Source organism: Mya arenaria, chromosome 7 (assembly GCF_026914265.1).
Source record: "Mya arenaria isolate MELC-2E11 chromosome 7, ASM2691426v1".
NCBI classification, from domain to species: Eukaryota; Metazoa; Mollusca; class Bivalvia; order Myida; family Myidae; genus Mya; species Mya arenaria.
Window position 1 is genome coordinate 68,674,079 of NC_069128.1, and position 72,089 is coordinate 68,746,167.

The 72,089-nt window shown below is 32.6% G+C and overlaps 1 protein-coding gene and 1 long non-coding RNA gene across 2 annotated transcripts; one reads left to right on the forward strand and one right to left on the reverse strand.

Annotated features, from left to right (window-relative positions):
* Positions 1-10,218: 10,218 nt before the first annotated feature.
* LOC128241818 (uncharacterized) lies at positions 10,219-15,682 on the reverse strand. The gene is made up of 5 exons (XR_008262482.1): positions 15,579-15,682; positions 13,461-13,497; positions 12,135-12,220; positions 11,727-11,805; positions 10,219-11,126 (listed from the first exon to the last, which is right to left on the reverse strand). It is a non-coding gene; the product is annotated as an uncharacterized LOC128241818 (long non-coding RNA).
* A 62-nt stretch (positions 15,683-15,744) lies between these two features.
* On the forward strand, positions 15,745-44,299 carry LOC128241521 (uncharacterized). Its single transcript, XM_052958488.1, has 11 exons — positions 15,745-15,818; positions 28,494-28,585; positions 29,803-29,876; positions 33,449-33,589; positions 34,004-34,088; positions 35,203-35,306; positions 35,563-35,669; positions 38,391-38,758; positions 39,574-39,720; positions 41,923-42,032; positions 42,442-44,299. Exons 2-11 carry the CDS (start codon positions 28,522-28,524, stop codon positions 43,687-43,689), a joined length of 2,448 nt encoding a protein of 815 aa, XP_052814448.1. The 5' UTR covers positions 15,745-15,818; positions 28,494-28,521; the 3' UTR covers positions 43,690-44,299.
* The last annotated feature ends 27,790 nt before the right edge of the window (positions 44,300-72,089 follow it).

Here is a 72,089-nt window from a genome sequence, read left to right on the forward strand (position 1 = left end):
ATGATTTGTTTTAAAAAGATCAAGATCAGTGGTTTACCATTATGTAATGGAAAATGAAATGTATTTTGTTGTTTGGCAGATTAAAAAGTATTTGCAGTTAGAAAAGAAACTCATTGAACATGCAATAGGTTATGGCAGCAGTTAATTTAGCTAGCATAAACATATGATATCAAGTGCATTAACAAACATATGCACATCGTTGCATCGTTGAGTATTTCGTCAAAAATTAAATGGTATCTGAAATTAAATCATTATACAGATATACTCAATGTTATGGAGGAGATAAATTAACATTAAGAAATAGTTTTTAAAATTAGTCCAATATAAATTTGCCTTTATTTAAACTTAAAGGCAGTATTTGTATTCATATTGTTATATTAACACTTCAACTTCCGTTCCTTAAATGAACTGCCTTTCGGCAATTGCGGTTATCATCCAATGAACGCAACATCTTCAGATATGTTCAGATCGCATTTCATTGCATAACAATGCACATGGAAATTTTTCATCTTGTTAATGTTTGATTTGTTTCAGCAAGTCCGGTAAAATATAAATCAACATTTTAGAAGGTTTTAATTTATGATATGTTAAATGTATTGTTGTCATAAATGTTTCAATTTTACGTTAAAAGTGATTTCAAGTGGTTAATCTTTTCCCGCACTATTGTGACGTCATTTGAAAAAAAATGTTTCCGGTTACAGTCGGGTCGTTCCATTTACAGAATGTGTAAGAAAGGATTACTGAAAGGTTACTTAAATAAAATAAAGAATTGTTTTAACAATTCTTGAATAAAATAATGAACCATTGGTGTAAATATAAGTAATGAATTGTTAGTTTGATGTCATTATCGGGGATATGAACGCAATTGGAATGGTCAAAGTACGCATGGTGTCCTTCGAACTCCACACACTTTGACCAACCCAATTGCGTTTATACCCCTATAATGACATCAACCCCGTAATTCATTCCTGAAGTAAACCTACAAACAGATACACAAAGGAAATAGGCAAATTTGCTTTAAAATAGTTGAGTAAAAATTAATGCTTATTTCTGATTCTTTAACACGCATGATACATCTCATTGGCTATAACTATCAGATATTTACATCGTTGTGTCAACATTTTGAAGATTTATCTGATGTAATACATTCATATATATATATATATAACATGATTAGGGTTAGCATCAAAATTAAACAATTCACATTGCATCGTCTCCTTATTTTGTGGATATTAATGCTATGCTAGGAGATACATGTATTTGTAAACTTATTTTTATAAAACAGATGTCAGTCATGCAGGTTTAGACAACATTTGGAAAATGGATTAATGCAAAAACATACAGCCAGGGGTTAAAATCTGTAACATTAATTATACATCACTCAGTAAAATACATTGTGTCGACATTTGAAGTGGCAATTGTTGAAATAACTGTATACATTATTCGCATCAACATGAAACAATGGACATTGATGTATTAATACTTGTCTGGTGAATAATAATTCCATATGAAGCTTATATATATTAAAGTTTAACGTATGGTTATCTGATTGGAATGTAAATATTGGCAAATTATAGTAGTATATGTTAGACATTAATTAAATGCATTATAAAAACTTTGGAATTGTAACTTAACATGTTGAATTATGTTTAACATCAAATGTAGACATGGCTATCTTTCATGTACAATATAAAGTTCAAAAATATATACTCCTCAGGGTCAATACAACATAATGCATTCATCCAAAAATATATGTAATTAGAATTTGTACATAGTAGATGTTATATACTTGTCAATTCTTCCGCTTCCGTTGTAAACAAGCACATAAAAAGTGTTCTCCTGATTTATTTTAAATCCCGTGCATTAAACTGTGAAATAAGCAAGGTGTTTGGAGGTTTAATGCACTGTGAGTTTGCCATGAATAATTGACTAATTTCATAAAAGACTAGAAAGTATATTGACCAAATGATTATTTCCTTTGTGCCAATTTTTGCACATTGTGGGCTCCATTATATGAAATGTAAAATATTGAAAAGTGCTCACTAAATACGACCAAAATTTCGTCACGCTTGAGCAAGTATACCGTTGGTTCAACGGGACAAGAAATTAGCTCTGATCGAGCGCCATGAGGACAATAAAATCGGATTAACCGACTAATCCATTAACATGTCGTTTCCAAGGGACACTGATGAAACTGACCCTAAAGCGCTTGGTAACTTGAGCACTTTACGCGTTAAACAAGAGCGTAAGGACAGTAGTGCCTCATTCTGTGATAGAGATACTGGCTAGGTTAATGAGTATGAGGACTATTTACAGCTATTCCTACCACAGCAGTTCTTTCGCGACCTGGATACCCAACTTTTGCAGCTGTCGAGAGATGATAACGTGCGCGAGATCCTGAGGCTCTGTCACCACGATCACCACCGGATAGACGAATATCGCCATCGTCTAGCAGACAGCGCTAGGAATGTTAAAGATTCCGCGGACGTGCCTGGTAAACAGACGTTATTCATCGCAAGCCACTAAAGAAGATAAAGGTGCGTCCGATTGTTACACTCTTAATCAGTTCATTTCCGGCGAACTGACTAGAGATATCCAAAATGTGTTCGCCAGCACGACTGCCAATGACACTATCGAACTTGACTCGGAAGTGGATACAGATGCTATTCAAAAACTCGGTGTGCTGGCAATGATAGCATATCACAGGCAGAGGTTTTAAACATTTCATGCTCATTTAAAACTGTACAAATTGAACTTACAAATTTGTCGTCAAGCTATCGACTAATGAATGCTACACTTAGAAGCATATTAGCTAGATATAAAGAAGTTAATGAACCAAACATGATAAGGAGTCTCGATAGCCACCATCAACCAAAGACTCCTAGACCGTCAACAGGGAGACGGAATTTCGATCATTTCCAAAGAAAGTGAAACAGACAGAAACTAGGAAAGAAAAACGGTAATACGTCAAGTACAAAACATGACAGTAAAAGGAAGGAGGTAGCAAGGTCGATTTCTCTTGACATGATGGAGCCATACAATGCGACCTACGTATCTGAGCAGAATAAAACGCAACAACTTCCAGTCGAAATTTTATCCACCCCGAACAGACAGAATGCCGTATTTATATCAGAAGGAAATATGACATACATCGACTCAGCAGTAAACACATCGGAACAGCATACTCACCTTGCTAATCAACCTCAAAATGAAAATTCTAAAATTGCGCATGTGATGCAGATACACGCAGACGATACTTTGCCCAAACCCCAAAATCAACGTTTTGTGTCAGCAAAAAGGCGTCGAAACGTAGCATATTACATTGGCAACATGACTGAATCAGACATTTTCAATTGCGTTTATTTTGTTCTTTTGACCAGATGGCATTTCGTACCGGAAGTGGCTATCAAAAGAGCTTCATGAAGAAGACGTCAAACACAGGTATAACACAGAAAAAGACACGAAATGGCAATCGAAATATGTATAGCAGACGAGAAAAATTCATATCGGCCAAACGTAGGTCCGATCACTATACTGACACTAACTCAGATAATAGGTACGAGTATAGGTATGAGCGCCATTCGACGCATAGACGGTACAACCGGAACGAACCGGATAGGGCAGACGAACGCCATGATCACCGCCGTCGCCGTGGTGAACACCACACAGAGGAGCGCTCTCACAGCCCAAGGTACCACTACTGGGATAAGCGGAAGGATGACGAGTCTGGAATCCGGCGGGACAATCATGGGAAATTGATCACGAGTACTAGTGTTCTTAACTTTAAAACATAAATCATAACGTCTAACGGTACTCAAACGAAACATTTTATGAATAATTACCATCGAACCAGTACGTTACTCTTTATCTCAGTAACTATGACTTTTAACTTTCTAAGCTGACTCTGCCGGGGAATAATGTTCTCAGCCTACCCATTATCTCAATCAGTCGAAAGTGAACGAGTTGATATCGCACTTATCAGTAAACATAAACTGTTACAAAGTTCAATAGTTTTCTGTAATTCAATTCATGATAATTATGGCATATTTGTTAATGTTGATTGTAATATTGACCAATATGGTCCTTTACGCTGTGGTAAAGCGGGAACAGCAATTATGTATAAAATCATTACAACCATGTATTAATGTATCAGATACCTTCGAAAATAATCGTATATTAGGCATTGAGGTCAAATGCATTTATAGAGCACCATTGTATATTTTCTGCGTATATATGCCTGCTAACCATATGTAGAATACTTTTAATATGTATTAAGTGACATACAATCTTTGGTCTCTGTCTATTCTCGGATCGGAAGCGTAACTGCATCAGGAGACAATACCATCACATGTCCGTCTGCAAAGTCAGCTATATTAACTGATTTTATCAACAAAAACAACTTGATCACTGTTCAATGTAAGGTGAAAGTTCGGAAAGGCACATTCATACCGACGTGCAAAAAATGACCATGTTATCGTTGAAAAATTCGTTCATCAGCAATGTCACTTACTTCCGATTAGGGGCATCGGACTGTGTAATAGCATCTGATCACGTGACCCTGCACTATTCTATCTCGACAGTCATTTGCAGGCCAGCTCCGCCGCCACGGAACAATGTAGCCTGGTTCAAGTGTAACAAGGATCACCTTCAACTTTACTCAAAAGAAATAAACGAACGACAAGCACATATAACAACAAATATTATTTTCATGAAATGACACCAGGCACTCTAAAATACGTTATCACAGGAGTTATAAAAGCTACTGTAAAACACCTCCCACATAGCAAATTCAACAGATATAGCAAACCATACTGGAACCAGGACGTGAAAGCCGCTCATACAAAAGCGCGAAAAATGCCATAGAGGAAGCCATCATGTGTCCTTCTGACTATAAGGCAGCAAAACGAGAGTTCAGAAGGTTACAGCGCACCAAGCAAATGTGATACGAACATAAAGTGATCGACGATCTTAACACAGTGGCTGAACTGGATTACAGGCTCTTTTGGCCGCTGCTTCGCAAAGGAAATAAGAAGTCACCGGAAGTATGTAGTGAACTCGTCGTTGATAATACGTTGTATTCGAATGAAAATGTAATTAAAGGGTTTCAAGGCTACTTTAAAAATGTATTCAAAGCCGTTGAAATCCAGTGTTGCAGAGATTCGAATAATCTAGACGAGTTAGAAAATCACCTAAATCCTGCAGGTCAAATATAACTCCCAAACCATTTATAAGACAACTCGACCCAAGACTAGGTCAAAAGAGCGATGAAACTATTGAAAACAAGAAAAAGCCCGGGTATAGATCATATACTGAACGAGAACGTGATACACGCAGGCGACGCCCTAACATATATACTAACGGCACTATTAAACAACATACTCTCCAGCGAAGTATGTCCAGAACGCTGGAAAACGAGCATACTGATTCCACTCTATAAGGGCAAAGTAAAATCGAAAACAGATCCGAAAAGCTACAGACCTGTATCCCTTATGCCGTGCTTCAACAAACTCTTAAGCTTAGTAGACTACACATAACTTACGCAAACATCCCATCGCTTCAACATCAGAAGAAATTAAGCTCCATAACAGCAGCCTTCATCCTACAAGAGACCGTATATCACCAAGTTGAAAGGAATAGCAACGTATACGTCGGCATGCTGGACAAGAAAGCAGCCTTCGACTCGGTATGGCACCAAGGACTCTTCCTGAAATTTGGTCGACTCGGTATTAGAGGCAAACTTCTGCGTATACTATGATCTTTGTATAAACCCTGAAGTGTGTTATAAGACTAAATGGTGACATGTCTAAAGAGATAAACATTATGAAAATTGTAAGGCAAGATAGGGTCTTATCAACGTTTTTTACCTCGCTTATCAAGTTGAACTACTTCACATACTTGAAAAGGCAGCTATGGATGCACAGTGCTCTCTACCAATAGCAGTAATCCGACATTTGCTGACGACATATCCTTAATTGCGTTATCTCCCTTGAGTCTTCGACGTACGCTGGACATAGTGTATCACTACTGCAGCGAATGGAAGATATGTATAAATGTCATGAAATCTCTTGGCTTAGTGTTAACCAAGAAACGAAATGTACCGCCCGTTGGAATGTTATACGGAGATAAGTTCCTTGAACAGGCGAACAGCGCAAACCATCTGGGAACAAGACAAGACTCAAACTGCAAAATTTGCATTGAGGAACGCTGCCAAAAAGCAAAACATGCGGGTTTTTTTATGTCCGCACAAGGTTTACATCCTTACGGTCTTAACCCTTTAGTATCTATTAACATTTACAAGAAAATAATCATGCCAATAGTCTTATATGGCAGTGAACTGTGGAACAATATCACCAAATACGACATTATAACTATAAACAAACTGCAACATTTTATTGTTAAAAAGATACAAGGTTAACGTATCAGAACAAGATCGGATATGTGCGAGTCGATGCTGGGTGTATGCAACTTATTCTCTAACGTCATTACTAGAAAGCTGCTATTCCCGCATAAGCTCTTGTCACTTGAAAGTAAAAGTACCTGCAGAAATATATTTATCAAACGCTATTTAGATTTTATATCAGGAAGCACTAACGTAACTCTTGGGTTTGTTCCCGATATATGCAATATACTATATACATTCGGTCTCCATAGCTTTATCAACAACATACTTGTTAATCCAAGGTCGATTCCTAGTAGCTACGAATGGAAAAAAACCGAGTAAAACAACTTGTCATCGCAAGAGAAACAGAGCTGTTGTCATAAAGAACTTTGTCGGATGAGGACTTTTATTATTTCCGAGTACTACACCCCACATTTGCGCCCGCTGTTATATACAGGATATTCGAAAGTAATGCTGAAAAGGAGAACTATTCACATCTAAACTGTGGACTCGTTCTTTTAAAACAGACATTGTCATCGAACGTTCTGCCTGCTCGCAAATGTGTTAACTAAACGAAACATTCTACCTAAATGTACTTGGTTCTCCAAGAAGCTATTTAAAAGACGTGCAATCAGCCTTTCTAAACATATCATTACGGTAAGCAATACAATGTGTGGGCTACAAAGATGTATAATCACAAAAAGAACAATAAGTTTATGCAGTCCGAAAGTTTAAAACTGATTAATATCATTAACTTATGTTGTTGTTTTTTGTTGTATATGTAAATAATAGTTACGAAAGAACACATATACATGTTGTAAATAACAACTGGGTATGTGCAGATTGTATATAACATTGTATATATGTTGTGTTTTGTAGTATTGTGGTACTCCTACTGTGTTTCATAATCATCAACATTGACTTAATTGAGATAGCTGAGATTGATAATAAGTTTGAAGCTTACTCCCAGCTATGGCAGGCCACATATCATGAAGAAGGGGAGTTGCATCCAACGTAGACAAGGTCCATGTTCCTATTTATCATGTTCCCATATGTTCCATGTTCTATGTTATCAAATGACCAGCTGCCAGTGAAAGGGGAATTTGGGTTCTTTTTTAACTCCTCCATACACTGGTAAGTAAGTTCTCTTCTTTACAGTATTCATCAATAAATGCCTTACGTTTCTTTTGTCTCAGATCTTTCCTATTTTTTAAATGCACCTTTGGTCTAAGATTACATAAACTGGTCAATAATTTCCATAGGCTTGTTCTTTGACCTACACTTTATGTTGGACCTGTAATTGGATGATATATCCAGGCAACCTTCTTAGCCACCTGGCCATTAATGGTGTTGCTATTGTCTAAAAATAACACAATTTTGTTGAGTGGCAGCATCGTTTTCAATTTGAAGGTGACTGACCTTTCTTTTTAATTGTGACACATTTTCTTCAAATGGTCTACGCCTGGTTATCGATGGCAGAGTTGACCATGGACGCCATGTTCTCTCTTAACGAAATAAATGACATACTATACCATCTTAACTTTATCTTAGTGTGCATAACCGGTTACAATACTTTCAGCCACACCTCCAATATATTGGAGAAACAAAATTATAAAAATGATTTCTGGGTTGACTTTCAACATTGTGCCAAACTGTTGTATCCCTCTTTCCTGTCGTACATGTAATATAATTGACAGTATCATTGCAGGAATTGACCTTTATATTTTATTTTTTATCTTCTTCGATAAGACTTAGCCTGAATGTAAAATAACATTTACCTCATTTTTTATTACATTGGTTTAAGAGTTGGTGATTTATTCTTTTAATGCTTAGTTGCTTAGAGTTGTTCATATCACCTGTTTTTTATGTAAATCAATGCTGTCATCGTCCTTGTATCCCTCACAAATACGGATTAAAAGGCCTAGATCAATAAATGAAGTATGCAAATGTTTGAACGTTATATCGATAATTATACTTCAAATTTGAATTTTCAACGTACGCAAAAGAGTATTAAGGTATCAGATGTATCACTGTTATACGTATGTAAGTAATGCAGTTTTATTGAATGTTATGTGGCACTTAATGTTTAATAATTAATAGTGGATTTTCTTCTTCAATGTAGTATATTTATAGTTTTTCATCGGTTACTTTATGAGAACAGCTTTAAGGTATTGTTTTGATATCATTTACTCTTTGTCGCATAGTAATACTTATAATTATATAATAAACAACTAATTATCTTATGTTTGATTCGCGTTAAAGTTATATGAGTATATATTTAAACTGTTTTTGATATGCATTAATCATAAAAAAATTCTAATGAAATGAGTTCCTCCTTTTTTAATGTACGTTTTAGGCTTACGTCATTTTAGGCATGCACTTATGTCTATATCAACTAAACTGTACTAGAGGTGCAGTAGACGAATCATACCGTAATATCAGGAATTTCAGTAATTCATTACGTTAGTGTCATACGTTGAATAAAAGGTTTAAAAACCATAATTGAAAATGTTATAGTGCATGTAGACCCTGTAAAGAGTTGTTCATATCACATGTTCTTTGACCTGATGACGTCATATCAACTGAGGGAGAAAAGTACAACTACAGTACTTATAATAGGTTATTTACACATTTGATCTCATCCGAATATCATTGATATGAATCACCAGTACTTTAATCTTGTCTAGGATTTCACAAATCCAACGAATGCATGTTAACTCGTATCGATCAGAGCAACTCCCAGTTCTTATCTTTCAATAGGCCATTCTATAACTTTTTTCAATTAAGTGGAAATTTGAATATAATTGAATGAGTATCAGCTGTAAAAAGATAAGTAAAGACCGAATGTGCTTCTAGTTTTTGCCTTCCTTCGAGTTTATAAAATTAGTGATTTACATGTTGTTGCTTTACCTTTTTCAACGTTTGAAGAGGCAGCAGTCCAATATAACTTTTGTACCCTTTTTCTAAAAAAAATGTTACATCACACTTTAGCTAAATTGTTGTCACGTCGACAAATAATTACCCTTTTTCTAGAGTTGTCAATGATGTTCCTTCTTTCCATATATGGTGTTATGGATCGTGAAATATTAGAAATCAGTGTAATCTCGTGTGCTAATTGGTCAATGAAATATAAAAGAAATTTATTTTGAGATCTCTGACACTGGTTTCCAGAAGCCGCCATTTCTAGCGTCATTTATGCTGAACCGGTTTTAACAGTCAACAAATATCCTCGCATCGACTACTTCCCTTTCCTTTACCATACAGTACTTTGAATCTGTTTAGGGAAGTTAGAATCGATTCAAATGCAGCTTTCAAAAAAAATAAAGACCTTAGAAAATTAGATTGAGTTGAAAATTAAGTAAATAAATAGTTTTTGTCGTTTTCTAAAAAATATGTGTGGTTAATCCTGGAACGAAACGTCGATTTGATGTGACATCATGTTAATGATCCTTAATATAACAGGTTTGAACACCAGACAAAACTATAAAAGTGACGGCAGTGCTAACATTCAACGTCAACTAGATGTTTTATGAAAATGTGTAAATGTTTATATTAATTTCAAGTAGCACCGATTTTTCTGTTTCTTTAAGGCCTATGCCTTTGTGAATACTTGCATCATGAATATTATATGACTTTTATTAAACGAGGTTTAAATGGATCAGAAACTGCTTCGTCTTGAAACAAAAATATTCCCTGTCATATGTTGAAGTCATTAAATTGCTTTCATTTATATTTGTAAAGATATTTTCAATAGCACATTCAAATCGTTTCAACTTAAAACGAAATCAATGTTAACTAGTATTTACATTTATTTCGCAAAATAGATTTCACCTGTTCGAAAATGATGTCAGTATGAATGTTTTTTATATTGAAACTCTTTAAATCGCTTTTATTACCAGCAGATCAATAACAATCTAATTATTATTTATCACCCAAACACTTACTTTAATCTCAAAATGCATTATACGGATGATAATACATTTCTTTAGATTGTCAAGAGGTTTTATGCAGTTGGTAATTTGGCGATATCGAATAACGGCATTTGAGGCTACTTAAGTGCTCCTTATTTATTCTTTAGAAATTTCTGATTTGCCAAAAAAAGTTTACGTTTTGTTTGTTGAATACCGATATTGCGCAGTTCTTAAGATTTCGGACAGTTTCCATTAAATGGTTTAGGTGATAAATAGACACATTATAGATATATGCCAATTTATAAATTGATGTAACTTATAAACAAGTTAGTGACCAAGCTCAAGATTCCGCCCAATGCGAAAGCCAGACTCAATTACATTTAAATCAATTAGATTAGCAAATATCTATTACGCAGATTGCAATTGCTAAATTTTCGTTTAGTCATTAAGTGTTTTTATTTATTGGGCCATTTAGAGGCTCGCGCATAAGCGCTGGGAACTATAGAGGCATTACGCACTAAATTTAAAGAAGTTAGCATCTACTTTTGGTCACCTTAACAATCTGATTGGGGTTTGGCTGTATTTTCACTCTATAATCACTCAAAAATGAAGAAAATGTTCATGCTATACAGGGGTATTTGAAAGTGCAGATACTTCTTATTGCAAGAAAATTAATCCTCTTTGCACTACACTGTAATCTTGGATATTGCAGGAATTAAGAGAGAATTTATGAGGCACTTCATGGTATGTCTGTTACATGATAGAACCACTGTCAAATACTGGAAAATACTGTCAAATTACACCAAGCTGTTTTATTCTCAGAAGTCATCATGAGCCTGAAAATATAACAAAGGAATGTTTTCATTTCAATACACATGTTCACAAAAGAAACTACATGCATTCAGTTTATATGGCAACATACATATACAGATGTTTACATACAGTTTAAAAAGGTTTTATCACAATTAATTAAGGAAATACATTATATTACCAGATATTATCTTAATAAAGTTGACATACATATAGAGAGAAATAAGGATTTTCTAATTTAAAACTTCATACTGTTCAACATTTTTTGTCCACTTTTTGTACATAACAAATTACCTTTTCTCTATAATAATTTATTTTTTCTTTCAAAACTATTCCTCAAAAAGGTCAACATTATATTTTTAATAGAGTAAATAAACAATTTGACAAAAAAGTACAAACAATTAGGTTACTGAATCTCATTCTGCATCAATTTAAGAATCAATTCAACTTTACAGCTCAAAAAAAGTCAAAAGCATTTATTTTACAAATAATAAAATGTGTCATCATACAAAATGTCACAGTTTATAAAGAGTTCTCAATAACTTAAGGTATAATTCCAAATAAATAAGCGAATGGCATGTTCATGTGATATTCTCTGCTACATATGCATCATAGTTCTAAGTAACCTCAGTTTTGCAATCCTTCCCATCATTCTGACTGGCTAAATTTGAGTGGTATGAATGTTTTCTATGGCTTTATTTCTCACTGAAAAGAAGAAAAGATTAAATAAAAAAGACCAATAAATGACAAAACTGACCACCCATGAATTGGCAGACTTACTAATGTGTAAAAATACTCACAATATTTAGTCAAAAAGTAAGAACAGCCATTTATGGAATGTAAAGTTTAAAATAATTTCAAATGAATAATCACAACATTGAATTGAAAATTAATGACAGCAATTGAAATCCTATCATAACTGGAATTCCAATAAATTTGAAGACTAATAATGAGTATTAAATTTCACTCGTTTTCATAGAAAATGACAAGGGCTATTCCAAGACAAATCGCAGCGATTCCCCATGCTGGTATACCATTAGGCGAAGCCGAGTTAGCCCCAACGTCAACGAAAGATCCACCAAGTCCAATGCCCTCCACGGCTGCATCTGCTGCTTGAGAACTGAAAAAAGAATTTTTAATTCGTTGAGGAGGTCATTTCATCATTGATGGAAGGTTATTGAAGCCACTATTATATTTTGCTTGCTTGCTTGTCCACCTTGCTGCATTATTTGTTAAACTCATTATTCGATCAACAATTCGTTAACGTGTTCTTGCCTTTGTGGTCTGATTTTTTATTCAATTCAGTTCATATTCAAACTAATAAGTGATAGTATTTAAATTTGTTATGTCGCATTAACTTAAATTGTGTTTTAATTTGCGTTACCCAGGTTTCATATACAAACATTTTCAAGCAGTTTAAACAAGCACTTTGTAGCGAACAGAAACTTTCACTTTCTATAGTACATATTCTCCAAAGCTTTGTCTCTTAAATTCATTTGAACCATAGTTATGGACTAGATCCCTACTTTACTTATTGTGAATTGAACAAACAACACGTATGCAAGCAAATAAATCAGTTGCGGCTCCGTTGTTTATTACAAAGACACTTAACTGTAAACTAAGGGGCGCCTGTTAAGTCCCCGTCTCGCAACTTATACTAATTATCTTCCGGGAGTGAAGTAAACGAGAGTAGCATTTGACAAAGGTGTTTGCTTTACTTTGACAAATATAAAGAAAAGCAATGTGACAATACAGGTCTATTCAAAACTGTTAGAGAGCTTTCCGCAAATCGATCAGCTCTCATTCAGACTGCGTATTTATATAGTTCATACCAGTGTAACGTGCGAGCCAAACAAACACCAACAGATCCCTTTAGAAAAAAGCATGCTCGACCCTGATGGGGTCCGCTGGTCTTTATAAGCAGTAATTTCTCAATCCACATAGAACCCGGGCTTTGCTATTTTGCATATTACAAACCAAGTAAACATGTATACGTACTTCGAACGTACTTCCGTCTATAACGGAATGTTATACTATGAACGCACATCCGCCGCCTACAGCGTACTGTTGCACCAGTATAATATAATTTTTAACATCTGCTATCATTACTCAAGTGACTTGTTTTTAACCTTATCTTTTAACTCGAAATAATGTTTACCAAACACATTATGAAAGTTACCAAATTTAATATGTTTTAGCCAACTAACAATACCTAATATATATATATTTATATATATTAGATAAATGTTGTTTAAATAGAAGTTGCTTTATGAAATCCGATGTATATTATATAGTGGCATAGTGCGCATCTCCACCGTATTCAAATTATTTTAACAATATAAGATAGTAAAAGTTCTTACGGAGGTCGTTTTTTGGCTTCACATCTAGCAATCAGACCTAGAAAACAAATAAAATAAAATTAGTTATGTAATAAGCTGTTTTAATATGTATATCCATATTATTATCACAGAAATCAGGACTACCCACGTAAGCCAGCCTTTCGAAAGCACTTTGGACTGTCAAATAATACCAATCAGTTTCTAGTAAATAAAACTTACATCTCGAAAGCAGTGGTAACAATACGTATAAATGTACATTGTTTAAACCTTTCCAAAAGAAGTTGACTGTGTATAAAGGTATAGTTTTAGTACCATTTTAAGATGGAATGGTAACTCACAAAAGCGTCGCGTAACCGGCGCGGTATATATTACCTCAGTGGACAGAAGCGAAAAAAATAATCCTCATACACAGTCCAACACAGCTAGATAGCAAAGTCATTGACAATTTTCGAAACAACGTTAGAAAATTCCCAGCGGTGGGAGAGAGATCAAACAAACGTACGCGATGATACACTGTAAATATCAATAAATTCAAGAAGATATATTCCATGACAGTCAAAGACTTAGCAAATTAATACAAAGTTGTGTACTAGTATTCATCATCGCTTCTACTAAGAATGCATGCGTTCAAATTGTTAGTCTCGAAGTCCGGTAACCAAAATGATACATGATGATTCTAAGAGCAATTCATATGAAATAAACATGTCTTTCTGAGCTACTCATCGAATGGTGTCATGACAAATGTGATTCAATTCATGGATGAGAGCGTTTACAATGTCCATATATTGTTAATGTCGCCTCTCGACGTTAGTCCTCCGACCAAGTTAGTTCCAGATAGGCCCTTATGCAATCGTATCTGGCGGGCAACGGCAAGGGTTTTTATTAAGAAATAAGAGAATTGTCGAGCATCATAAAAGCAGGCCAGTGTCATTGCAAGAATGGAACTGTTCCAGACCGCAGAAACTGGTCAACGTAGCCCTATGGATTAGGGTTACACTGGACAACGACATGGCTGGCTTTCTAGTACCCCATAATCACACATCAAACTATCGCAATCGCATCTGTAAATATGACCCTTTCAAGAAGGCAGCTATTCGCAAATCGCTCAGCTCTCATTCTAAACACTCGAAACATGATTAAATCTAGACTCGTCTTAGAATATAACTTATGCATGTTAGCATGTACGTGAAGACGCAAAACGTTTTACTTTCTGATACAGTAAAGTATTCCAGTGTTGAAGTCTCGATTTTACAGAGACATCGCAGGTTTATTGACGGTATTTAGCGGTCCGTTCTTTTGTCCACCAATCTATGTCAGCCGTAGTGGCGACTTTAATATCGCTTTCTTGTTAACGTTCACACAGGCATTTCATTTTTATTCCTATAGAACCAAACATTCTGCTGACGTGCTTAACTTTGTCATCCCGGACGAACATCGCCAATGTTTCAATTGGATGGTTTTCACAAAGTCTTGTCAACTTGGCTAGGACTGATTTAATATATGTTTCGATTTTTTTCAGAAAAATATTATTAAAGGCATACTGTCAATGTGTATAAATTTCAGAAAAATAATATATGTATATGTAAGTCAAGAGTTCAATGCAATATTTATAATATACAAAACATATATGACATCGCATATAATACCAAACTAATAACTATTGTATACATGTAGAGTAGAATCATGACAATTTATGACAGCGAGAGATCAGTTTGAAATAACGTTTACATAGGCTATCATAGTAATACATGATTCTTAAACTAAAGGCATAATTAACACAATTGTCTATATTTTTATTCCCTGCAACATCTTCGGATTGCATTAATTCAACAAATTTAATATCAATATCAGTTAACATGTCTTTCCATTATAAAAGGCAAAAGATAAATTACTACAAATATCACATTCAAGTATTGATCTCATTGATATTGGATATTTTAGCCTTGCTCAATAATGGTATACAAAGAAATGTTCGAAATATGAGCCTCTATTAAAATATTATTATTAAAATGGTGATCTTAAACTACTTAAAATTCCTTTCTTAAACCAATAGAAATATTACGCGAAAAGAAGTCATTTGAAGACAATTTGAAGAAAATGATATATTAACTTAATTTGAAATAATAAATAATTACTTACTATGATGGTTGAACACCAAAAAGCAAAAACAAAATGTAAGCCACATATCAATATTCCTTTGGCAATGCAAAACAAACACGTAATATTCAGACCGTAAGGCTGACGTACATACTCACGTGGTTGCAGTCATCCAATTGAATTCTCTGTTTACATAAAGACAGTATGTTTATGAGATAATGGGGGTAGCAGTTGCGAATACAAACGTGTGACGATAAAGGATTAGGACAGATGGCGTGTAAGGTAAAAATTTGTGAATTCTGGCTTTATTTCGTAAAACTTATATGACATGAAATAAATTCTCAATAAAGAATAATGGGCGGGGTGAGCATAGCGAATGAGCCCTTATTACTCATGAAAATTTTACTTCATTTACACCCGCGTAAGGTAAAATTATTAATGATTATGTCTAGTGCTTAGCTTTTGCCTGCAATTTCATCGGCTTAAATATAGGTTGTATTCTAAGTAAAGGTTAGAGTTTATTAAGTAATTTCTTTGTGGATAAGTAACCTAAGGAAGCGGAGCTATCACTGGCTGTATCTCACATATTATGGCTTTTGGTGATATGGCCATTGCTTTTGTAGTCAAGTTGGATAAAATTACTGTAACTTCCTTATTTTTCTTGTACTCATCATTGATCACTCTGTGATCCAGTGTGAAATATCCATTGTAAGATGGTAAATTGGACAACTTAAATTCATGTATAATTGAAAAAGTAGCATGGTATAGTTCTCTGTCAATATAACCTTTAACATAAATGCTTTTATTGTGCTACAAGATGATATTCTCTGGTACTGCACGTTTTATAACTCCAATTATATTCTTGTTTTTCTTCAATTCTCGAACTCTATGCATTTAAATGACAAGTACCATGACACATGTAACTTTGCTGTCTGCATAAACTGGTCATCCATGTTGTCTTTACGTTCACTCATCAATTATGTTAATACGTTAGTTCCAATAATTAAAAGAATTCTCTCAGATAACCTTTGGCCAATGCCTGACACAACTGCTTGTATCTAATAATGCTTTGGTTTAAAGTCGATTTATCATAACTGTTGCTTCAATAGTCTCTCCAACTAATTCAGGCTTTGGTCTTCCTTCTTGCTGCTATTCACTGTCTGAGAATTAACAAAATGTAGTTCTATGGCATGACTTGGATATGTGTCTGGTTGCAAGCATAATTGGTGTTTAAAAATGTACTATTTCCATAAGGTATTGCTGGCTTGTCTGACCTCCTATACCTGTCTATATAGCTGTTGTATATGTTTTCCATGAAATAACTCTGCCCTATACTGTGCATTAGCTTCCTGGTCATTCATCAGTTGATCAAAGCAAGCAACTTCAAAATAAGACCCTTAATTTCACTTACACTCTCTTCTTCTTCAGCTTGAGCAGCATAACCGTCAATATTCTTCTCTATGACAGATTTCTCTTCCTAACTCCCCTCAAACGCAGTTCTTCTAAAAATGTTTAAACTTGTTTTAGTCCATAGCTGTGTCATACCTGTGTCTGCCTCTCATTTTCACTTTATTAACCAACTCTTCATAAAATAATGCCCTTAATAATTATGTTTCTGCTCGCCTAACTCCACGAAGGTTGACAGATCTTGACAAACTTGATACAAAACTAACTTTAACCTTATCAATTTCTTGCTCTCATGTGTAAAGTTTCCTTAATACAGTTTTTTAGCTGTCTACACTTCCACATTCACTGCCTAGTTTGGCTACTTTCTGGGCAACTGTAGCTTCAATTCCTTATAACCTGATTGCGTCCAATGCTCTACCCTTATATGCATTTCTTAATCCATATTTTATCACCTCATCACAATAGTCACTTTGAGAAGTCCAAAGGTCTACTTCAAATGTGTGTCCCATTTCACATTATCCTTAATTTCTTTCGAATAGAAAATAGACAATTGTGGATATAGGTATGTTTCCTCTTCCCATTTAAATTCACTCCCTTCCGAGTCAGAGTCTGTCATATTGATTGATATTATCTCATATTCAATCATTACCTAACAGTATACCTTATAACAACATAAACATCTCCTTATTATACACCACCATACTCTATGCACTTTTTCACACTCCAAAATCAAATATCACATGATATCACACACTATCACACGGTAATTTGACATGTTTTCAAAATCGTCTGGAATTACACAGAATTACGACATGAATTATGTATTTTACATAAAAATGCGTCTCCTGGTACTATATCACAATGCTTTTAATCTCAGAACTTTAAACCTGTTTATAAGTATATCATACTACAATACATATTGTTTAATAAAAACACAATCACAATACATTATCAAATATCAAGTCAAATATTCAATATACATCAATTTAATCAAATCGACATGTACTTTTTACATCTGAACAAAACTTCATCTATGTTCCATTTGCTAAACATGTCATCTTCTCGAAACACAATTACTTAAACGTGTAATCCCTAAATGTATATCTTCACAAAATTAGACCATGACGTATGTCAGGCATCAAATGAATAACTCACAAAATCATACACCTCTATATATATTTCAACACAAATGTTCAATATCTAATAAGCGTTGTTTCTCCTTAAACAGGTAATCACTGTATCACAATAATCTCAGTCACAAAACACTGCTTAATTCCAGTTTAGCACAAAGTGTCACTCAAAATGTACAAGGTCAAATATCGAAGTGTCAAAAGATCTTAATTATCACCACATTTCTATACATAAAAGCCTCTTTTGATCTTCACTGTTTTTTATCTCAATCCTACTCGGATAGCTTAAATGCTGTTTAGAAATATATTCTATTTGAACTTCTATAAACAAAAAGTTTAAATCTTAATGAATGTCAGATATTATTTAATGTGAATAAATCAGTCTGTAAAAGTCTGAAATTAATTCAAAATTAAATATCAATTGTATTTACGCCAGCTACTTTATTGCAAATAATTTAAAAAAAATGTTAAGATGTTTTTTAAATTCTAACTATCTTAGTATACTTGAATGTTATTCCTAATTACATTATAACCTTCTCTAAATAAACGTAACTATTTAGTTTAAGTTCAATACTACATGTACCTTTTGAATACACTCTACCTGTATGACCTAGTTCCCAGAGGTGGGTTTCAAAATAAAGTAATTACACTCTTAGGCGGACCGAGTAGAGTCGGAGCTGTATATTGTTTGTCTGAATCTTTAAGGTATAACATACTTTCTAAACGGTTATGAGTTTGTGAATATTTGTAAATAATTTTGACATTATATTTTGTTGTGAAACTTGGCAGGGCAAAAAAGAAGATTTTACATTACAAGGTCATGCATGTGTGTGTGTTCTTAGAACTGAAAGTATGTCTGTAAATCTTAAGAGCCAAGGACGTAATGGTGGTATGTTTTTTATTTATGAAAATGTCGTAGAAGATATAACTATTTTAGAAAAAGCTATCAATGGTTATTTATGAGTAAAGTTAATTTATAATCTATTTAAGGAATAAATTGTGGATTTGATGTCATTATCGGGGTATGAACGTAATCGGGCTGATCAAAATGTGTGGAGTCCTAAGGACTCCACGCGTACTTTGACCAGCCCTATTTCGTTTATATCCCCGATAATGATATCATCCCGAAATTCATTACTTATATTTACACCAATAGTTTATTATTTCATTAAAGAATTGTTATAAGAACACTTCATTTCATTTAAGAAAACCTTTCGTACCCATTATGTAAATAGACCGACCCGACCGTAACCGGAAACATTTTATCAAATGACGTCAGCATTACGCGGGAAAAGATCAACCCTTGGCAACACTTACACTTTCTAAAATGTTGAGTTATATTTTACGAGACTTGCTGACGCAAAACAAAACAAGAACAAGATCAACAATTTCCATGTATATTGTTATGCGATGAGTCGCTATCCAAACTTATTCGAAGATGTTGCGTTCATCTGATGATAACCGCAATTGCCGAAAGACAGTCAATTTAAGGAATGGAAGTTAAGGTGTAAATATTACTGATATTTGTATCTCTTTTGCACATTTTACTCAAAACGAATTCGTTTATTTTAAATTAAATGAAGTAGGTTGTTTCGAGCAATTAGAAATTGGAATATGACAATACAGTAATATTGGTAAGATTTTCACAATGGTGAGCTTCCCGTGACGATTTACATATGCGTCGGATCATTTTAAACGATATATTTATACTTTTGATAACCACATAGGCGACAATTACTTTTATGTACGTATCAGATCAAGTTTGAAGATAAAATAATATGTAACTCATCCGGGCTCAAATGTCGTTTCACATTTTATCATTTATAGCAAATACTAGGAAAAGTGTAATTGACTATCCTATTGCATCATGTGAATGATTTCCCTTGATTGAAACTTGTATAGTACGTGACATTTTTTCATGCTCTTCCCAAGTTCCAATACAGATTGACTATAAGGTCATCATGTATTGATATAAATTATAATATATTAAATGCATTTGCAGCTGCACTGTATACAAGTGCATTAAGTGTAGGGGACTGTAAAATAATGTCTCAACTAAATAATCACAATTAATTGATCTGCCTGAACATACTCATTAGTAAATCCTAAAGGGAGATACACGCGAACGCAGTATAGGACAAGATGTTTGTGTTTGATAACCAGTGTGGACTATTTTTATACTGTGTTTATACAGTGTTATCTGCTGACATTTTAAAAAACGAAACAAAGGAAGCTGTAAAATTGAATATAATTCTTGAAAACAACAACTGTACATACATGTTGGAATTAATAATACGAGGTGTTTGTTCTAATCAACAATCGTTCTACTTGCTACGTGTTCATGTTTATTTAATTGAATTTTTACATTTAAGACACACAATTACAGTTTTCAGTGATTCGTACAAAGAAAATTCGGATAGACGTTTTGGATATTTCAAGATGAACAATTGAAATTGATGTGAACATGAAATGACAAAAATATTTTGTTTGCCTTTTGGCTGACTCTCAAAAACTAAATTTAATTTGAGAGTGAGTTAATTAATCGTAGTAAAGCCAGAAGGAAATAAGAATGCACATCTGGATTGCAGGTAAACTTTTAACAGAAGCCTTTAAACTTACAAAAAATATAAAAAAAATATATATGTATTAAAGAGGTTAATACACGGCGTAGCGGGGCCGTTGAGTGATAGGTGGCTCTCGTGCTAAATAATACAATAACATATAACTCCAAACAGTTCTGCGAAATTATTCGTAAATTATATCAAAATAAAAATAAAACGAATTATAATGTAACTTAACAAGTATTTTATGACCATTTTAAAATATTTTCGGATTTTAGAATTTTATTGATAATGATATCGAAAACGTTTCAAATAAAGACATTTACGATTTATAAAGCAAAAGATCAGCTCGACTGTGATTTTATTATTGACGATGTTATTAAGGCTATAAACAGTCTAAAGAGAGATAAAAGTCTCGGTTATATATATATCGAATACATCTTTTTGTTATTTATTACTCCGAGCCCTACATTTTTACAAAGCATGTTGTGTGTGATATAGAATATATATATATATATTGCTTAGGGATATTCGGCCCACCAAAAGCGCAGGTGAAAACGTTGGTCTTATGGTTTTTATGTTATTTTCACCGGCAAAAGCAGTTGATAAGTCTGTTGCTCTGACTTTAACAATTGTGGAATCATACAAACTTTTCACTATGACAAAAGGCTAGGTAAAGCAATCATTAGTAGCTCGACTATTCGAATGATAAGGAAGCATTACTATTCGCCTTGGCGTCGGTGTCGGCGTCGGCGTTCGCGTCGGCGTTAGCGTCCGGCAAATGCTTTAGGGCAGTTTGACATTTTCACTGATATTTTCAATACACTTAATTCTGTTTACTTATAATTTCACACACTTATATAGGTCAATCACACAATAAGGTAACATAACCTATATTTTCTTAAATACATGTTCTGGCCCATTATTGACTTATGAGCTTAGATTAAACACTAAGGGCACTTTGGGTCAAATTAAAATTTGAGAGCAAGTTAAGATTTTTACTTCTATACCCTTCATTCAATTGACTTAATACTTCACACACACCCTTATTGAAGACCATCTTAAAATGAGTAAAATAACACGATTTATCATAGATACAAATTATGGCCCCTGATTGACTTTATTCATTTTGTATTGCTTTTGACATGCACATTTTATTTTTTTTAACCAAAATGAAACTTATTTTATTATAATGACGTATACCGTTGATGGGGTGGGCCGGCACAAGAGCGGCGTCAAACTATCGAAATTGTGAAAAATAGTTAATACAATTTTTGTCCATAATATTTATATTCCAATGTCTGTTTAAGTCTTAAAGAAACAGGTAATGTTTGTGGGCAAGAACTAGCCGCCCAATTAACTCATTTAATATGAGCACCGTGCAAGTGTTCCTTTAGTCCTGGGTTCGAGATTTAAGTTCTTACAATCTGTTGATGCGATCATTATAATTTCAAACTCATAATATAAATAATGACCGTTCGGCTGGCGAAGCGCTAAACAATAAAAGCGCTAAATACGGCGCTACCTATCTGAGAATTATCGGAAAGAGTGACGTCCGAGAACCTTTAAAAAGTATCGTTTTTATGTCTAAATACCTATATTTCACCATCTTGCGTTCAAGTTTTTAAATACTGATGTTACTTCGCAGTAGCATCTTATTAAATTGCAATCTGTGCATACTTTGTTTAAAATATGAAACGTATTATAACTAGCATCGAGAGAAGGTGTGTCGGAGCTGTCCTATTGATCACACGAATATTGTCCACAGCCTTGATTTATGGTTTGTCAATCAAAACCTTCATTATTAATGTTTTGCGAATTTGGCTGAAAGTAGTTGACATTGAAGACGAACTCTAATATGTCTTTTTCTCAAAACATTTTAACGAATCGTTTCATTACACATATACGACTTCAACATAATTTAATGTCCGCATTAGAGCGTTTTATGTGTCAAACTAATTTTACACGCAAACTCTACTTCATCCACATCTTCACAGCGAACTAGATGCAAAACTTGAATGGCGATGGTTGGGTGTAGTAACGTTTTTGAAATGAAGCGACATTTTATCGTGTCATAAGAATCATGTGTATGTTTAATTATCTTGCAACATATTGCTAGCATATGAGCTAAGCTAGACTGGTTACCCATCTGACATGGCAAATAATGCATGAACGAAATAACGACAAACTTTCCAAAGATGTACGAACGTATATGCTTCAGAGCTGTAAGCTGCGAACGCTTTCCAACATTTAGACAAGTTGCAGCGCTGTGGCAATAGAACTCACATATGTCGTCATGTTTGTATACTTATTCAACAAGTTAACCGTACCTAAAACACATTGTCGGTATGCTATACCGTTAAGCAGAGTTCTGGGTCATAATAAAACTCAACTTATAATGATAATTGTTCATTACATCTATAACTCCATTGTGCTTAACAAAGTATATATGATTATGATCTTTATATCAACATAAATATATTTTTCAAAAAAAAACAACACAAATGCAAAACTATAAAATGAAAACAGCGACTTAATGTTTATTTAAGTTGGAAACAAAATGAACCCAACAGATCTGTTTAAGTCATATCAGTCACTGCAAGTTAGTATCCATGCCAGTTTGTAATCTCATGCTTTTACATATTTCTTCCTCATTTAACTAAGAATTTTTGATCGATATCTAAATCGTAACCACATAATCAACAAACCGGAAATATAGAACTGACAGCCACGTCACCAGATATAAATAGTATATTTTTTGCGTGTGAGGCGTCCCATGGGTAGCGGCGTAAATAACACCCATTTCAAAATACTTTGAAAGTAAATTTAAATACTATAAAAGTCGGAAAATAAGCATAAAACCCCCCAGAGAATTTGTTTATTTCAGTGCAAGAACGTATTAAATTTCACTCGTTTTCATAGAAAAAATATGTTTTTTTATGAAAATATGTATTTCTACCACACTCGTGAAATAGAATACGAAATAAACAAATATCGTCTATACATTCAACCCCTATTTATTGTTATTCTTTTATTTTGCGATAACTGAGTGAAGTGAGTTGAGCACTCTATCAAGGACATCGTTAAATAACGGTCGTGTAGTATAAATGAATATCGTTGTTTATCAGCACGCTAGTTATCGAACGGTTAGGCTCCGCCGACGAGTTACCGTTCCGATCCGGGGGAACAAAGGAAGCGCCCTCAAACTTGATTAAAGATCAGTGTGTTTTAGCGGATAGTTAGGATGGATTTTATACCAAATATGATTACAGGATAATAAGTTTTATACGAATATTATATTATATCAATTATGACATAACCATAATAAAACTTAAGACAGGATTACACTTACATGATAAAGAGTTGCACAAATATATTTACATAACAAACGTTTAGAATGTATATAATTTAATTCACATGACACGAGTTGCATACGAATATAACTATTTGATAAAACATTGGACAGGGATCTTATCACATGATGAAAACATATGACATGACTATGAGTTCATACTGCAAATAATTACATCATTAATCATTGCTAAAAACTGGTGCTGATGAACAAAGAGTTCTGAATTCGGTCCAAAGAGTAGAGAAAATTGTATATTAATACTAGAATGATAACAGGATATATGACAATTTACTTTTCAGACTTGTTGGTAATAGCTTCTAAAAAGCAAATATATATAATTGTAGATATATAGATTATTCTTTATTTTGTCATTTGACGAAAAGTTTAAACATGGCATTACATACATATACATAAACATAATTATAAGTGAGACCGAATATGTACATAAATACATGGAACATAGTTATATGGCTTAATTATAAGTGATTTATAAGGCAATGTGAATGGAACTTCAATGCATATACGTAAATATATCTACAAGTAAAACGTACTAATGATTTAACATTACTATATAGATTAGAGGAAAATAATTGCGATAGTTAATTCGTGTTGCAATTATTACTACATATGGAATACCCCAAATGCATACAATGATTCTATAAAACTATAATTGTTTTCTATGACAATAGTCTAATGCCTTATTGAGCCGAAAGTGAAAATGATAAGACATGGATAAGGAAATCAAAATATGATTTGTAATAAATTATTAAGTAATCGTTATCCGATTTCATCTAAAATGTCTATTGCCAATTTTATGTTGTCTTATTGACACAAAAGCGAAAGAAATTAGACAAATGTTAGGCTCTCGAGTATTTTATAATAATTTGTAATAAATTATGTTGATGAATAAGAATTCTGACTATCAAGCGTAATATTGACACAGTTGAATGCTGTGTGAATGAATCAATGAATTCGGTACAAAAGTAAGAAATATCAATAGTTATTCAAACATATTGATGCTAAGAATTTGTACAATGGAGGTTATTGTTGACAAAACAGTTCCTTTATAGATTCGCCTTGCTGAATACTTCTGTTCTCCCTTGACGCTATTGAAGTTCATCGATACAAATATTTACACATGAGAGACACAACTTAAATATTCAGTTTTATACTGACAGCGTAGTTGATTTGAAATTTACTCAAGTTCACCAAGAAGCTTTTTTATATAATTGATGCCACTGAATGCGTAAATTAGGATCATACTACTATAAGTAATACTAGTGCGGTAACATACTGAACCATTTTAAGGTATTATTTAATATCATTTACTATTTTAAATCCTACTTATATTTGTAGACATACAGCTCATTGTACTAACGTTTGTTTAGCGTCAAAGTTATCTGGTACATATTTTAACTTCTCATGTTTCATTTATATCATTATATTATTGATTCTAAAACAATTTGACTGTAGCGTATGATTTAAATTACGCCAAAAATAAGTCTCATTTTATGAAAAGGTTAATAACTATTATAACAATAAAACCAATTTTGATATATTTAATCAATGTATTTGATACAATATCACTCAATGTATGAAATGAAGATTTTATGAGTTCACCAATACTTGAAAAATATCATGCGATCATGAACTTTGGCGTAATCAGTACCAGAGTTTCTTAAATTAAATTGTTGGTTTTAGACGCGGAATAAAATACTCCGGTAGTGCGCTAACCAATTAAAATGTATTTTACTACTATACACACATTTCAATTGGAAACAAGGATCGTATGATACGTTAATTGATAGCTACTAATTAACACTGAAAGCCCTTTCCAGAAACATAGATAAAAGATAAACAAAGCCTTTTTTAACTTAAATCATTCTTAGTAAAATAATGGAATTACTTAGTTCATTTTTAACGAATTGCACTCATTTTACCCCAGTTTTACCTGTATTCAACTTTGAAAAGGCAACAACACCTCTAACGTTGTTCTTACTCATATAAATCACAATTATGATGACGTTTGCCCATTTATAAATGATGCCTACGAAAGTCACATTTTCTGAAATCCAAGATCGATATGTTTGCATTACTGTATTATATTGAGCGTTTCATTCCTTGCATTCAAAAATATGCACCTGCCAATAATATTGCACTTCGATTTTTGAAATCGTTTAAAACAAATTCGATTCACTTTATTGTTTGCAACAAAACTCCTCTTTATTTATTTGTAGCACGCCGTGTCATTCACGTGAACGAGGCCAGACGAGTTACAAAACACATTGACGTAATTAATTGATTTCGAACCGTCTACTGAGTGCGCAATAAAGAGTTCTTTGTTGACGAGTGGTTAACCAAAGTTCTTATTATCGATTATTTATACAGTTTAAATATACCACAAAATGTCATGCTGTTTCGCAGAGGTATTTCTTCCAAATAATATTTTCGTTATATTTATTCTCGTAGGGTATCAACTATTTTCCTTATTAGTTTAAAACTAAATTCCACTGTTGTTCTTTAATTGATGTGTTTCGCTTATTATGCATTGTTGGTTCATATTAATGCACTTGACTAATTGAATGGCAACATTTGAAATTTGGACAAATTGTTCGTACTTCATTAGGACGGTATTACATGCTGGCGCTATCTTCATTCGTTGTGCGCAGACGGCTTTTGCATGTTCATGTTACATAATAAGAAAATTGTTTGTCCGAGTATGAATATCATCAGAATAGTTAAATATTATTTTATTTTTATTGTTGCAGTTGTTTACAAATACAAAATTTCAGTATGCAATTAATCTTATGTAAATAAAGAGTTTATTTTAGATTTAAATATATCTACAAAGGTAAAAATCAACGGTATGTCTAGTAGTATGGATAGGTAGTTCCCCCTTCTCAGATAAGTAGATCCCATAATTTAACCATGCTAGAAATTGTTATCTTGCCCACGGGCGAAGATAATATGCCCGTATGGAACTCCTTTTTAATGGTCGCTGCATTGTAATTACCTCCCTTGTTGAAGACTGTCGTCGATAACTTCATGGAAACCTTGTCTTATGACAATATTTAGAACGCTAATTAATTATTTCTCGCTTCAAATGTCACCATAAAATAGTTTTCACGCACCTTTCAATAAATAATGCTTCACTCTCCTTAGAACTATTTGACTATTAACATAATCTAAGTCACTGCGCGCATATCCATGACAACCACGAATTATCGCATATTCATACGCAATTATTTTTACTAAGCACAAAAGAGTTCCAACAAAAAACTACATTTTTACTTTATTTTGTTTAACTGAGGTGGGAGAAAATGCATCTACCATAGCCACTCTTGTAAGATAGGTTCATACCGACCCTCGCGCTGGGTGTTTTGCGGAAACTCGGTAAACCTCGTTTCCGCAAAACACATATATATATATTTGATAGAGATACATTACTTGGTATATGGCAATAGTTTATACAGAATTATCATGGAATTTGGGGTCCTTTTGGTTAATGTTAAGGTTACCAAAATAAAATAAAAATGTTGATACTGAATATTTTTGTAGCGGTTGACATATTGCGACCAAACTAGAAATATAGGAAGGCTCTATTAAGACCTTTCATGTGATTGGGTTAAGGGATCCTAGGGTCAAGGTCCCTTGTACTTAAATGTCCAAGAACAAAGTCTCTTTTTTGAAAATAGATAACGGTTTAGTACTGAATGGCTTGAGTAAGGGTTGACATATTGTGACCAAGCTTAGTATGTATGAAGAGTTTATGGAGGACATCCCTTTGACTGCATTTCGGATTCCTAGGGTGAAGGCCAAGTCCATTTTTACTGAAAGATAGAAGAAATAAAAACAGTTGCAAATTAATCTCACGACGAGAGCTGTAGTTCTTCTGTTGATCATTGACAATTTGATTTAGTCGCATTGTTGCGTTTCTTGTTAACTTTTTAATTTGACTATTGTATTGCTTTTGACAGGCATACCTTACATGAACATACTAATCATTTCTAAGACAATGCGGCGAACATATGAGCGCAAGTTCTTATTGTAAAGGCGGGGAGGGGTAAACAATAGCCATCGGGGTCGTGGATTTATAGAGGTCATAATACGTCCTTAAACTGCTCCGGCTTTTGTGTGGAGTTTATGACAACTCTTCATGAAAGAAAGTATATAATTATAGCACAATCCACTGACACGTATGGCTTTTTTGGAGGTATTGATCAAATAAAGATCTGAATTTCAAATATTTATCATACAAATTATTAATGGTAATCCGTCAAACAAGGCAAAAAAATAGTCATTGTCAGTTCGGTACTATAAACATGGATAACTCAAGTTGGTATCATATCAACTATCGTAGCATTTAGTGAAATATTTTACTGTATTCATAGTAAAAAAATTAAGCAGGTAGCTGCCAGAAGCAAGCACATGACAGAAGAACGAATACTTCTTTCTTCTTTTAGTTTAATTGAGAAAGTTTGAATTTGTACATGCCGATTTCTTTCAGAATCCTACCTATAAGAAGCACGAGTACAATGGAACTGCGTTCAAGACGTTTGTTAGAATCCCGCAAGAAAGCAAAACATACAATACCGCTAAGTAAGCCAATCATTTATTTCACGATTATATTGATACAATTGAAGATGGGTAATAATAATATTCTAAAAGATCATAAAATGTGTTAGATTCTTTATCAACATCATTGTTTATTTGCCTTACACTAAAATGGTATTTAACTGATAGAATGCGGTTAAACAATATGTAGGAATAATCATCTTGTTATATTAACGTTGTCTGTTTTCAATGGTCGCAACAAATATATTGTGAACGCGTAAATTTCAAAAGTATAATTCAATTTTGGCTATTCTAACGCACACAAAGCAATAACTTTACTTATATAAGAGACTTGATGCTGCTCTTTAAATACTAGTAAAGGACACGAACAGCGAATGTTTTGAATAGAAAATGTAGTTCTAATAGCATTTCTATAATGAAATATATGTGTTTAAAATGAAGAAGACTTACACAAAGGGTTCGTTTTGTTTTTGAACAAAAAATTTTGAGCTATGAAAAGAATTTTAAGCAATTATTTTCCATTTTTTTATTTTCAGGAATTGTATATGTTTTTAAAACTCTTTACAATTTTAACAACCGGTCAAAAAGGTGAACTGAATATAAAGCAATACAATGCATTTAAACCCCAAATTAAAGAACAATGTATATCTGATAGTATCCAAACTGAACGACATTATTTGAAAAATCATGCTATAAATCACCTATTATCGAAGAAAATTATCATGGAATGGCCTGTTGATACATGTCTTTCATATTGAATGCTGCTTCTATGTCTTTACAAACTGGTCCCAAAAGCGCATTTTTAAAATTTGTGGATATGCTGTGCACTACTATGAGCTGTTATTATATATCTTTTTATGATTTGTGGTCATTTTTTTTAAATATTCCCGCAATAATGTTTTTATAAGTGTATGGTTTAATATGAAAGCACATTCAGTACTAGTAGTGATGTTAAGTCTGATGTGGTGATTGACGAATTCTGTTGTTTTACGTGATACAAGTAATTGTCTAGCTACAAGACAGCGTCCTTTAATTGCTTCATTCAACTTCGAGGTTTATTTCCTTTATTGTTTGGTGCTAATGTGTCATTGTGATGATACAATAAAGTCAAGTTTATCTGCTCTTTTTTCAAGGCGATGATCAAACTATTTGCTTGTGATCTTACCCATGACGTTACTTTCAGCAATTTTTTTAATATGCATATTATACATATTTGTTCTTATTTATTGTACTTTTTTAAGAGATACGCCCAAAAGAAAGAATTGCAAAGCCTGATGGTATGAAGAGAACAGCCTCATATGGAGAGAAGACACGGGTAACAGTTTGTTCTTTGTTTCTACTCCGTTGTGAGTAACAAATCATATATATATTTTTTTATTAAAACCGAGTTACATCTATCGAAGCAGGCCAGATTCCTGTTAAGTTTACATGTATGCTCTTATTCAGTTGAAACTACTTTTTCCGAAAAGTCAAACCACTGACAGCCTAAAAACGAAGTATGTGTGATGGAACTAGTAATTTTTAGTTCATAAACCATATTGAGCGCGTTCATTTCGGATTCCATCATAGCTTGACGAAACAGCATTTAGTACCTTTTTTCAACGTAATCACGTAAAAAAGGACATGAAACTATCAATTGCAAAATTTAGTTTTCCTCTAGTTTTCAAAATGATTTAAAATATGCCTATAAATAAAAAAAAACATGAAACTCTGGGTAAACTGACACACAAAAAGAAATCATATTTCTATATGTTTTGGTAGAGCTATACTTTGTATTTTTTCATTTAAGATATTCACAAACACGAAATGAAGGTTACAAATTCGATTGTTTTTATGGTAGTTGTCACTACGGATTTTAAATAATTCGGACATTGTTTAACATGCATTCGTCCTTGATTACCGATTTGATTATCGATCATGAGCGACACATAGCAGTGCTAGTTGCGGAAAAGGTACTGGGTGATTAATATTTAAACTATACTTTAGGTCTGAAAGTTAAGATGGTCATGAAAATAATGATGCTCTAATTTTATCTTTGCATTACTATGGCTGAGTCTGTGAATGAGTGAGTGAGAAATTTACTAATTTTGACTGTAAATATAGATTGGAAGTATACCTTACAAACGTAAAGTCCCATTAGCTGCACAACAGATCTAATCATATGATGTGAAAATATAAGTGAATATGTTATAAAAAACATCCTTTGTATTCTTTAGATTGGTTGAACATAATATTGTTGTTTAAACGTAAAAATCCTCTTTGATGATATATTTAGCTTTAAGACAAAGTATACATTTTAGTATATGGAAGTGTTCAAAGAATTATGTCAACAAAATCATATTTGGCCTGTAATGTATTTCCATAATTGTAAACATGAACATTTACTGTGGTCAAAACACAGTCTGGGCCTTTAAGCTTTCAACAGTATGCATTATGAATTATGTAAAAGCATTGCACTGGGTATTTCAAGTAGTTATCAACTGTGTTAAACCATTGCATTGGTTTTTACAAGTAGGTATCAACTGTGGAAAAGCATTGCATTGGTTATTACAAGTAGTTATCAACTGTGAAAAAGCATTGCAATGAGTATAACAAGTAGTTACCAACTGTGTAAAAGCATTGCATTGGCTATAAAAAGTAGTTATTATCTGTGTAAAAGCATCGCATTAGGTATAACAAGTAGTTACCAACTGTATAAAAGCATTGCATTGGGTATAACAAGTAGTTACCAACTGTATAAAAACATTGCATTGGGTATAACAAGTAGTTACCAACTGTATAAAAGCATTGCATTGGTTATAAAAAGTAGTTATCAACTGTGTAAAATCATCGCATTAGGTATAACAAGTAGTTACCAACTGTGTCAAAGCATTGCATTGGGTATAACAAGTAGTTACCAAATGTGTAAAAACATTGCATTGGTTATTTGAAGTATTTATCATCTGTGTAAAAGACCTTGCCTTGGGTATAACAAGTAGTTATCATCTGTGTAAAAACATTGTATTGTGTATAACAAGTAGCTATCAACAGTGTAACGGCATTACATTGGATATAACAAGTAGTTATCAACTGTGTAAAAACATTGCATGGGGTATCATAAGTAGTTATCATCTTTGTAAAAGCATCGCATTGGGTATTACATGTACCTATCAACTGTGAAAAACCATTGCATTGGGTATAACAAGTAAATATCGACTAGGTAAAAGCATTGCATTAGTTATTTCAAGTAGTTATCAACTCTGTAAAAGCCTTGCATTAGTTATTTCAAGTAGTTTTCAACTGTGTAAAAGCATTGCATTTGGTATAACAAGTAGTTATCAACTTTGTAAAAGCAGAGCATTTGGTATAAGAAGAAGTTATCAACTTTGTAAAAGCATTGCATTGGGTATAACATTTAGTTATCAACTGTGTAAAAGCCTTGTATTGGTTATTTCAAGTAGTTTTCATCTGTGTTAAAGCATTGCATTGGCTATTTAGCATTGCAGTGGGTATAACAAGTAGTTATCGACTGAGAAAAAGCATTACATTGGGTATTATAAGTAGTTATCAACTGTGTAAAAGCATTGTATTGGGTAGTACAAGTAGTTACCAACTCTGTCAAAGCATTGCATTGGGTATAACAAGTAATTATCAACTGTGTAAAATCATTGCATTGGTTATAACAAGTAGTTATCAAATATGTAAAAGCAATGCATTTGGTAAAAGCATTGCATTGTTTATTATTAGTATTTATCGTCTGTGTAAAAGCATTTCATTTGGTATTACAAGTAGTTATTAAATGTGTAAAAGCATTGCATTGGTTATTACAGGTATTTATCATCCGTGTAAAAGCATTGTATTGGGTATAACAAGTAGTTACCAACATTGTAAAGGCTATGCATTGGGTATAGCAAGTAGCTATCTTCTGAGTTAAAGCATTGCATTTGGTATTACATGTAGTTGTCAACTGTGTAAAAGCATTGCAGTGGATGTAACAAGTAGTTATCAACTCAGAAAAAGCATTACATTGGATATTATAAGTAGTTATCAACTGTGTTAAAGCATTGTATTGGGTAGTACAAGTAGTTATCAACTGTGAAAAAGCATTGCAATGAGTATAACAAGTAGTTCTCAACTGTGTAAAAGCATTGCATTGGTTATAAAAAGTAGTTATCAACTGTGTTAAAGCATTTTATTGGGTATAACAAGTAGCTATCATATGTATAAATGCATTGCATTGGGTATAACAAGTAGTTCTCAACTGTGTAAAAGCATTGCATTGGTTATAACAAGTAGTTATCAACTGTGTCAAAGCAGTGCATTTGATATAACAAGTAGTTATCAACTGTGTTAATGCATTGCATTGGGTATAACAAGTAGTTCTCAACTGTGTTAAAGCATTGCATTGGTTATAACAAGTAGTTATCAACTGTGTTACAGCATTGCAATGGGTATAACAAATAGTAATCAACTGTTTAAAAGCATTGTTATGGGTATACCAAGTAGTTATCAACAATTTTATAGCATTAATAATTATGTAATAGAAATAAAAATATGCACCGCACTCACTTATTTGTTTGGTTTTAATTAGCTCATTACAGGTTTGTTTGACTTATTATGATAAAGTAGTGCAGCTGCAGATTCTAGCATTAGACATATATTCAGTGTTTGAGAAATGAGTATTCTTTATGTCCAATATTTGGGTATTTTCATGTTATTGCAAACAAGTGTCCCTTTTAAATGACACTTTGTTAACAAGATTACAATTGGAAACGCTATTATTTTAATAAAATATATTTTCAAACAAGGTGGTATAAGTATTTTGGCTAAGACATTTGCTTATCCCTCAAGCATACAAGGTTACTGAAGTTGTGTTTTTAACTTTAACATCGATGTTGTGTTATTTAGAGTGAGTTTGGCCTCTGCGCGACAAAAAGGACACGGAATTCTATGAAAGAAGAAAACGACAATGACGAACAAATATTGTTTCCTTTTGAAAAATTAAGACATAAGACGCCATTGCAATCACAAAATAGTGTTGTGACGAAGGTCGGTATATGTATTGGTTTTTATGCACGTTTATGATTTCATTGTATATCATGTAACCTTATTTTGATCACCTTTCGATTCGCAATAATTAAAGGTGTTCGCTAATTGACTTATTATTTACAGGCAACCACTCAGATATTACTTTTCATTACAATATGTAGTAGCCTGGCGTTCATTAATTATCAGTTGCGATAATAAATAATTCTCAATGATAGAACAACTAATCATACTTTCTATTTTTAGTTAATATTTGTTGGCAGATATATAGACTTTTCATATGAAGATATATATTAAAAGCTTGGTATATTTCCCTTCTCTCTGACATATTACACAGTAGAAAAAACACTGATATTGCTTTAAAATATTTTATAAATAAAACGAATTATATATTAAATAATTTGAACTTACTTTTAGGATAATCCCAGAAGTAGCACGAGTACAAGGTATTATCCTGGGCGAAATGGGTCTACAACGGAAGCACATGTTCCTCTACCGCGCGGTAAGTCAATCAAATGTTGATTTCATGATGATTATGGTTCAAGTGAATACGTATTATGAGCCTTCTGAAAAGTTGATAAGCATATGTGTTCTAGCACGCATATTATTTGTCAATTTCTTAATACGCTTCATTCTAAAAATCAACTAACAGTAGCAGCGTGGATTGTTCCTGCTGGACTCATACTAAGATGATCTTTGTTAAAACAAGGTAGGCAAAGGGGTAATTTTCATAAAGATTCATTTTCAGCCCCGCCAATTCGCAAAAGATAATTATCTCAAATATTATGATTATTTATGAGCCTTACATAATTCACTGTACAATTTGTAAAGAAATCATACACAATGCAAGCTATAAAGTGAACACTGAGTTTTTTTTGTCTTTTATTCCGTTTGTCATGGGTTTGACAGAGAATAAAATGAATGTGACAACATCTCCTAGCTTTACAAATACTTAAACAACATACTTGTCTCATACGTTTTTTACTAATGTAGTATGGTCGTTTACTCGAATAGGCTATTTAAAAGCCACAAACAAGCGAACGTTTTTCAATTGAATATGCGATTATAAAACAAATGTTTTAAGAAGAGTATACAAACATGAATAGGACTTTGTGTTTGTATTCATAATGTTTTAATATTAGAGCATCACTGCTAATTCATCACAAACTCTTAAAGTCAGAAGTTGATTAGTTTATACGAAGCAAACCGATATAATGTTTTTATTCGTCAATGTTCAATATTGTATATGTCTTTGCAAAATTGGAAACTCTTTACAAATTGCATTAATGGTTCATTTGCCGCGCTACTGCACGCCTCTGGTAGGAGTGGTTATCATGGAATTGTTTTTTTTTCTCCAATGTTTCTTTCGTGATTTGTTGTTATATTTACAATATGGCAAAAATAACATTTTAAAAGTTTGATGATAATTAGGACATAATAAAGGAATGTCGAATACTAGTAACCATGATTAATCTAAAAGTTGGGAAAATGATTGTCGTATAATTGCTCGCAGTATTGCTTGCAGTATTGCCCATGGATTAATTGACGACCATTTTGTGAATTTGCATCAACACACATCTTTGTCTTTACAATTATTGTTCTTTTTGTTTTTAAAGCAATACCCTCGTTACAAATTTCTGCTTGGCAAAGAACCAGAGAGAATCTTATATCAGACCCTGAAAGGTTAGAAAGAAAAAAAACATATGGAAAGAAAATATTGGTAAGTGTTTGTACTTTCCAATGTTAACCCTTTCGACGCACACAACGTATAAGTATCATTATATCGTTAAATTATTGTTATTGACGTATAAACCATTGTCTAAATGACAGTTAGTTTGAAAGATATTACTCGACTTTTCCCAGTAAGGTATATCATAGAATATTGCCTAACATTACTACACGGTAGCAAGATATCTTATTTACCGGTTTCTGTTTAAATTAAAAAGGTTATACATAAAATAAAACAATGTCTTTAGGATCCTACCATGAGAAGTACAAGTACAGTGGACTTGTCTTCGAGGAGTGAACTGGTATCACGGACCTGTACTGCAGACAGAAATTTCGAAATAACTTCCAAGGATATGTAAGTCAATAATAAAATTCCGGTATAAGTTTGCAAATACCTCTTAATGTCAATGATTAAAATCAATTGTTACACATAAAAGATTTTAGTTCGTCATCACAGAGAATAAAATTATTATTCAAATAAAATGTGATATAAAACTATTTGGGGCTTACATTAATTGCTTTAGCCGGACATTTGTCAAGGTAGCTCTGCATAGTTGTATGTTTATAAATTGATGAATGAATTATATCTTGTGTCGCAAATATTTAGCTTTATAAGTAACGATATTAGCATTAAACAAACAGTTGATGTCTTTTGCCAAGTTAAATGTATCAATTATGACGGTGTAGATCATTACCGGGTCCTAACTTGAACCCTGTGGATATTCTTGTTTATGTTAAAAATGTACATTTTTTATTCTTCTAACTTGATTTTTTTTCATATGTAAACATCTTTAGAATTATATGAAAGTATTATACTGGTTCACAAATTCAATGTGTGTACTGTTATGTTTGTTGTCAGAAAATACCTCATGTGTTTTATATTCGCATATACCCGACTTTAAATAAAGATTATTGTTTCATACATCTATTTTATAGCTTGATATTCTGATTAATTTGTTTAAATAACGCTTTATTCATCTCTGTGATTCCTAACTAACTCTATATTTTTAACAGAAATTAATTGCAGGGTACATATTCGAATGAGTTCAAAAGGTCAATGACAATTGACGCAATATGTTTGCAAAGAGCTCGTTTTAAATATTCAATAACTCTTTGAGGTGTTGTTTGACAACCATATAGGGCCCTATATTAAGATTAAAAATAGTTCAAATACTGCTCGAAGAATATTACAATTTGTCTTTTTTATGGATCGTTCAAACTCAAGTACATTTTTAACAAAAGTTTTGTACGGATTTTCAACAATAGCATTTGTTGGTGAAACGGGACATCCGAACATGTGTTGTAATTGTATTTATGTTTGCGTAAGAACCTTTTTCGAATCAAATCGTTTAATCATAGCCCATTTTCACTTCATATGTGTTCTTTCCTGGGGATTAACACCTATTCACTTCATTAGATTCGAATATAGGCATATAGCTCACGGAGTTACGCAATAGTAGGATATATATTAACATAACTATACCGTAAAGCAAACGTGTGTATGTAGTTTAACAGTTGCAAGCAGATGCAAGAGCATTTCGTTGCATGTTCAAAATTATTGCCATTAGACCATACCCCAAACCGTATGTACACATTCAGCAAACACGCATAATCAATCGTAAATTTAACTGTGCAAATTCGTGTCAATGTTACTTGAACGTCGGCAAAGGATATTTTTGTAAAACAATGAATATATACTACTATGACCCTTATTCAATTGCTTTACCTACCAGTCTTAGTCAGAATACTCATGAATAAAACCATTGAGTCAAGCTATAGAAGACAAGAGGTAAGGAAAATGTATCGTTTTGAAAAGAAACGGCATCATTCAATTGTAATATGTTTTTGCGGCCATATATCAAAATGGATAGCAACAAACCGTGCAGAATATTTTTTAGCGTGCTTTGGTGTGCTCCTCGTTTCTGAATTGCTGAATCGCAAAGATGAATGGGGACGGGGTGGTGGGTATTCATACATATTGCTTTGATGTACATCAAACTAGCGTTGCACGTTTTAATACTCACCCATATATTTTGAAATTGTAACATTTGTGTTGTGTTTTATACAGCATGTATCACTATTGAATGAAAAATAGTTTTCAATTGCTTGCATGCATTGTATCCCTACTGAATTTATATTGTTATTTGCTTTTTGAGTTGGCAGCCTTTCACTGCGAACAAACACATGTCTTTTGCACTTTATTTTACTCCTCAAAACAAATTAACTTCCTGAATACCTGAATACGGAGGTAGACAGTTATTAAACACGATATATATATATATATATATATATATATATATATATATATATATATATATATATATAAATCCTTAATCATGCTTAAAAGGTGATTTTTCTCGTGTATTTATAATCCTTTCAATATTATCCAAACATGTTTTAAACAAGAAAACACTTTTTCCGAAACCTTTCTGTTCCTCACGGTGTCTGGATCATAAACTAACTACGAATATTACTGATTGATTGTTATAAATCAACTGCTTTGTCATGAGATTTTGAAATATTGTTGAATGTTAAAGATAATTTCCATTTTGTAGACATGTTTCCCTTGATTATGTGCACGTAACCTATCAAATACGCTTTTACACATATGGTATACACAAAGATTGGCCAAGTGTGGAGTTTAATCCACGGATTATGAGCATAAAGCTATACTTGTTAATCTTATCATAGACTACAATGGTTAACACGTCTTAAAACAAATGACACTAACAGTCAATTACTTTAAATATCAGAGAATCACTAGAGCTTGGTCTGACAAGAGCTACATTACGTTGTAATCGCTTAAGATAATGACATTTTACACCATTGCAATGAAACAGCTAATTAAATACCGGGTTATCATGAGGACGACAAACTGAACATGTTTATTTATCTGTAATTTTACAAAATAAACAAATTCCTCCTGTTAACGAATTTCAGTTAAACATGTTCCATTTGTCTTTGTATTTGTATTTTTAATTAATATACAGGGATGATGTAAGACTGTTTAAGAAACGCTTTAATCACTGCCTGTAATGTTAAAATTGCTGATTTATGCATATGCTATTCTATGCAGGTATTTCTTTCCCTGTGTGCGAAATAAAGCAAAAACCTTTAAAGTGTACAGCTACGTACGAAGACGAATAGATGAGGCAATCAAGCTATGCAAAGATGACACAAGAAGTCCAATGCTTTGTTCACCAAATATTTGTATCATATTTCCTGACAACCGTCCAGGAACAAGCACCAATTACTGCGAAGCATTTAATGATACCCAAGATGAAACATTTGAAAAGATTCTCGACGAAGACCAATCTGTGATTGTGTCCGTCGGAGCAAACGAAGAATATTTTGCAACGCTTAGACAACAAGCTGAGGTCAAACTGATGCCACCAATTATTTGCAAAGTAACGTGTGAAAATCCGACCAATATGTGCACAGCAGGTATGTATTACAAGTCACCATGAACAAACAATACATTGAGCAGTTGAGTTTACGTACAAATAGTGTTAAAATCCCAGTATGATTTAGCAAATCAAAAATATTTTCTAAATTTGGCGCCTATATCTTCACTGAGCACTTTGCATATCACATGACCTTGTTTATAAAAATAATAAAAAATGTATTGCTTAAGTCCTAAGTTTAAATAAAGGTTTTAACAAAGTCATCATACTTACAATCTTATTTTCATGGACAATATCTTTTGACTCTAAGTAATATTAATTAGTAAGGAAGGGAGGTAATAAAACAATTTGTATTGACATAGTTAACCGGTGGTTTTTCGCTATACACCAGAAACGATTGCAACACATTTAATTTAGAAACAGGAGCTTAGTTTTCTTCGTGTAAACTTTCCTTTTTGAGATGTTCCAATTATCTCAAGTTATTTCTCTAGTTTAGAATCTCAAAAAAGGCAACAGCACAGTACTGTTAATATGCACCTTTTTGAATTGTGCAGTTCTATTAAATACCAAAATAAGCTGCAAAGGATTTACTATTGTGCATTATACCTTGTAAACCTTATAGCTTTCAGACAATTGAAAATGTTAAGCATTTCCAAATCGTAGTTCATTTCACAGGTTTGTACAATCTATAATTGTCATCTGCTGAAGTTCTATAACTTTTCCTCTGAAATGTTTAGAATTGTATATCAATGATTCTACAGGATTGCTGCTTTTTGCATAAAAAACCACACGTTGTAAGTCGCTTATTGTACAGTACCAACCAGGTATATCTACGCTATTGATTTTGTCTTACAGGCAAACATATTTATAGAAAATCGTGGGGATTTGAATGTTTTGAAAAGGATTTATCGAAAGAAAACGTGGTGGCATGTATTGATGATGTGCTGGAATACTACGCATTTGAGATGCTAGACAGAGCTACTAAACATCTCCCCGAATCAGGTATTAGTATTTTAATTACGTAGCAATACTACTGTACATATCATTGATAATAGATTGACGTGTATTAATATAAATGGAACAAAAACAGTAAAATTCATATGCTGTCGTCGGTCAAAACAAGTACACTGAATGTTTTGTTTTGTATACATATCGATTGAGTTTTAATAGGTCGTAAAAGATTCAATAACGTGTTTGTTTAACAAGACACTCAATGACAAAATTGACAACAAAACAAGATCTTGCAATAAGATATACGGATTGACCATGAAATGCTGTGTATAAATAAAGAATGTCTTAGGTTGAGGGCAAGTTTGGTTCGTGTCCGAGCTACCAATCAGTAATTATACACACGTGTATCATTTAAACAACGCAATATTGTTCGGCAATAACTTTACTTTTTCTAGCACATTCAACAGCAACAAAAAATCGTAGATGAGCGGTCTGAAAAGATAAATATTAACAATCATAATTGCATTAATAATATTCTAGTATGTGGTAATAATATCGTAAACAGTGTATTCTATTGTAATTTAAGCGTGCGCAGCGGCAAATTTAATAAAAATGCCGAAACATATAACAAATTTTCATTAAAGAAATGTTAATAAAAACATGACGTCAGATCAGCATTGAATTTACCAATAAAAAGGAACTAAACGCTCGTCTTACTCTAATCGACTTTTCACGATGTAATTTGTTATTCATGTGCTGATTTACAAAAGTAAACGAATCCGCTTCGTGTTAGTTATGTGTTATGGAAATATACCAAACAGAACACTACAGAACGGCCATTTCGGTGCTTATACAACATATGCACATGTCAAGTACAATGCAAGAAAACACGAACCAAAACTGAATGAACTATAGCTTATTTAAACACATTGTGAACCATTACAAAGGAAAAATACAACAAATGCAAACCAATAACCTGTGTATTTGAGCTTAAAGTCTCAAATAGTAAATATTGGTGAATAATTGAAAATGGGAGTATAACAATCATAATCTAGGGGAGAATAACCATAAAAATCTAAATGAATAATTAAACAAGAGTTGTTATTCTGATGTAACGTTCCACTGTAGGCAGAAGTGCGTACAAAGTACGTTGGTGTACTTAGTTGGTTATATGCAAATTGGCATACCCAGGTCTCTGTATGGAGAATGTATCATATATAAAGACCAGTTGATTCCGACAGTGTTGAGCAAGCTTTTCTCTAAAGGGTTTCGTTGGCGTTGTTTGGCTCGCACGTTACACTGAGTAAAAAGCACCTGGCAAATTTTTACAAAATAAATTGTACACTTGAATTATTCCTCGTTTTGGGGCAAATCACAATACTATTATTGCGTACAAAAAGTATTTAAAGTAGAAATATTGGTTGAACTAGATTTGACGAGTACGCTGGCCATATAAACAATGAAGAATTTTGCAAAATTCGGACAATCTAAAAACAGTAGATTAACTGAATAAAGAAAATAACTTTGTTCTGTGCTTGTTTCTATTATCGCATTACTCGATGCTCAAGTACAGTGTGTGTTAACACTTAAACCTTTTGGTTCGGTCATACCTCAAAATGAATGCTAAAACGGTTATTAAAACTATTTATATGACACTGAGTACATTATCATGGTAAAAATGACAAATGACAAATATATGCGCATGTGTCAAAAGCCTATTTGAAAACCTTTATTTCATTTCATTTTGCTAAGAGGCCGATTTAATTAAATGTATACCTAATCAGTCTAATCAAATATTCAAAAGTTCACATCTAACGAAACAAACCACGCTTATGCATATACTTGCTTAGTTTTTATTTTTATTCACATAAACATATCTAATACTTGCGTTTTAAATAGTATTTTGATCATTTCATATTTTTTCGAATCGGAAACTAACGAAATGCAAAGAAATGATATTAGCAAAGTGAAATTCAAACAAAAGACAAACACAATAAACCAAAAAACCGTGCATTTAACATGGGAACATTGATATACAGAGGGGCGACATAATAAGCACGCAATCAATTTCGATTATCTTAAGTGCTTGGTGCAATTTATATTGAGTCAGGGCTGTATTAAATTGTGTTTTGACGTCCGAATCCACTGAAAAGAAACGAAATGAAACTTAACTAGCATATGTATTTTTTCTTTTCACCTTTATTGCTTTACTGGATCGTGTTGATGCATACTCATTTGAATTAATCATTAAAGGTGAGAAAACATCAAGGGTTGTTGGTCAACTGAAAAGCTTCTGTAGTCAAATAATGCCAGAGCCCGAATTGTTGAAGAGGGAAAAGACAGGACACACAATTACAAGAATGGTAAAAGTTTACACAAATCCGTTTATCATTGTAGTAGGCACAATTGTATACATCCGAATCGTACCGGGTTCGATTTCAAAATTGAACGCATGCGAGTTTTTACCAAACCGGACAGTTGTTTTCCTCCTTGTGCTATGGTTTTCTCAAAACAAACTGTCGTACAACCGTGCCAACGAGAGAGATTATTATAATGTTGTAATAAATTTGTTTAATAGCTTTTATAAAATCATTTTAATAATTTTCAAACTTAAAACATATCCCGTTGATTTTGTTTTGTTTGTTCTTATACTCTTATATATTGTTCTATATATTATTACATTTTCTTTACTTTATATAATTAAGTTCACGCCATGAAGACGTGAACGCATGTCTAAAATTAACATTTAATACTTGACCTTTTTACCCGTAGGCGCAGATTTCGAAGAAGGTTTTGGCTCTGGCGCAAGTTTTTGCATGTGATGTTACGAAAGACTCCTTGAAAGTGATGATCCTTGAGAGGGACGAGACAGCACTGGAAGAAGTAACACACAATTTGACAAAGATGGGACTTTCAGATGAAGAATATTTTGTACAAATTGTAAATATTAGACCACTAGCAATTGGACAAATCACAAGCGGCGCAGAGGTATCTGTTCAAGGATCAGCACATCAGGGAACACTCGGAGGTTTCGCAAAGTTTAGACATAACAACACAGCTAAGACTCACGTTGTTGCAATCACTGCCGGACATGTTGTTAATGGTCACGTCCCGTTGCATATTTGTGTCAATAATCAAACAATTGGGACGGTTATGGAAGATGAAAGCACATATGATATTTCCATAGCAAAAGTAACTGCTCCGGAATACGACACTCGTTTCAAGACGGAAAGCGGGGACTTTGGTTTTGCGGAGTTGTGTCATTTAAACCAAGATGACCTAAGATATAAAGCCGTTCATTTTCATGGCGCCACTACTGATCTTGCAAAAGGAAATATATCGGCGACAGACATCGGAGATTCGTTTGCAGGTGGGTATATCTTGATGGAAATATGTAACGAAGAAAACTCAGCATTTGCTAAGCCAGGAGACAGTGGAGCAATGATTCTTATGGAACGAGATCCGCGGGATTCAGAAAATATGTTTGCTTTAGGAACATTAGTCGGAGAAGTCGTCCCGCGAAATGAAAATAATGCAGATGAATCAGCAGGTGCAAGACGCGCGAAACTACCAGTCGAGCAGGCAAACCAAACGTTTGTTCAATTAACAGACAATCCGCCACTCTCAGAAGATCCAACGCCATCGATTGATCCAACACGTTCAGAAGATGTACCACCCTCAGACAATACAAGGTCATCTTCACATCCAATGACCTTCACCACACAATCTGAAGATCATATGACATCACAAAAACCCACCCACTCTGAAGTTCAAACGACCTCTGAAAATCCAACACCCTCAGAAGATCAAATAGCCATGGGAGGTATAATGTCCGCGGAAGGTTCTTTACCAATGAAAGATGATGTACTCGCTCATAACACTAATCCATCCACCGATACTCTCAAAACGTATGCAATTGTTCCCCTGAAAAACGGATTCGATCAACTTTCGAAGAAACATGGTGGCAGTCTCGAACTATTTGCAATGCCTGAAATGAATAACGAAACCATATTATTGTAGATTTGTTTCTAAATGGAAAGTTTCATATAACATGAGTTCCAAAAAACCTACATTGGAAGTTCTGTGCAGTTGTTATACGTCAGAAGTAAAATATATCGTGAACAGTTTGAAAACGTAAAGGCTTGAATATCCCACAATTAACTCGATAATACTAATGTCATTATGAATAGTAGAGAAGGGTGTTATATTTTTACAGCGTTTTCAACAGTTTCTACTTATTAAGCTATTGGAGAAGTTGGTTTTGATTGAAAAAAATATATTTGCTATTGCCTTTTCTAAGACGATTTTTACTTTAAGCTGTTCTTGTTTTATACTGTATGCTGGAACAATTGTATTTTGTTGACAAAATGTAAGTGGGAATAAGTGTACCAGTGGCTGAAATCATTGAATGCAAATTGTATCGGTTGAAAGTTGTTCACATTGCATAAATCATATGTATTAGTTTATGTTATAATCATTACGCATAGTTGTTTTATATTCAACGATATATCATTTGTTCATTTTATTTAATGAGATTTGTTTATGCACATCTTTAGCATTTAGCTAGTTATCTGTTTACGAAATATACATGTTTTATACATTATCTAATGTAATTGTGTAATGTGCTGGTTAAGAAATACCTTGTTTATTTGGATATAAATATATATATATATATATATATATATATATATATATATATATATATATATATATATATATATATATATATATATATATATATATATATATATATCAAAAGGCGATGTTAGACGAGAATATCATACAATCAGGATTATTGCATTAACATCGAGATTATTATAAAACATGTTCGTGTTGTAAACTTACATCTAATGAAAACCAAACATTGATACGATGTCATATGGTAGATATTTGAGTTTGACTTAACATGTTCTTTGTAAGTGATAACGTTAAATTAAAGCACGGTTTCAGTACACATGTTATGTTGCAAAGTCGGATGAGAATGTGATATGTATTTTCAATGCATTAATAGGAGGTCGTGGCTTGTATTTTTGTTACTCATGTGTTATGATGTATGCTGTAACAATTGTATTTTGTTGAAATATTGTAAGTCAGAATACGAGTACCATAAGGAAATGAAATACTATTGGTTGAAAGTTGTCCCTATTGCACAAATCAAATATATTAGTTTATGTTATATTCATTAATTTGCTTTTTATTCAATGATATGTCGTTTGTTTGTTCAAATTTAACTTCTAGTAGTCTTGTAACTAGTACTTTTAATATTGAAATATGTTAATTGTTGACTCTATTGAAGGATTTCTTCATCATCCATAAGGTCAATGAGAAATTGTGTTATTGATTGTTTAAGAATGTTATAGGAAAAGCTTTATAGCTTTATTAAGTTTCAAAATCAGACCTATTTACTGTTATTGAGTGCTCACTGCAACTCTTACTTATGTCTTACAACAAAAAGATAACAATTATTAAATGTTCGTGTTGTAAAATTACATTTAATGAAAACGAACCAAAAATTGATTCGATGTCATATGGTGGTTATTTTAGTCCAAATTGACTTACCATATACCTTGTTATATATTACAAAAAATAAAGCACGGTTTCAGTAAACATGTTGTGTTGCAGAGTCGGCTGATAATGTAATGTGTATCTTCAATGCATTCACACCAGTCCGTGGCTTGTATTTTTGTTACTGTGTTTGATCATCAGATTCTCAAAAACTATATTGTATTGATTATTTCGAAGAAAAGTTAATGTTCATTTAAACACTAAATGAACAATAAATAGACATGAAAAGCCTGACAATTAAAATTTCTTTTCATTTTTCTAAGTTGTGCGTTTTCAATGAGTGTCAGTGTTTTTGTAAACCATAAGTATGCGCATGTTTTTTTTTATAATTTGTATTGCATTTCGTGTTAGCCATCGACCTGTTTACTAAATATATAAGATTTTCGTTTGTAATAACGCTTTGGTGTTTTAAATGTCCATAAGTCATAGAGCTTTAATCTAAAAAACATTATTTTACATTTTTATCTGACTGCTATGATGTCGGATTGATACATATCTGGACATTTGTTTTCTTTCTGAAGATATTAGTCAGAATGAATGTAAGAGTTGTAATACTATTACTTTGTCTAGTTGTAAATCTTCCAACAGTTATAACATTTTTAATACAGTCTTTCTTTATTTGTTTATTTTATTTATTCTTTTTTCGTAGTTTATAAATTCTTTATTTACTTGTTAATACTTTTTTAGTTAAAAATTAATCTCTGTTTTTTATCAGTTTGATTAACAATATAAAAATGTCTATTCTTTTCTGTATCGACACCACTCTCACATCTTAATTAATAATAATACATAATAAACACCATATGTTATACATTACGTGTGTATGTGATTAATTGTGTTGTCATGTGGAATATTTCATAATAAAAAAAAAACATTGTTTGACCTATTTAAAGTTATTACATTTTTTTTTTTATCTACAGACACTTATACATTTTAATATATGAAATATTCCATAAGTATCTTACAAATTTCAACTTCCTTACTCGGTTATTCACTTCTCTACATTTTTGAAAAAATATTGTATCTGAGTTATTTGTGAATACTTTAATAAACAATTTGAAAACATTTCTGACTGTTCTGTAATTGTTGTGTTTAATGTTGTCTACCCGCTCGCCACTGGTCGTAATCAATGGCGAATTTATAATAGCGTTTTGACTCCAAAAGCAATTTAGTAGGTTTAAGATTAAGATAAATCACAATATTCAAACGGATATTCTGTCTGCACAATAATTCAAGAATAGAATCATTCAACTTTAGTGGTAGGTTTTCATTGACAACATTATTAATCGATTTTTTTAACTCTTTGTTTGATACACTTTGTCTTCGGAATTAATATACAACGGTTTTCACCTAGGATCACTGAACTTTAGTAATTCATTGCTATTGACCAGGCTCCAATTTCACGAAACTTCGTTAGTGCCTTCTAAGATGACTAAACAAAGCTAACATTTTTGCTTTTCAATAATTTGCGTAATATTTACTTCTTTAAGAGGTTTTATACTTTAAGTAAGAATAACATTTGATGATTTCACGTGAAACAATTTTCATTTATCAAACTTCAGATTAAGTAAGTATTTTTGCTTATTGAATTCAGCCATTTAAGCCTGTTAAGCTTAAGAAGGTTCGACAAATATAGGCGTGTAGATTAAACATATGGTGCTACGGTAGTTGGTTTAAGGAAAATATCAAAATACTTTTAAATACTATATATTCTTTCCGTACAAATACTCAGAAAAAGTTGGATCTAGGAGAAAAAAGCTTCATCTGTAGTATTCCTTTGACCGGAAAATATCCCCTTTTATGTGGGAGTTCAATAATTGTAATGACAAGGTAGCAGTCAACAGTTGAAGTTAAACATTGTCCGCACAATAACTCGACATCGGATTGGATTTGGCCATGAAACGTCAGTGGTAGTAGGTAAGCAGGTCAAAAGTCAAAGTGAAGGCGAACACTTTAGGTCATTTCTGTCTGCACAATAACTCAACAACTGCTTAAACTCTAAGGCATGTTGTTTTTGACCAGTAGATTACCAATTCCGTATATAAGGTCAATAGTTAACGTGGCCCAGTCAAGGTCAACAGTCTTTGGAAATACAATGTCCGCACAATCAATCGACAACGGATTGAACTTGGCCATGAAACTTCATTGGTAGTATGTCAAAGGTCAAAGTGAAAGATCACACTTTAGGTCAGCTCTGTCCTCACAAAAACTCGAGAACGGCTTGATCTGGAAGTATGCTACTTTTGTGGTATGTTACCCTTGACAAGCACAACTATGTGGTTTTGGAGAAGTTTGGGTTAAATGTCAAGGTCAACACTCTTAAGAAATGATGTTTCGACAGCAACCAGAAGACGGTTAAATAAATTTGCAATTATTTTTAAAACATCTTAATTTAATCATCTACAAAATCTACAAAATAATCCCGTCAGTAACCGCTTTGCCTACACCTATTTTTTGTGTATAGCATCCTCTAGAAATCTAGAAGCAATTTAATAAAAGTATCCCACAGAGCAAAAATTATTCTCACAACAGTGAACGTACATTGTATTTAAACAAACATGATTATCATATGAACAGTGTTTTTAAACGAAATGACCTATAACATTATTTTTAACAACATCACCAAATAAAATGTCTACAATGTTTCTTGAATTCGTGTGCATCTTGGATCAGTAGTATCTACATGTGGCTTATTCATATAAATACAGCCATAATTTATTTCAAAATTAACGAAAGGCATATACCCTGTCAAGTCTTGCTCAGCTAGAAGGACAATTAGTTGTCATGCGGCCCTTTGAAAACATGATTACGTTTAAGGCACACCAATGCGGATTTGGAGCAACTAGTTCGATTAAAAAAACAGAAAAAAAAAGCACCTATAGTTTCAACGCAAAGATTTGTGTTTGTTAATAAGTTTTTTTTGAAAGCTGCATTTTCATATACATTATAAAGGCGACGGAACCCATGCGTGTAATTTTATATATGAAACCTTGTTAGTTTCGGTGAAAGCAATAAGTAAGTACAACGAAAAAGATGCCTCCGGTTAACATTAACATTGATACTCGAAAACGAAATTTAATCAACAAGTGAAAATATGTTTCGACAATTTCAATTTAATCTTATAGAAATGCACCTGGGGTTCTCGTATAGCTCTTTTACACATATATGGTCATAGCTGTTAAATTTGTATTGAAATGAACTACGTTTGACAAATTATTGCTAACATTAACAAAATGTTCAAGACTGAATATCGTTCAAGTTTGAGTGAGGTGACTATATAAGTAAGTACACCCTGATTGATTTTGATGATGACTGTTGCATTATGGAACAAAGAGATGATGATTTGTTTTTGTATTTGTTGCAAGAGTTAATGTCTATATCATTATATCGTTTTGCATTATACTGTGCTAAGAAATAATACAATCGTTGATTCAAGAGAACGTGAATAGTTGCTATTAGCTCTTATTTTCGGGATGTGTATGATGTAGCATATCTTGTTAACTTTATTATTTTTTACAACACCAGTAACGAAGGTTATATCTATTTAGGCTAAGTCACTATCGTTGTCACGATGTTGGGCGAGAGTGCGGTCTTGAGTCATGGGTGGAAACTAGGTAACCAAAGACCAAATTCACATACACCGAAAAACAAATGCGGGATATATTTGTGAGCAGCGAGTGCGATAATGTCTACCCTTAACGATCAACTAATTTTAATTCGACAAAACCCAATACGGCGTGACACGTCAATTAAAAAAGGCTTTAACTTTATTACAATTACTAGTCAAGTTTTAAATGAGTTTGCGCTCATGAAGTAAAATGATAAAAAATATTGTAAATTTGGAACTAGAAATGAAAATGAAGTAGTGAAATGAATTACTCTCCCATTTGCAAATATATGTTGGAAGGGAGATCCCTCAATAGCATGTATTTTTAGGAGGTTTTCAGGCATATGAATTGGTTCGTTAGAACCATCAAATACATACCTACACTAAGGCAAATACCTAGGCGTGACTAACAGCCGATGAACAACACGTTACGCGTACTTGAGTAAATAAGTAAATATAATCTGGAACGGTGGTGAAGTTTCACCAGCTTTGATTTCGCTTTTCGATCTCCACTTAATAGGGTCACGTCTGCTTATGCGTTATACGTTATCCTTCGTGATGATCAAACAGAGAATTTATCGCATACATGTCCCACCACAAGACACATCTAACATATTTTTGTAAACTTATCTTGAAACAATCTTTGTTGAGAATTAGGTTAAGTGTCCCCTAGCAAATATTTAAAAATATGAATATGAAGCTCCCGGTCTAGGTGAAAAGAGGCCATTGCTACTCGAAAGAGTCCTATTCACATATAAATATCAGGTCGATTGTGTTTTCGTTAGCAAAAAACATTATTACCAAACTAAAAGACCTAAATCATCAACGTACATTGACATTTTTGCTCTTGGCTAGTTTAATGGCTTTGAGTTATTGTATTTTGTTTAATTGGTTTAGACATTTTAATTTAATTTAATTTAAACAATAATACATATGATTGCAAACAGATAGTATTCTTTTTCTTAACAGTGACTATTTAGTGAGTAGTTAATCTGTTTTATACTGCTTTAGAAACTAACGAATTTAACAGGTCTGTGTTAAGCTATTTTCCATATTTTATTGTTTCACCGAGTTTCAGTGCAGGTCTTATCAGTATCGAAAAGAAGTGTTTCTACCAGGGTCTAAAACTGCCTACTCAAACCCACTGTGATAACATCCGAAAGCCCAGCATATTTCTTTTTTTTTGTCTTATTTCATTATCAAAGAATAATACCGAGAAAGCCCATAGGTTACAGATTCAATCCATTATAAAGGCCGTTAGTCCTTGGGATTCAATGTAACCCGTTTCCTGTCAACATACCAAAGAGAGACGTAGTCTTATAAGTTAATCCAGGATCCTTATTTAATATCCAAACTATATCTTACTCGTGTAGACAAAAAGCAATCTGGGGTTTACTCAACTGCAAAACTAATTTACCTGAGCGGAGTCACTAAGAATAAGGATACGAATAATACTGAAAACGGCCAATGGTGCAGCTTTGTTATTAAGATGCAAGTCATATACAGAAGGGGATACACTACTGGTAGTCAGGATCAATCAATATATTATCTTATATGGTTATACTTATATTATCTTCCTTAAAACATATCCATCACCTCTTTAATACTCCACTTTGGCTACAATAAAGCCATTTCAGTATTTAATGTTATGTCAATAAACTTTACATAAACTAGGCATGTGAATTATTATTTTGTTCCAACTGATCTCGATGCACTAAATTAAACACAGAACATTCTCTACGCGCCTATAGCAGTTATCAGCTACCAGCGGAAATATTAATAGCCTCTATACGTAATATATTACCTTACCTTAAAACAGAGTTTAATCGCATATTTTTTATGCGTAAGTAGCCAGAGTCTTAATAGGCATAATCGCATCAGCTTTTAAGACGGGTGATATAAAGGACGCTTACAATTATGCTCTTATAAACATCATAGTCCAATTTATTTACTCACAAAGTATCCTTAATACCAAATGTATATCAACAAATTGTTCCGTTGATAATGAAAAGCCCACAACAAATATTGTTTGGTTTTCAGAAAGGAATATCAACAACTGACTGTATTTTTATTTTAAAATTGATTATCTAAAAGCAACTGTACACCGGATGATCAATTTGCAAGACAAAAAGAAAATTGTCGAAAACTGACATAAACTTGGTATTCATGTGTACAATGCAATGAAACTTACTAACTGAAGTACCACATAGTTTACAATTTATTTAAGTTTTGCAGTTATGTCGTATTTTTCCATTAAAAAGGATTAAAGGGCATGTCTACCTAGTAGAATTTATTCCTTATGCGTGATTGGCTAGTCGACGTTATCACGTGATATTACCAAGTTAGGTATATATGTTAAATATACCACTCGTTTGAGAAAGCCTTCGTAGCACGGTGGATACAACACTGGATCTCAATTTTGCTGACATGGGTTCGAACCCGGTATCCGACACATTTTTTTTTACATTTTGGTATATGTTTTACAATTAGGATATCAAAGCGTAACACATTCTATTAAATAATTGTCCTGAGATTAGTTACAGAATAAGACACCTTTTTTGGTGCCAATCTGGTGAACAGTCCCTTTAAAATCTGTAAGCGAAGAAAAAATAATACTGTGCGTTTAAATATTATTAACATTTTTTGACCGCAATGACCACGAATATATATGGTACAACTTGTTTAATGAAAATATAAGTGGCCGCTTTGGCAATGCTCTTTAAGCGATCTATAACTGAATTATGTATTGCGTTATATATAAATTGTCGTTATCTCCCTGTTTTGAATTTTCACTCTGGGTTATCAGGGGGATCCTAGCTCACCTCTTTAGCGATGTTCTATATATATGGTCTTCTACATCATGTTAATTCCAATCTGCCGGGGGTGATATCTCTAAATGATATTCAAATATTCCTCTTATTTTATGCCGATAGTATGGTCTATTTTGCAAAATCAGCTGAAATTCTAAGGTAATGTTAAATGACGTTAGAAATTACTGCGACAGGTGAGGATTGAAGATAAATGTATGAACTACTCAAGCCATGATCTTTTAAATTGTAAGGGCAGCACATATCAACTTGCAGATTTATTGTAACCCAATAGAAGTTGTTAATTCATTCGAATACTTAGAAGTCAATTTGTTTGAAAATGACAACTTCAATAGATCTCAAAAACCTGCATATTTTCACTGGACTTATATAAAATGTTTAATAATTCTGAACTTTCGTCACACAATGGTCGCATTGTGCAACACATAATGTATCATTGACCAGCAGCAAACGATTGGTAGCGCACATGGTAATATGAACTGCGTGACAGCCTGATCGTATAATGTATAGCACAATGTCAGATCAATTTTACCTTAATGTGGTCGCCTTGTGGACCATACAATGTCACATCAACTTCCCGTTATTGTAGTCACATTGTGGACCGAACTATGTTCAAATGTGGCTTACTGTGGTCGCATTGCGTACAATATAGTGGCGGATCAATTGCGCCTTGCTGTCGACGCATTGTGAACAGTAAAATGTCAAATCAATTGCACCTTACAGTGGTCGCCTTGTAGAACGTACAATGTCAGATCCCTTGCGCCTTACTGTGGTCGCCTTGTAGAACGTACAATGTCAGATCCCTTGCGCCTTACTGTGGTCGCCATGTAGAACGTACAATGTCAGATCCCTTGCGCCTTACTGTGATCGCCTTGTAGAACGTACACTGTCAGATCAATTGCGCCTTACTGTGGTCGCACGTTGTACCGTACAATTGTAACGTGTTATTATTTAGCCTAACTGTAGACGCATTGTGTACTGAACATATGTCAGATCATAGCAAGTAAATGCTGTAGCATTGTACACCGTACAGTGACCAATCAATTACACTTTACTATGGTTTTATTGAAGACTAAAATGTCAGATCAATAGTGCCTTACTGTGGACGCCTTTTGTACCGTACAAGCTCAGATCTCTTGCGCCTCAATATAGTCGCCTTGTTACATATAGACAATAACCTGGCGTTTCACTTTCAAGCAGAACCAGTTGAAAAACAACTAATGGCTGCTGTACAACAGTCCGTAATTTAATCACAAGAAACCATAAGTTTAATAAATGAAGTGTCTCACAAACTTCAGTAGAAATACATAACCTTGACGACAAGACGGAGGGCTACAAATGACCAATTTACACAGTTCCACATGCAATGATTTTCCCAATATTTACACTGGAAACTATCATTTTCTTACAGTGTCGATTCATGTTACGGTCTTTGCAAAATAAGAACCGTTTGTTTTATTTCATGAACTTGCAAAGAAGAATGATACTTTAACACATGTACTCTTGTGCTGTATTTACATCTGGACCTTGGTCAACGTACTAATGTTCGAAATAAAACGGCTGGTGCTCAAAGTCCCTATATGCGTTGATCATACATACATAATTTATACCATTGCATCTCGTCCGCTTTCGTCTTTGATGAACGTAATGCGATATTTCGATATCAAGAGAACTTCAATGTAAGTCATTAATCTAGAAAATACAATACTCCGGCTGATATCAGCAAGACGTAAAAGATATGTTAAATTTCGGTCATATATTCTTTAAGAGTATTGTCAGGAATAAATTATTTTAAATTCTCCTTCGTGTGTTTACATACAATACCTTTTATGAATATAAAAGATTAAATAAGGGTACAAAGTACCCCATTTAAACTTGTTGCCTTTTCACATATCTCAATATCTTCTTAATAATTCATATTTTATAAATCATGTTAAGCTCTTTCAAGAGTATTTATTGCATTTGGAGGGCATCATTTAACTATGGTACAATATTTACTTAACGAAATGAACAACATGAAGCTCATAAAACACTTCAATAACATGGAACACGTCTGATACCAAATGGTACACACTCCAAACGAAAAGACAATTATTATATTATCACTATTTATTACTTTATTACATACGTCATTATATTCATTCTCAGTTCTTCCCCTTTTTTCTGTTTTATCATTTGAATACCAATCAAGTCTAAACATTTATTTAAATCGATTGATTATGAATTGCCCAGAAATCTTTCTACCTCTCAATTCAATAGAAACCGATTGTTTTGCATTTGGGATGACAAAACCCCAAGAACAAGAACAATACATGTGTTGTTTTATAGATTTGGTACTTTAGTAAAACCGAATAATTAATTGAACAGTTCAGGAACCGACAAGCTTCGATATGCAAAGTTGGAGTTTATACGATTCAAGACGTTTCTGCATCCCCTCGTACAATATTTTGAAGAGATTATGATTCATGAAATGTGAAACTGGCTTTATTTAAAGCCATAACAAAATTGGCAAATGAGGGGGAAAATAATCAGAAAAAAATGCATTTCAATTTATCGAACTGTTGACAAGTATCATTTAAATTCGGATATTCATATGTACCCCATATTTAATCATAATAATAAATAAAAAATAAATAATAATGTACAACCATTTTTTTTCCACGTATAAAATGTGCATTTTGTCAATTACTTGTTGGTACCATAGACGTAATATCGTATGCATGTGAGAATAAAGTGAATATATATTAAAAAATGATTAAACTGCACGTTTCAATTGATTGTTTACCTCTTCAAAGAACTGTTTACAAATGCATTACCCAACAGTCTTGCTAAAACCGGGCATTGTTAGAAGGAAACCATTTATTATAACAATATCAAACATATCGTTTCATAATTCTGTAGACTGGCTGCAGAAATAAGAGAAATCATATGCAAATATACAAATCTTTCTGGATGTCAAAACGTTTAATTCTGGAGAGAATAAAACTAAAAACATATACTTTTAGTAATGTTGTTAGTATGTACAAACATAAATGAATGGTTTGATGCGAGGCAGTCACATTATCAATCGCTTTATATGACATATTAACAACCTTAAACGTTTGAGCAGTCTATCAACTATTGTATAAATTACCTCTAAATGGGCCGGCCCTTGTTGGTATCTGCCTTATCAAAATCAATTTTGTGTGACTGTTGATTTATTGAAATAATAGTATCATATGTTGACCACAAAGATACTATCAATTGTTTATCAGTGTCGTCTAGATTCGATGAATTAGTAAACCATTTCATTTTATAATTAGGAATACACTTGTTACCTTTATTGATTATAGAACATCTAAACTGTATTTATATTTGCTCTTTCCGCCAGTTTTTACAAGATATGCTGATTTTTGGTTAGTCATATTTGAATATTAATTTTAATCTTAACATTTCCTATCGCTCTGTATCCCGTTTTATAAATGAAAAGTTTAAAATACTCTTTAAAGTGAAGTACAAACTCACTTTAACACATACACAGTAATAAAGTAATGCTAATAAGAATGCTGATTTATGTATTTATTGATTGTACATGTTATACACGGCACCTTTGTATGGAGTATTTTTCATAGTAATTGACAATCGTATTATTAACGATATTAAACTTGATACTAATGTTCCAGACGCACCCATTCATAGGGCCTATATTTGCAAGTCCTCGGGAATTCATGTTTGCAACTGTATTTTATTATTAATCTATCGAAAATATTATAGGTACACATTAACCGAAAACATAAATAAACAGACAATGCCGGGTACTTATAACATAATAAACAATTTCTGTATTACGACATTGTGCAAAGTGTTTCTTGACTCGTGTTTCATTGACCGTTTATTAGAAATCTAATAAAGAATTCATATTTATAATATGATACATGTGCGGTCTGTTTGAGGTGGGTTTTTTCATTGTGTGTCTCTTGTTTAGTATACTTTTTGCCCTTGCCTTGTGTCGCTAAACATGTTGTTTACGGATGTTTGCTAAAATGAATGATTACTGGGCTGATCCAAGTAGAAAGTATGTATTGTATACTTGCATAGAACAAAATCATTAAACTGACAAAGCGTTTTTACCTTGTTATGTTCTGAGAATGGCGACAGTCGGACCTTGTTCTTTTTGTTGTATTATCATCTTAAACGTACGAACACGACAAAAGCACATTTATATTTTTCTTAAATGTTTCATTAAAGTAATATTAACAATTTTGTGTGTATATGATTTGTAGTATTGTATATATGTTGTGCCGTCGGTGGGAACGCGTAATTGTTTCCTTAATAACGCCATAATTTAAATGGCGTTCAACAAGAAAGATACAAAAATGACTTCGCCAATACCCTTAATGTCTTTATCGTTTCATATGCGAGAAAATTGTTAGCATAAAAATACAATGCTATCACACTGACTGAAACCTTTCTCACACGCACTTGCTGAAATGATTCCAAGCGGTTGATGAAAACGTCAACAAACTAGGTATTGTTTTTTATTTGTTATGCTATTTTCCGGCAAAGTGACCGGTAATAGTGCAACGGACAACTCTATACTTACTGCATGCTTGTACAGTAATGCTTCATATCTGAAATCAACTGTTTGGAATTAGCCTCCTATATTTTAAGTCGACTTAAACGATATGCGTATGTATTTTCGGCGGCACGATCTCACTAGAATGCTCTTTGACTCTTGTGAATTGGTTGTTGGATTGTTGTTTTTAACTCTATTTATTTCAACAATAGCATTAAAATAATATACACAGTTAAAGCATACTCAATAATAAATGGTTGACGGAGGTAATAATGCATGAAAGGTAGACAAATGAAATATGCACAAAACAAAATATTTGCGACATAATTGAGAAGGAAGCTATGGTAGCTTATACAATGACTCGCTTCTGTCACTCTTTCAAACTGCTTGTAATGGTGTAAGTTTTGTGATTATTTGTATATTTATGTTATCGTTATATTTTGATGGATATTGTGAAAGGTGAATGTCAAATAAATTAAGTAGTAGGTGATAAAATGCGCTTGGATTATGAAAGAGAGTAACATAAAGAGCAGGAAGAGGGAGGAGGGCATGGATAGGTCAGGTCTGATGTTCTAATTTATCTTAAGGAAATTGAAAACGGCCTTTTTGACATTTAACGCTCAAGATGGACACATACACACACATTCTTTCAGTTTCCCAAACGCGTTGCTCTCTTATAGATATTAAGTATTGTAAATAGGAATTTAAATACGAGAAATACTGGTTGGATATTATATGTGATTCGAAGATGTTAACTACGGTATGTCAGGAAACAAACTCCATTTCTAGCCCATGATATTGCAGATACATTAAGTGTATCATCTACTTTTAAGATTTTATATGGAAGATACTTATAATCTTACAATTAAATGGATTATTTCTTACGCGTTGTATTGATACTGTTCAAATCTCGACATTCAGTCATTTTTTGAACCATGTCAAGTATATTGAAATCTTCTTTTAAAAAGCATATGCAGATTGACATTGGGTTTCACACACCGTATATACAAAACTGGTCAGTTTGAACAATTTAAGCTAGGACAAAACAAATCTTAAGTATTTGCTAAACGTAAGATGTTTTCTCAAAGCTGCATTCTCACAGATTATATCAGTGATATAATACAGCAGACAAAGGATCAGATCGCAGTTTTTCATATTTAAGTTCGAAAATAGATGTTTTATGTCGAAAAACGTATTTTTAACAAAGCGTTAGTATTTGCAAACGAAAATATTTAAAATGCGATCTGATATTTTGTCACCAATCTGATGCCACTGTTTCCAAGATTAGATCATTCCAAGACAAAACAGGTTTTAAAACGGTCAATCTGTGAGAGTGTATCTTTAAAATATCAACAGTCAGTTTAACTAAAAAATCGCATGTATTAAATCCAATAATACCGATCATATATCGATTTCACTTTGATGATACCAGTGGACTACCTTACTTAACATAAGATTGTGTTCCGACTGCCCAGATGTATTGTGTGTTGAAAAAAAAGAGTTGTAGAGCTCACGGTAGACCGCTTTATCGCAACGACGGATTGAAAATCTTAAGCCAACAGTCTGCTTATCATTTTATTACCAAAACACATGAATATATTTCAATAGATTATCAGTGATATAATATATTATCTAGTAGTATGACATATACGTTATTTACCTCTGAACATTTGAAACATTTATATTTGTATAGAACCATATATTACAGATAAAACCTTACCTCATTCAAACCCTCTTCTTAAAGTTACAGAGTATTAGATTGTAGACTGTTAAAATATGAGCACAATTTCACTTGAAAGTTGATTAAGTAAGCATAATAATTTATTGATATTCATTATAAATGTTTATAATAGCTCTCTCGCTGAGGTTGAAAACAAAATCGTTGTTGCATGAAAATTTATATTTTTTTGTTATAAATATTGAAACAGTACTCTTATAAATTGAATTCTGTTAAACTTAAGAAGTTTGTTTTCGAAACAGTTATACATTATTGACCACGATGATTCATTATCAATAAGTTGAGTAGTTAAAAAAGCTTTGTTACGATTGTAATAGTATGCTGACACTCTGAACAAGCTCTTGTAGACACTTAGTCGATTTGTATTTTCTTTCAATTATCAACCTTCAAATGTCAGCTAGTGTATCCAATCAGGGTGTGTGTGTGTAAATTTGTTAAAGTCTATGATTCTCTTTTTGACCAGTGTTTCTGTGTAAAAAAATAAGAAGCATTAATCAAAACAAAGACGGAAAAGGCACGTGGCACTTCTCGACCATTTGTATTGCTTCACATAAAAAAAAACATGCATATATGCATATAGTTCAATACAAGTAGTTCAGCTACTACCGACTTTGATTATGACTTCAACATAATGGACCGGGTACTTGTGCTTCTTGCGAAATTAGCAAGATCTTACATGAGTGTTCAATGTACACGAACTCACGGAAAACCGGGATTTAGTATTGTCATTTACATTTTTCACTGCTCATTTCTTTTCTTTTAGTTCACTTATAAATCACGAAATAAAGTTTCACTGTTTTAGAAAAAAAATGAATGTGGTAACTCCTTCTTGCTTATCAGAAGTTATAAAGGAGTGCAGCAATAAATAATCAAAACAAATAAATGCGCCTTATCTTCGTATGGTTCATGTAAATAGAACATACAACGTAAACGAAAATTCAATGCTATCGTGAATCATAGGTACATACATTTTTTCTGCACATTATATATAATGCACTCAAGATAATCTTTTCTTATTTATTTGAAGAAGATTTTTTTTCAAAATATAAACAAGGCGGAACCACATGACTTCTTTGAAGAAATGACACTGCCATAGGCAGTAGAAGTGGATGGTTAAATATATTGTTCAACACTTGGTCACATGCGGTAAATTAATAAATCACGCACTGTAGAGATCCACTAGGCGAAACCCACTGTATTGTTACTTATTTGAATATAAAACTTGCTCCTCACTTGCTCACGTGCAGTTAATTCATAAAAAGAACAGCGGATATCAATTTTGACAATGATTTAGATGCGGTAACACAACTAAGAAAGTTTTCAGAACCGGTAAGTTGATATTCTTGTGCTTTTATTCCAAGTTAGTTTTGATTTGAAACGTTGAAATATCTCAAAAGAGTTGTTTATTGTTCTCATTTTATTTTCTCACAGTGGAAAAATCAACTTATTATTAATGCATTTCGCAAAACCATAATGTTATACATTAACATCAGTATCATTCAACACCGAGACTGTCACAAAAAACACACGCACACACGCACGCACGCACGCACGAACGTACGCACGCACGTACGCACACACGCACACACACACACACACACTGTGTTTTCTGTTTATTTTAATTATTAAGTTGGTGTTAGTGTCATTATTAGCAATAACTCGACAAGAACATTGTTCGTTGGTGTTGATTGTGATTGTGCATCTTTTCCTTAGAATAAAGTCTTGTCAGTGTGGTTGATATTTATTGTACATTGTCACTTTTCAGTGACATATTAAACAAACACAGACATACATATTAACAAATGTATATAAGATCATATTTTGAATTTAGAGAAATGCATAGTATAAAATATTCAATCATATGTACTAACCAAATATTGGCAACTTTAAACGTTAACATGAATCATTTATGGTGTCTGAGATCAGGCGTTGTCTTTATATATTTATTGTCTTAAGATATTGATACTGAAAACGAAAGTTACACAATCATTAAAATCTGCATTCAACTTACATGTATATAGACACTATGTAAACTTAAAACCTACTACAAGTTACACATAGGGATTTATAGCTTAGTCCATATATCTGCATAATTTCAGGTATTGAGTACATTGAAACTCTGTAGTAACTTTTTGATGTTTAATTAGCAAGGCGAACAAGATAATACAGAGGCGTTGTTAAATGCGGTATCGTCAATAACATCTACGTATCCTATAAAACCAAGTATATTGATACGCAAACATTCACATTCACATGTATGGTAATGTTATTTGTGTTAGCTGACATCGCTGACATGTAACAGTTTAAAAATAATGTATGTAAGGGCATATGCAATAGTCTCAAGTATGTTTTTTTCTGTCCGGACAAGTGTTTCTTTCTTTATTTCTATACTGGATGCTGTTGGCGACCAGACTCTTTTCCATAATTGTAATTTGTTTTTGTATTTCGTCACACATTACTTTCAAGCATCAATTCAGCTCAAACAATGAAACATATGAAACATATTGCCGTGGGTTACGGCTATTATCTATATCATCTAAGCTATACGATCCAATTACTGTCGTGATAAACTTGAATATTAGCAGAAAATATAATTTCGAACAAACATGACTCTATATTTTTTATAGCCTTAAGCATGGCAAATAAAATAAATTTATTGAATACTACATGAGTCAGATGTGAACACTGCATCGTCATGTAACAGGAAAATGCCCTTTCCTCATTTCCCTAGGCATAATAGCTAATTTACTCACATCTAAAACCTCTACTAGAAATATATCATGCAATTTATCGCCAATCGTCTTTTACTATCCCCTTAATCAACATGCTTAATATTCAAAGCGTGTTGATCCCTAATTCACAGCCATCTTTATTACTTGAAACACAAGATTAAGAATTAAAATGTTCATGCACGACATGCACGAAACTCCATTTACTTTACATCTGTAAACTATTTATAGACGTGCTTCAATCGAGTTGACAATATCATTTGATTTGAATTGCACGGCACCGGAATATGTTGGGAAACCACATATCAAAACACATTTCAAAATGAAAAAAATTGTGAATCACGACTTGTGAACTTAATGACATTTTGAAGTGCACACGTACATGCTGATCTTCTTACATTGAATTCATTGAATAGGTACATGGTATATTTGTAAATATCTTTTTCTATCAAACGTGCAAATCGTTTTAATGTACAACGGAATCTAAACAATATGTTATTAACATATTACGCAAAATAAATTATTAATTTTATTTATGAAACTGGCTTTGTATTCGTCTTTCATTGTTTTGTCGTAAGCTTGCCATCAAACATAGTTGATAATATTATTTAAATTACCTTTCGATAATTATTTTACTAGTTTGAATGAGGGTAATTTGATACTGTTTTTGAATTTAAAATCGAAATCATCATTGATTTTTTTTAAATTTCCTCTTATATCAGCAGAGCTTTACAAATCTAATAATTATTCTTGAATCAATATGTCAGAATAAACTTATGAATGTCTTTAAAAAAACATAATTTCTTTTGTATTTCAGACTTTGGTATAACTGATAAAAAAGCTCTTAAATTTGTCAAGGAGTTTAATGAATGTCGATATGTTCAACTGTCAATTGATAATATCTTTGATATCGAATAAAAGCATTTGAGGTTAAGTTAGGTGCTCCTCAATAATTATTTCAACACCAGTTTAGTCTTTGAAATTATACAAAACGAGTGGGATGTATGACTTGAAAAGCGATGGTTTGGTGTTGAAACGTTTGTTTCTTAAGTGCCATTACATGTATCTCGTGCGATAAGAAGCATGAGTATGTTAAACAATCTTGCTACTTATTACACGATACGAGCTAGTCTAGAGTGGTTTCCAATCGAACATGAGCAATAATGCATGAACGAAATAAAGAAAAACAATCAAATGTTGTAAAAACGTATATAAACACAGGCTTCGGAACCGTATGCACCGTTGCTGCGACCACTGTCCAACATTCGGACGAGTTGCAGCACCAGTTAAGTATCTTTATAAGTAGTCCTTGATATGCGGTTATTTAATGGAACAGCCTTAGGCTATTCTTTCATATCATGAACTATGTTCTGTCCTATTAATATTTTAAGACGATCAATTAATTTGAATAACGTTTGTTGAGCGTTAAAGTTATATTAGTATATAATTTAAACCATTACATCTTGTTGGTAAATAATTGTTTCTAGAGCATATGATAGAACTTATGCCTATGCTGAGTCTTATCATAATAAAAGGTAACAAACTATGATTAGAATGATTTTAAGCACTTTATTTCAAAATATATACCTTTATATATGCAATTGCATTTATATGAGCTCACTAGTGACTCAAATGATATCGTGCGACCAAAGAATTTAGTTTAATCAGTTCTTTAGTATCATGAATCGGATTGTAGATTTTTTTGAAAGCAAAAACAATAACGAATATTTCAACAAATGCAATCATTTTGCCCCTTTTTAAACCTATAGTCAACTTCCAAAAGGCTTTAGCATTCCTAACGATTTTCCAAGACATTTCAATCTGCGCCCATATCTATACCAGTAGTATTGCACTTATGAATATTGAAATTATTTAATAGAAATTCAATATACGCTTCTATTCTTTGCAGCAAAACGCCTCTTCATTTGTCGCTCGTTAAATCATTTAAGCAAACGAGGCCAAATACGACGTTGATATCGATTTCGTAATAATGAATGCGCAATAAAAATATCTTTATTGACAAAAAGATTACCAAGGTTCTTTTATCAGTTATTTCTACTGTCTGGTATGGATGAATAGTTTTCTTATATTCTTCCAAGTCTGAGAGCTGATCGTATATATATATATATAGAGAGAGAGAGAGAGATTCTTAACCCGCAGCAGCTCTATTTTACAGGCAGTGGCCATGTGACCTTTACGAGAAATCGAAAAAATAAGGCCTTAAAGCCCAGACTTATACAATAAAACATACACACAGCGTTTACGTAAAAGTATGCACAGCGGCACTGCCATGTTCAAATGGTGAAGACATCTACATAATAACATTATCACATAATAACAAATATCTTTAATTGGTGAAATATTGGCAACATATGTCTAACATATGTCATGGCTGATTTCGATAATTAAAATAGTACAATTGCATCTGCTCTAGTTAGGGATTTGACTTTACATACACAGTTCCAAGTCACCATAGTATGTATGCCTTATATGCCCTTCGATAAAGACGAAGTATATAATCGGCGAGCACTTCAGACCCTGTGTGAAGCCTGTAGCACGGGGAAATCACATGATATAAGTCCTTGGATTTGACACAGCAACGCGAATATAAATGCAGTTCGTTCATGGCAATTTCCGAGGTATTATGAATATCACACTGTTATAGTTAGGGTAATAGTCCATGGTTACACACACGATCAAAGGCCTAGCGGTCATCTTAAGGTAACAGGCATACCTTTGACGAATTTTCTTTGGAAAATGTAGGTTTACGATGTCATAATACACGAATGTCCTTTTTTATTAAGTAGTAAGGCAGTGTTAAGAGTACTTTCTCATCTTTCCAACACACTCAAACAATGTACAAAAGATGCATAGTTGCCAAGGAAAGTAAACGTAACGTATGTATATGATAATTGTTTGGAAGAGAATATTATTTTATGCTGAACATAATATTATAACATAATAAAATTTAAGACATGTATATAATAGTATGGTAAAAAGGCGGACACTCCCGACATTAATATAATTACATGATAAAAAGTTGGACATGACCAAACGTTACACTGGAGAAACTGGTACTGGTGGATGAACAAAGAATATAGAAATCTGATTAAATACTAGCATTGTACATGAATAAGACTTGATAATAATTTATTCATTAAATTTCAATTTGAGAATAACTAGTAAAAGCATTTTTATATAATTATAGATCATTGAGCGAGGTACAAAAAGAAAAGTCAATACATTTTCAAAATATGTACCTGTCAAAGTAGTTCTTTATGAATAATCATTATGCAATGCTCCTTATATATCTTTATCGACAGAATTTCATATAAATTTTAAAGATCGCGAATGATGCGTCGCTTAAGAAATACTTGACATTTTACCGAATAATTGGTGGCACTCAATTCTAAAATTATTCACAGTGGAATTGCTGAAGAACATTTACTTTTATTTGGTATTTTTTAGTATCATTATTCTTCGATTGAAGCTTGCAAAAAGTTAAAGGTATTCTTTTATATCATTTACCTTATTATTATATTCTTTTATTCTTATTTATAGACTTTTAACTTATTCTACGAACGTTTTTAATTGATAACCTTTCTGCTTATGCCAAAATATTTCTTTCGAAATAAGTGTCCCCGGAAAGTATTATCAAAACTGATTTTGTAATGTTAAGAACCTTCTTACACGATTTTTTTCATATATGGTGTGATAATTTACAGATAAACGAAATATATCTTATTTTTATTTTCCAGGAACGTTTAAGTGACAAATTCTTGCAACATTGGAAAACAATGACATCGGAAATGGTATATATAAATTGTATTTAGAGAGCTTAAACTTAATTGAGTTTGAATCTTTTAACAATTTCTCGTCAAAAGTTCTTGTTTTATAAAATAACATATTTGTTTTCATGATTAAAGAAAACATACTGTTGGAAATGATATACTAGAAACCAATCCTACCGGGATGAAACAGGGGGACCCCGATTCAACTCTGTTGTCCATGTTCTTTATCAACGGCTTAATGAATAAAGTCAATACAGGGGGTGGCATCGGGGATATGTATTTCAGTAGTCTTACTTATGCTTTGGCTGTCCAGTTCTATATTTCTATACAGAACGCTACTTGCAATCATATTTTGTTCAAAATTCTTTTTTGTGTGTATTTCGTCATAAATTACTTTCAAGCATTAATTTAGCTCAAACAATGAACCCTATTGCTGTGGGTTTCAGCAATCATTTATATCATCTAGGTCATCCGATCCAAATCTAGTCCTAATAATCATGACTATTTTCACAAAATATTATATTGAGTACAAATGACTCTTTGTTTCATATAGCCTAAATATTGGCTATAAGTAATGAGTAAAATGTTATTATATGTTCATTGTGGCATTAACTACAAGTAACCAAAACTTTCGTTTTCTGAAGGTGTATTATTTTGTTGTTTTAAATTTATCGAATACTTGATTGGTCAGATGTGAATACTGCATGTATCAGGAATATGCCATTTCTTCATTTCCTTAGGCAAGGGTAGATTTACTTCTATCTAAATCTCTACTAGAAATAAACGAAGCAATGTATGCCAAGCTTCATCATTACTTTCCATAATCATCATCTTTAGTAGTAATATATGTATATTGCACTACATATCAGGGCAATATCTATGAAACACCAGATTAAGACTGGCAATGTTCATGCAATGATCATGCACGATGTGCAAGAAGCTCTATTTACCTTACATCTGTACACTATTTATGGACGTGCTTCGATCGAGTTGACAATGTTTTGTTGTTGTTGTTGTTTTTTGTGGATATATTCAATTACACTTTAAGATATCGTCACCTTAGTGCAAGAACTCAATATCTGCTTCTATTTCAATATGCAGTTATTGAGTTATTGCACTAAGGTGACGATATATTGATGATATTCTCAGTTTGGATAATCCGGTATTTACAGATTATATTAAATCGATATACCCTTCACACTTGTAACTTAATAATTCTAGTAAATCCAATGTAAAAGCATCCTATTAAGATCTGCACCTTGAAGTGAATTAAGATAAATATCAATCTGACGGTATGATAAATATCATGATTGTAATTTCAAATTCATTGAACACCCGTTTTTAGATGGAGATGTTCCTAGTTAATCACCTTATGGTTTTTTATTTCACAGTTGATTTGATTCGCTATAACATTTACTGATGTCATAAATTTCATCCATCGCAGTAAACTTATGACGGAAAAACTTCTAAAACAGGGTTTCAGACATCATATTTTAATCAGTAACTATATTATAAGGAAAACTTTTATTTGAATTTGTCAATACTCATTGCAGTTTATATCAAATTATCAAAGCAGTCTTAAATCGCTGATTGTTAATAGTTTTGCTCATCCCGAATTTAATGGTAATGTCTTAGAGAAAATTCGTAAAATTAAAATGTTTTCCGCAGGTTGTTTGACAGAAAGACCCAATGATTTCTTTGTTTAAACCGTAGATATAACAGCAACACTTTGACGAGTAGTAGCCTTTTTGTTTTTTAGATGAAAACTATCTTATCTAAAATATCAGATTGAATATGAACCTCACATGACTAAACTTTTAGTGCTTTGATTTTATGAAAACTTCGTGTTATCTTTAAAACCATGTTTGTCATGGTAGGAATATTCCAGCGTTCGACGCCCTTTTCTTTTAAGTTTTAGCAGTGTGTTTGTTTACTTGGGTAAGGGTTCCGATGCGGATTTATTAGGAAACTCTATGATCAAACAATTTGAACCCTATTATTTGCCAAAAGGCAAACTGTATATTATGTTTATAGTTTCAAACAATAACTGCATGGTATCTTACCTGAAAAGTTGTGCATTAGGTACTCGGCGTTATATTCTTTTAACTGCAGATACAGTTGGGATCCCTTATCATTCACGTACGTGGGATTCACCTATTAGTTTATTTTTATTTGTTTTAATATTAAGTGTCCTCAAAATAATGCATACTTTGATAAGATTTACTTTTTGCGTTTTTACATTACTCTGGATTGTTTTGATACAATTCAGGTTGTGAACGCAGACTGGTAAGACCCCAAGTAAATTTACAATTTACTGACCGTTCCAAGGCGGTTCCTAACAATCTTTGATAAACACACTTAGTTTTTATATAGTATATATGCACTTTGTTGTTTGTGGAATTTTGTGCTATTGTTCCATGTTTCTTGTTTTGTTTGTTTTGCGTTTGTTTACCCTGTTCCATTAAACTGGGTTTAAGTTAAACCTTTTGGCGACTGAGCTTGTTTCAGAAGTTTTCATATAAATATTGAATTTCACAGCATCCAGATTGTTCTAGTATATCTGCAATTTTTGGAAAACCTTATTTCACACCACATTTCAAAATGAAAACAATCGGTCACCATATCTTGTGAATGAAATGTAATTTTGAAGTACACACGTACATGCTGATCTTTCTATATGGAATTCATTAAAAACCTGCGCGTTGTAGTTTTATTTAAACGTTAATTCGTTATAATGCTCAGCAATTAAGTAATATGTTTTCACCCTAAGCAAATACATTATTCATTTTTATTTATGACACCGAGTTAGTATTTATTATACAATGTTTTGTTGAAGGCTCACCATCAAACATAGTTGAAAATATTATTTGAATTAACTATTGCCACTAGATTTAGTTCGATTGAGGGTAATTTGATAATGTTTTGTGCTTATAATTGAAATTCTAGCTTTATAAATTTGATAATTGTTCCTGAATCAATATGTCAGATAATGCTAATCAATTTCTTCAATAAAATCATAAATTAAAAATAATTTCAGACTGCGTAAAAAGAATGATAAAAGATTGCTTGAGATTGTCAAGATGTTTGATGAATGTCGATATGATGAACTGTCAATTGATATGATCTTCGATATTGAATGATGGCATTTATCATTAGTGTGCTGAATAATCTAGCAACAAAGTGCACGAAACGAGCTAGGCTAGACTGGTTACCGTTCTAACATGAAAGAATGCATGATGAAAGTATCGAAATGTTTATATGAAATGAACATGAAATATGTCGCTCAAATATGTTTAATTCACATTAGTCGGAGCCAATTAGCACTATTTCAATATAAGTTTGTAAATTCATATTGATTTTACATAATGTATCCTCATTAACAAGGAAATATGAAAGTTATTATCGATATTCAAACCCTAAAAACGTACCGCTTAAAAACCTTATTGAAATCAACACCTTTTAAATACGCAACTGAATACAGTAACAACAGTGTGTTCATACCATTAGTAAAGACGTTTGTACAATTTTTTGAAAACAATTTTGCTTTTGTCCATAATGAAACGCCATGGAATATTTTTATATTTGAGAGTGAGCTTTACAGGTGAGCTTTTAATATCGGATTTGTGTGAAATTGACCTTAATTACCAGTTGTCCTTTAATTTGACGATCTCGAATATCAGTACTTTTATACCGTTGTTTGCCGAAAAGTGACAGATCAAGTACCTTATTGGCTGTTATAAGAAAATAAATTCATACTTTGATATATACAAACGCTGAAATCATAATTATAATTCCCATAGATCAACAATTGATTAAAGATAATTCATTCCGAAACTGTAAAATACTGTTTTGGGTGATTTAGGACGCAGTCAATTTGCACTTTAAGTTTATTGTTATGAATTTGTTTTATGTGTAACGGAATGTTTACTTATGAATTGGGGTAAATTCCAATAGTACCATTTACATCCTTAATTTCGCCGGTTTCAGTGAACTGTCAAACATTGGTTCAAAATATTCTGGATGATCATGTATATGTACATTTTATTCTATTCTGAATTTACTCATTTGCCAGTATGATATCATACTTACAATATTTGAACCTTTGCTGTTTAAACAAAGCAAGCTCGTCTGTGTAAAAGTGACATAATGGTACTTATTAAGTTACTTATAATAACTATCCTTAGCCTTAGCCCCAATTGTTGATATTCTTTTAGTTTCGCAATAACGAGAGAAGTTGGTGTTGCAAGCTATCAGGGACAACGTTAAATAACGATAGTACAGTGTGTAATAGCGGATAGTTAGGATGGATCTTATACCAAATTTAATAACAAGACAAAATGTTTATCATTAATATCATTACATAATACAAATATTGACATGAATATAATCAAATTTAGGACATGATTTCAATAAAATGATAAGGTTGGACATGAGCATATTTACATCATAAACGTTTAAGGTGAATATAAATCTATTTACAAGATACGAGTTGCAGATGAAAACAAATACAACTATTTGATAAAATGTAGGACATATATATGAATCATGATGCAGGGATGGACAGAAAATATTCAACCAACACACGTTGCTCAAAACTGTTGCTGTAGATCGAAGAGTAAATTAAACTATATATATTCATACTAGAATGATAACAGGGTATATAATAACTTACTTGTCAGACTTTAATCTAAAAAGCAAATCTTATAATCATTGAAGATCAATGAATGTGGTAAAACGATGTAATATCAATAGTTATTTAAATTTTATAGCTGCCAACGTACTTGCGCAGTGGAGGCTATTATTAACAAAAAGCGTTTATTCCTGAATATACCTTGTTCAATAATTATTCTGACTGCGTAGTTGATGAGTAATGGGAATATTTCCTTGGTCAAGTTTACTTAAAAGCTTAATTGAATAATTGATGCTTAAATAATCGACAGAGGATCATCTTTTTAAGTAGTCCTAGTGCAGTTACATACTGGAACCATTTATAGGTAATGCTTCTTATCCTTTACTTTTTAAAATCCTACAAATAATTTAGACATACAACCAATTGTACTAAGTTTAGGTCAGCATTAATGTTTCTAGGTATAAACACAATTACTCATATTTCTGCTTATATCATTATTTGGTTTGTTTCCAAAAGAATATTTCTAGAGCGCATGATTAAAATTATTCCAATAAAAGTCTCGTTCTATGAATAGGTGAATACCTATCATAAGAGTTAAACAAATTTTATTACATTTCAAGCTTTGTATTTTAGAACAGATATCACTTTATGTATGAAATGAGGTTTATTTCAGTTTACCATTACTTGAAAAATATTGAACGAGCATGAACGTTGACTACATCAGTACCTTGGTATCATAATGTGGATTGTTGGTTTTATCAGCGATATTTAAAACTCTGGTAGCATGCTGACTAATTAAAATGTATATTACTACAATTCAGAAATTTCGATTGGAAACAGCGATCGTAGGATATGTTAATTTATAAGCTTTGGTAGACAGCGTTTGTGTAATGCCGTTAATGTATAAACTTGATAATACGTATAATACGATTTTTAAAGGTGTACATATCTACTAATTAACACTGAGTAGTAAAAGTAATGGAGATAAATTAGTTCATTTGACGAACTTCACTCATTTTTACCCCTTTTTTTACCTAAAGTCAACTTTAACTTTTTGCAACTGAGCTTGTTTCTGTAGTTTTTCGCATAAATATTGAAAACGGCGAAAAAATCGCTGAGGTTGTTCTTTCTCATTTAATTCATAAATATGATGAACTTTGCCTATTTATAGATGATGCCTACGTAAGTTACATTTTCTGAAATCCACGATCAATTTCTTTATCATATTTGGCGATTCATTCCATTGCATTCAAAAGAATGCACCTGCCAATAATATTGCACTATGATATATTGAAATTATTTTAGACAAATTCAATTCACTTCATTGTTTGCAACTAAACTCATCTGTATTTATTTGTCGTTAGCCGTATGATTAAAGTAAACGATGCCAGACAAGTTACAAAACGCATTGACGTAACTAATTGATTTCGAACGGTCTACTGAGTGTGCAATAAAGAGTTCTTTGTTGACGAGTGGTTTACCAAGGTTCTTATTATCGGTTATTTCTACTGTTTGAATATACCACAAAATGTCATAATATTTCACAGGGGTCTTTCGTCAGAATAATAGTTATATTCGTTATATTCATTCGCGTAGAGTATCAACTATTTATATAATCAATTTCATATACTGCTGTTCATTAATTGATGGGTTTCGCTTATATTGTATTCTTGGTTCATATTTATATCTTATTGAATGGCAACATTTGTTTGAAGTTTGGACGAATTGTTCATACTTTATTAGGACAGTATTACATGCTGGCGCTGTCTTCATTCGTCGTGCGTAGACGTATTTTGTATGTTCATGTTACATATGAAGAAAATCGTTTGTCCTAGGTTAAACAGCCTCATAATAGTTAAATACTCTTTTAATTTTGATATTTGAGGTTTTTTTTTCTTTTCTACTGATACAAAAGCTCGATAGGCAATTATGTTTAAGTAATTACAACGTTTAATTAAGATTTGAATACAATTGTTAGGGCAACAATTAACGGTGTGTCCAGAAATTAATAATGGATAGGTAGATCTTCGGTTGGTTTAACCAGTATTTATTGCATAATATATTAAACACTGTAAATTAGCATTTGAGCTACAGAAATGCACAGCATAAATACACAAACGAGAATGATGAAATACATAAACAGTAAGTAAATCACAGAATTAAGACTTATCTATAATTGGTAAAAGTATCTCTTCTGTTTTTATTGTTAGACATACGGTGAGTACAAATATTATTGAAAATTATATGATAGAAATTGTTTGATAAACTTCTGCTGGTACGAAGTGGTAGAAATATACAAAAATAACTTGTACAGTATGAGTATTGCGCCATTTTAAGGTGGAATGCTATAATTATATATATATTTCAGTAGTTTCACTTATTCTTTGCTCAGCGGAATATAAGTAATATATTTTCCCTAAAAAAACATAAATAAATAATTTATTTATGACACTGGGTAATATGATTTGAATTACCGATCGACAATAATTTTAGTTTGAAAGAGGGTAATTTGATAATGCTTTTAAATTTAAAATCGAAATGTCATTGAAATTCTTTAACCTCTACCATCAGCAGAGTTATATATATCTGATATCGAATAAAAGCATTTGAGGTTAAGTCAGGTGCTCCTCAATTATTATTTAAACACCAGTTTAGTTATTATTATTATTATTAGTTATTGAAACTATACACGACGAGCGGGATGTGTCAGGGATTGTACACTTATAAATTGGGGTTCATTGCACGAACGACATTTAGACTCTAAATTGCTCACCCTGTCTTCAAACTACCGAAAAAATCGAGATACAGGCTTGTATACAGGCTTACTAGACTTCGTCTTGGGCCATTTTGGGTCACTCGGACCAATAACCACTCAACAGCCCGGCTACGCCGTGAATTAACCCCTTAATAAACATAATACGACTCTCATCCGGGGTTGGGAATCGAAGGTAGTTTCAGATATTTCGTTAATAATTGA

Bases quoted from the DNA above. Each gene is read 5' to 3' on its own strand.
- LOC128241521 (XM_052958488.1), top strand. From the start codon at position 28,522: ATGGAACTGCGTTCAAGACGTTTGTTAGAATCCCGCAAGAAAGCAAAA. The intron at 35,670-38,390 runs GTAAGTCAATAA...TATTCTATGCAG, and splicing joins GAAATAACTTCCAAGGATAT to GTATTTCTTTCCCTGTGTGC. The intron at 38,759-39,573 runs GTATGTATTACA...TTTGTCTTACAG, and splicing joins GACCAATATGTGCACAGCAG to GCAAACATATTTATAGAAAA.